The following is a 56,603-nucleotide window of genomic DNA, read 5'->3' on the forward strand; positions in this document are numbered from 1 at the left end:
AATTGATTATGGACTGGCCAGAAGGCAAAGATTTTGGATTATCACCAGAGGAGAAGGTGACACGTGCTGAAGAAGCCCCACTCTATAATAAACTGCCAGAAGATGAAAAGCCGTATGTCCTGTTCACTCATGGGTCCTGTCGCCTTGTGGGAAAGCATCGGAGATGGAAGGCTGCTGTATGGAGTCCTACATGACAAGTAGCAGAAACTTCTGAAGGAGAAGGTGAATCGAGCCAGTTTGCAGAGGTAAAGGCCATCCAGCTGGCCTTAGACATTGCTGAACGGGAAAAGTGGCCAGTGCTCTATCTCTATACTGACTCCTGGATGGTGGCAAATGCCCTGTGGGGCTGGCTGCAGCAGTGGAAGCAAAGCAACTGGCAGCGCAGAGGCAAACCCATCTGGGCCGTCACATTGTGGCAAGATATTGCTGCCTGGGTAGAGAACCTGGTTGTGAAGGTACGGCATATGGATGCTCATGTCCCCAAGAGTCGGGCCACTGAAGAACATCAGAACAACCAGCAGGTGGATCAGGCTGCCAAGATTGAAGTGGCTGAGGTGGATCTGGACTGGCAACATAAGGGTGAACTATTTCTAGGTCGGTGAGCCCGTGACACCTCAGGCCATCAATGGAGAGATGCAACATACAGGTGGGCTTGTGATCGAGGGGTAGACTTGACCATAGATGTTATTGCACAGGTTATCCACGAATGTGAAATGTGCGCTGCAATCAAGCAAGCGAAGCGGGTAATGCCTCTGTGGTATGGGGGACGATGGCTGAAATATAAATATGGGGAGGCCTGGCAGATTGACCATATCACACTCCCACAGACCCACCAAGGCAAGCGCCATGTGCTTACAATGGTAGAAACAACCACCAGCTGGCTGGAAACATATCCCGTCCCCCTGCCACTGCCCGGAACACTATCCTGGGCCTTGAGAAACAAGTCCTGTGGCGACATGGCACCCCAGAGAGAATTGAGTCAGACAACGGGACTCATTTCCGAAATAGCCTCATAGACACCTGGGCCAAAGAGCGCGGCATTGAGTGGGTGTATCACATCCCCTATCACGCACCAGCCTCTGGGAAAATTGAACAGTACAATGGACTGTTAAAAACTACACTGAGAGCAATGGGGGGTGGGACATTCAAGCACTGGGATACACATTTAGCAAAAGCCACGTGGTTAGTCAACACGAGGGGATCTGCCAGCCGAGCTCGCCCTGCCCAGTCAGAAATCCTACATACTGTGGAAGGGGATAGAGTCCCTGTAGTGCACGTAAAAAATATGCTGGGGAAGATGGTCTGGGTTATTCCTGCCTTGGGCAAAGGCAAAACCATTCGTGGGATTGCTTTTGCTCGAGGACCTGGGTACACTTGGTGGGTGATGCGGGAGGATGGAGAAAGCCGATGTGTGCCTCAAGGGGATTTGATTTTGGGTGAAAACAGTCGATGAACTGAATGGCACAATGTGAACTGCTATATAATATTGTGTGTCACCTCTGTGTTGTATCAATGATATCAGAGTACGAGCCTCCCAACCCATGGAAGATAAACTATGAAACAAGCCGTGCGGCAGTGATGGAATGATGACTGACTCGGTGTGCAGCAACCCAACGCCACACACCATCTCTCCCACCCGGAAAGACTGATACAACAGATGGAGCCCAGAGTCCTGGACTGGGTGAACTCAATGGACATTTTAATGGACATTTTACAGGGAAGGTCCATGAACTAAGGGAATGATGTCTGTGTGTTATGTTAAAGGATGGGAAGGGGAGGGGTGGTGGTTGGTACGGTTGTATTGCATCATATGGGACCTGGTGTAAATGGTATGGAATAAGGGGTGGAGAATGTGCTGGTTTTGGCTGAGAAGGGGTTAATTCTCCTCACTGTGGGGGTTGGCTACCTTTCCAGCTTCCCGTGCTCTGCCGCGTGGTGGGGGGGGCTGGGAGGGGTGGGGCCATGGTGGGGGCGGCTGACCCCCACTGGCCAATGGCAGGTTCATTCCAGACCACGTGACACCGTGACCGGTACATTAGGGGGGGGCAGTTGCAGCTCGGGAGCAGCGCGGCGGTGGGTCGGCGGGCGGCGAGCGGCTGCGGCGCGGGTGGTTTGTTTTGGCGGTTTGTTCCCCCCCTCCCCCGGGGCTTTGCGCCTCTCGTTGTTCTCCTTTACATTGCATTTCTATTGTTGTTTCTTTTAATTTTAATTATTAAACTGTTCTTATCCCAACCCACGAGTGTTACCCTTCTGATTCTCTCCCCCATCTACCGGTGGGGGAGTGAGCGAGCGGCTGTGTGGGGCTGAGCTGTCGGCTAAACCACCACAGGGACCTTTAGGGATTGTCTAGTCCAACCCCCCTGCCATGAGCAGGGACACTTTTCAGTAGATCAGGCTGGTCAAAGCTCCATCCAACCTGTCCTTGAACACTTCCAGGGATGGGACATGAAGGCTATTGACAGAATAATATGAAGAAAATAGCAAAAGTTTCCCGTGAAAGTTCATAGAATTCATATGAATCCAATGTAAATCAAAGTGCAATAAATGTCCTAAAGATAAAGAACCCAAAATGTTTTCCTTAAACAATGACAATTCGGCATAATTACCATTACCATTAAAGGACTGAGTATATTTGGCAGGTCATAAAAATGAAATTAGGAAGCATAACAGAAAACCTGCACAATAGTTAATTGCTAACATTTAGAGAAATAATGCAAGTAGTAAACTTTTATATTTCTGGTGAATTTACAGGTACTTATGGTCACATGGCTTTGTAAGTGTAGAATTTTAGCAGACAACTCATTAGCAGCAGCGAGTTGGTCTTGTGGAAACTACTCAGTGCTGCTTTCCTTTCAGGACCCCCCTATTCCTGCCATCTGTGGCTCTGTACCTCTCCTAGCCCTCAGGCAGCACTAAGGAGGCAAGTCACTGTAAGGAAACAAGTCTTTGGAGCACACTTCTGTAAAGAAGCAGGCTGTGAACGCCGTGTGCATTTCAGGAAGTGGAAATGAGAAAGCAAGGCAGTGGCAATAAACAGACATGACAAGTAGCTGACTAAGCATGCAAACATCAGGGGAAAACCAAAACGAGCATGGAGATGAGCAGTGCTGGAGATGAACTTCTGTCTCTTCTGAGAAAAGGAAGGCTTGGGAGAAGGGAGAAATACTGTAGCACGAAAAACAGGAGCTCGGTGGCCAGAGAAGCACTTCAAATTATTTGTTTTAATGTCATGTCATAACAGACCTGGATAGCGCCTTTTGAGAGCGTCCTTTTAACACTGGTTCCACTGACAGGTTTTACAAAGACGTCTTCAGTTCTTGGTACTTGCTGGTCAAACAGTTCTTTCCCCTGCAATATCAACAGTGTGAGAGACCGCTGTTCAAGAAATATTCCTGTACATAACAAGTATACTTTGATGTGTATCATTCTGTTGAACCTCCTGAATGTATATAGAGGTGCCTACATGACATCCAACTTCAAAAATTTTAGGTATAATCACAACGCCATAATTTTTTTTTTTTAAATGAAAAAATATTTTCTCCTACTTCTGAAAGGAATGAAAGGCAGGCTCCCAAAGCAGTCTATCAGCCAGCAGTATTTTGCCAACGATAACGTAGAAAGTACACACCACATTGAATAAAATTTCTGGAAGCCACTGCTTCTGTAAACTCGCTCTGTACGATTTCTGATGTTAGCTTTCAGAACACTGAAATAATTTCAGAGTCATGTTTTTCTTCCCAAGAAGCTGTCCTTTTCAGTTTGAAAATATTTTGAAAGTAAAATAACAAAAGCAAGCATTTCATGGTGAAGATGTCTTTTTTCTGAAAGCATGCTATACTTAGCATGAACAAGCGTAACAGCGCACATTTCTCTATGAATCAAAAATACACTGATTCTACTCAAAGCCATGAAGACTACTCCTACGCTGTTTATTCTTTGTATCTTTCAACACAAGTTTCTTTTCTGAGTCTACTACATAATGCTAATTATATTAAGGGTTGGGGTTTTTTTTCCAATTAGTAGTTGTCTTATTGAGCTGAACAGGTTCTGCCACAAAGCCTGAATTTTACACAAAATGCCAGGCAGCAATTATTCTTGGTCAGAACTAACCTGGGCTGGATTTTAACTTGTTACATGCAGGTTAGCCAGCCAGCCCCTGTAAACCAGGTCCATTTTAAATGTGGTCTTATTCATGATGACAAAGTAAAGGAAAATATTACAGGCAAAGAAAGCCCCGTTTCCCAAACATTTTGCAGCAGAAACTTTGTGCTTTCTCTGGTGTAGAGGATACTTTGAGGTCTCTGAATGTAATATGAAGCACTTTACAATGCCTTGGTTTCTTTGCTACTGGAAAATGGATGTTGTATCAGGATAGAAACTGGGCCAGAGCTTAATCCTGAAATTACAACGAATGTCTGAAGGGGACGGTGAAAAACAGACAAAAGGCAGGCTATACTGTAGTCATTGCAAGTAAGTGAAGCTTGTCTTGCTCTCTGCTCTCCGAAACAGCGACCTACCCAACCTGCTTGCAGCCTGTGCCCAGCCTGGAATTGCACTTCTCAGGATGGCGAAGCGTGAGGACGGGGCACCTGCCCAAGAGACGGGGGAAGACATGAGAAGGAAGGGACAACGCAAGGTGGTGGGGAGAGGCCAAAAAGCGCAGGCCTGAGGCGCGGTGAGACGGAGGCGTCGGGCGAGGGATGCGGGCACGGCGAGCAATGGGAGGGTCGGAGTGGGACAGGCGGAGCGGAGGAGGGGCCGGTGGAAAAGGCGTTGGGAAGCCGCGTTGCCCGGGACCGGCTGCCCCGCAGAGGCAGAGCGGGGTGGCGAGCGCGGTCCGCGCCCCGCCCGGCAGCGCAGCCCCTCGGTAGGGGCGCGGGCTGGCGGCGGGGAGGGACGGGCCGGGAGGGGCGGGCGAGGGGGCGGGGAGCCGGCGGCCAGCCCGCCCGGGCCGAGCGGCGACGGCGGCAGCAGTCGAAGGGAGAGCGGAGCGCGGAGCCGGGGGGCAGCGACCGGCAGCCCGCCCGCCGCCGGGGACCGCGCTCTCCCGCCCCGCCGCTCCTCCCGCTCACGCTCCGATCGTTTCCCCCTCCCGTCTAGGCTGCACCGCCCACGGCTCCGTTTCACCCCCTCCGGCTGGCGGGGGCCGGGGCTGAGCCGCCCCCACGAAGCGCCATGTAAGCGGGACCCGCGCTGCCGCCTCAGCCGGCACATCCAGGATGTGAGGAGCCGCCCGCAGCCCGCCCCCCCCGCCCCCCGCCCACGGGCCGGGGACCCACCGGAGTCCAGCCCTGCCCCGGGCCAGCATGACCGAGGTGAAGGCCAAGGAGCCCAGAGCGCCGCCGCCTGCCAGAGACGGGGCGGTCCTGCTGCAGGGCCAGCCCGGCCGAGACCCCTTCCGCAGGGAAGCGGAGGCCGTCGACATCTCCCTGGACGGGCTGCTCTTCCCCAGGAGCAGCGACGAGGAGGAGGAGGACGAGGAGGAAGAAGAGGAGGACGAAGAGCCGCGGCAGCAGCAACAGCAGCCGCCGGGGGAGGAGGAGGACCGGAGCGCCCTCCCGTACCGGCCGGGGAGCGGCTCCCTCTCGGTCAAGGACCCCCTGGACACCGTCCTGGACACGCTCCTGGCGCCCGCGGCTCATGCCAGCTCCGCCGTGGCCGCCGCGCCCTGGTCCTTCTTCGGGGCGGAGGCCGCGGAGGCGCCCGGCGCCCCGATGAGCCGCGGCCCCTCGCAGAAGGCGGGCGAAGCCGCCCCGGGGGCGCCCGGCCCTTCGCAGCCCCCGCCGCGGCCCTCCCCGCTCTGGCCGGCCAGCGACGTCCTGACCGCCGCCCCGAAGCCGCGGCCAGTGGGCGCGGGGGGCGGCGCGGAGGGTCCCGCCGCGGCCCCCAAGGGCGAGGCCCCCGGGCTGGCGCCGCTGCCCGGCGGGGGCCGGCCGGGGGCGCCGGGGCAGGAGTACCTGCACGTCCCGCTGCTGCCGCTCAACTCGGCCTACCTGGCCTCGCGCACGCGGCAGCTGCTGGACGTGGCGGAGTACGAAGGGGGCGGCGGCGGCGCGGCGCCGCGCTCCTCGCCCCCCGCCCCGGACCTGGCGGGCTACGTCTGCCCGCCGGCGGACGGCAAGGAGGGGCACTTCGCCTACGGCGACCTCCAGCCCGCTCTGAAGATCAAGGAGGAGGGTCTCGGCCTCCCCACCCCTTACCCGGGCAGCAGGGCCACCCCCGCGGCGGGCTGCGCCGACTACCCGCAGCCCCTGCGGGCCGGGCAGGAGCCCGCGCTGGAGTGCGTCCTCTACAAGACGGAGCCCGCCCTTCTGGCCGGAGCCTACGGGCCGGCGCCCGACAGCTTGCCTTCCACCTCGGCCGCGCCGCCGGGCCTCTACCCGCCCCTGCCTCTCAACGGGCACCAGCCCCTGGGCTTCCCGGCGGCGGTGCTGAAGGAGGGCTTGCCGCAGCTGTGCCCGCCCTACCTCGGCTACGCTCGGTAAGGGAGGGCGGCGGACCCTTCGGTGCGGTGCCTCGCTAAGGGGCGGGAGGGCGGCTGGGCCGCGGGGTGAGGGGCGGCACCCCGAGGGGCTCTTGGGCGGTGCCGAGGCAGAGGCAGGTTTGACTCGTCGAAGCCCCGTTTGAGTTTTCAGGCAGGAACTGCCGCCGCGTCCCTTTTTCGGTGCCGTGTGTGCACCCCCGGGCGTCCCCGGGCTGTGCGAGACCAGCACGACGCGAACTTCGCGGCGGCACCTCTCGGATCTTGTTGGCACGATAACTCCCTGGGAGAAGTGAGGGTTTTATGGCGGTGGGGGGTCGGTGCCATCTGATGGCTGAGCGAGTGACCGGCTCCAGAGCGGGGGAGCAGAGCCTTCCCCAGGCTGTCCTCACTGACAGCGAGACAGTATTCGTAAATACCTAAAGATTCTCCGAAATATTATCCCCGATTTGGAAAAAAAACACCGCAGTTAATTTCTCACAGAAAAGAAAAACGAAACACTTGCATATTGATTTGTTAGAATGAACTGGCTTACTGGGGTGCCAAGATGTGGTACATTACCTAGAAATGTATGCAAAAATACCTACATACAGTGCTACAGATTCAACGGAAACCCTTGATTATTGCAAACATAATGATTAAGTAGGGTGGTCTGTTTCTTTTCTTGGAGAGAAATTCGGAAGTACTTTACACTTTCCTCGATGTGCCCATCATAGTTATTTGTTAAAATGCTGCCTCTGAATGGGAAGCAACAAATAAGATAGATTTTTCTAGCTGAGATGAACCTTAGTTATTTCCCATGTGAAGGGGATCTCTGAAATTCGATTGACTTCTGTTTGTCTCTGTACCATTCTATGTACAGGAAAAAAGTGTCAGTCAGTAGGACTTCACTCACAAGAGTTGTGGATCTGAGGAAAGACGAGCATTTTAACAGAGTTCCTAGATTATACCTTGTTTTAGCTAAAACAGATTGAACTGCTCTTAAGGTTTTTGCCCGCTCCTCTTCTGTTTAATGACTAGGCAGATGTTACAAATGTGCCTTTTACCCTAGTAGAGACAAACCCTTAAGCAGAAAGGCAGTCATACTTTTTTTTCTTACCCTTTGGTAGCTTGATTACAAATTTAAAAAAAGTTTTTACATAAACCAATTAACACAGGTAAGTAGGTAATTGTTGTAAAACTGGATATTTAATTTCTCTTAATTCTTTTTTCTTTTGAAGGCCAGATACAGAAACCAGCCAAAGTTCTCAGTATGGTTTTGAATCACTACCCCAGAAGATCTGTCTCATCTGTGGTGATGAGGCTTCTGGTTGCCACTATGGAGTACTTACCTGTGGAAGCTGTAAAGTCTTCTTTAAAAGGGCAATGGAAGGTACTATATGCTGCCATTGTTCCTAATTGTCTGAAATATATCTTTTTAGGCACTGCTAAGGACATATATTTTATTTATTGCTGATGTTTAAAACCGTTATAACTGTAGTAATGTTTTTTGCTTTGGCAACTCTGTTTAAACATTACAGTGGATACTAACTAAATTCTTAATTGATTTTGCTAGTATTATTTGTTTTACTTTCATTATTAGCTATTTATTATTTACTGTTAATCAGTTTGAGTAGGCAGAATTTAATAAAAATCTTGTGCATTACACAATTGGTTTAAAAAAGTGTAAATGCAATTCAAAGAAAGATTTTTTGGGTATGAACTAATGATAGGCAGATAAGAATTTATTTTGGCTTCATTTTGTTTTTGAAGTCATGGAATTTTTCTTGCTTGTAAGATGCAGAATTTGTCTTCCTGAGATTTATGGAAGTATTTCAAGTTTCACTGAACTATTTCAAGACATAATAATAAATGGATTTGACTTTTGTTCAAGATAGCCATTAAATTACAAAGTCGAGCTACACATTTAATAAATGAGTAGCAATGCCTGTGTTTATTTTTTCTTTTTGCATTATATTACATGCCTTGTACATAAATACCCAATGGGATTCTGCATATGAATCCATGAGCAGATTGCTTGATATAGTTCAACTGATGAAGAGGTGAAACTAATCCTACATTTTAAGTTTTGTCTCCTTTTCTGATTTTTATCTGATTCTGTCAGAACTCAGGTATTCAAATTCCTGCTCCTTATACTTAAAATAATGATTGTTACGAAGTATAGGATTCCTTAAAATAAAAAATTGCATCACGTATTTTCTTGTGATACATAGTTTATGCAGCTTTATAGGGTTTATTGCTCTTCAGATGAGAAGGGACATACTGGAAAATTAAAAGCTTAGCAAAATAATGTACTTAGATTTTTTGTTATAGTGTGCTGTTCTTCCTTAAACATCCTGGGTACTTGCAAAGTGATAACATGGGACTAGGTGGGCTAGATGAACTTTTAAGCTAGTGCCTCATTTTCTCTAAAACGTTTAATGGAAAAAATAAGAAAGCCATTAGAAATGTGTGCTATGTTGCAAGGAGAACACTTGTCTCTTAAGTCACTTAGAAGAATATATTTAAGTTTCACTGACTGTGTTAACTGGTCTCTTTGTTTGGCTTCACATTTTTGCTTTGGTTATTTTGCTAAATCAGCCATATACTTTTTTAAAAAGCTTTAGGAATGAGTGTAGTATAATTTATGAGTGCCATATTTTAAAATAAGTTTTATTATTCACTTTTCACCTATACAGTAATATTGTAATTTTTTATTTTAATTTGATTTTATGACTTTTGAATTTCATGTCTTTCTTAAACTAGTATCCAGTTGTGTTTGTGCAGTAGGTGAACCTTCTTAAAAACATATCTTACTACTGTTCAGCATAAATATTTTAATGAGGAGTGTTAAGAAGTAGTAGAAATTGGTAGTAGGACTATCTTAAGGTTGTTTTCACTGATTATTTGATCAAGCGGTATGACAAGGAAGTGTGTTTGGGTTTTTTAGTAAGAATATTCATAGAATGGACAATTACCTCAGGCTACCTGGCTATAATAAGAAAAAATACAGGTTATTGAGTCTAATGAGGAAGAACGACAGGTATGAGCAGTGTGGGCATGAGCAAGATGAACAAATACAGTTACCTGTCTTTGTGTAGAAAGTGCAAGTCTAAAGAGAGTTCGTTAGAGAGATCGACTTTTTATTTTAATAGAAGCATAGGATGTAATTACTAGCATTGAAATAATCCCATTTATGGATAGATACTTGATTTCGTTTAGACTTGAAGTACTTTTTTGTTTATTTCTTATCAGAAATAAATATGCCAAATTACTCTTCTGTAAGAAGAAACAGAATATTTAATTGTAAATGCAATAGAAAAGCGTTTAAAAATTCACACTGGGAATTGTATACACTTGAGATGTTTTTGTTCTGTAAAATGTCTTCCTGCCCATCATTTCTTTGAGTGCGAATGCATTATTCACCTTTTTAAATTTTTAGTACTGCTACAGACATGTGGGTTTCCTTTAATAATAATTCATGCAGATGTTAAAACTTTGTGAGTGTGAATTCACAATCAGAACTCTACTTTTCATATACTGTTCATAAAGTACTGATCACTATGAGAAATTAAAACATGATTGGAAATAGATGGCTTTTGCTACTTCTGGGCTTTTCTATATTTTGAGGTCTTTTTCATATGTTACAAGGTTTTCAAGTGTGTAGATAACAAGGTACACAATATAGTGGTGTTACATTTGTTGGAAAACATCTGTTTTCTATTTTAGTTATTTCTGTAGTCTCAGATATGTTGGCTGTTTCAAATCTAACAGCCTATGTATGTTTTTTTCACAGAAATTGTCCTATTCATACACCATTTATTTTACTCTCCTCTATTGTGTGGAAAATACTGTATTAGTTAAATGCATCATTTGGGATAAAATGGACCATTACATTATCCAGGAAACACCATTTTCAATCTCTTAATCTTCTTGAAATAATACCAGTATTTAAAATACTCAGACTAAACTGAACAATCGTTTAAAACTGCAGCAGCGAACCTAGAGACGTTTCTATACTAAGTATGAATTAATCATATGTTTGAATATAACTAGCAGGTACACATACAGCTTAACAGGGGGTCAGAACTGTACAGGGATCACCAAGGTGGAAGTGTAGATTTACAGTTAAATTATTTTAGAATGTTTGTTGGCAGTGAATTCTTAAATATATACGCTTTGGTAGGTATTTTCTGTCTTTTGGGCTCTTGGATCCCAATATGTGCCTATATTCAGGTTTATATTGGATATCAAGAAAAAGTTCTTCACCAGAAGGGCTGTCGGGCACTGGAACAGGCTGCCCAGGGAAGTGGTTGAGTCATCATCCCTGGGGGGATTTAAAAGACACATAGAGGTGGCGCTTAGGGACATGGTTTAGTGGTGGACTTGGCAGTGCTGGGGTAGTGGTTGGACTCGATGATCTTAAAGGTCTTTTTCAACCTAAACGATTCTATGATTCTATACATGTAAAGAAAAGAATGGTGGTAATACACTAAGCATAATTACTATAAGCAGAATCCTGAAGTAGGTCAACCAAATATGCAAGTCCTTTTTTGGGGGAAGTCTGGTATAGCAGATATGAAAAAGTTGGTGCTGGAAGTAGGGAGGAGAAAATGTAGCTAAGGGACAAAAATACTGATTTTTTTTTTTTTAAAGAAACGTTTGCATGTAGAGGTTGTACGTTTTCCATTCATCCCTTACAAAGAACTGATTTACAGTTTACACTGTATTTACATTATTGTACAAACAAATTACAAGGCTTTTTAAAAATGCTTTAAAGATCTCCTTTGTGTATAATGAAAATAACAAAAATTACTCTTACTTGTATTCAGTTAAGATATTGGAAAAGACAAAATTGGATTCAGTGTGCTGATGGGGTAGTGCTGTTCCTGTCTGTGAGTGAGAGTGATGGGCAGTTTGGAGTTACCAGTCAAAAAAATTTCAGAAATAACATTTAAAATTCTTTCAAATACGTAGAATTACTATATTTGCAAAGTAATTAGCTGTTGATGGTCAGGCATTTTTAAAATGCTACCAATATATCTAGTTCATGGTAGCAAAAGTTAGGTATAATATTTCTAAAGGGGTTTTGGGAGAATGAAGATTAGCAAATAAACTCTTACTTTCTTAGCGCTGAATTGTAAAACGGTCATTAATGACATCTATAAAGGTACCTTCATGTAAAACCAGGCAGGGCAACCATGATCAAAATGCTTGTGTAACACCACGGTAAAATTTCTGTCCTGAATGGGAACCCAGTGTGGGGGTTTTGGAATTCTGGAGTTACACTGTTGCTAACTCCTGGTTTCTTGGTGGTCTGAATTCTTGCCTTTTTGTTCAAAGCATCTCCTTTGCAGTAGTTCTACTCATAAAAAATTAAAATTACCTAAATCCTGAAAAAAAATCAAGTGTTGTGTTTCCTAGATAAAGCCCCACTTCTAATTTTTGTTGTACATTTATATAAAGCATTTCCCTTCCTTTGTACTTTGTTTATATTATTGACATGCAATGAAAAGTAGTTGCCTCAACCTGAAGAGTTTGAGGCCAACATAAATACATCATATTACAGCAGATGGGTCAGAAGCTAACTCTTGGTTTGTTTAAATACCTGGGATGCTATTACAAGATGGATATAATGATTATACAGCAGATTAATCTAGTTTTAATATGTGTTTTAAGTTCAGAGTAACAGTACTGTACAGATAATAGCATCAGGGAGCAAGCTCAACCATATGTAGGAACTAACACCTAACAAAGTGTGAATTTTTCTTCTCTCTGAGACCTGAATTAGACAAACTCAGCCTGACAGAAAGTAGGGTTTCCACAAGAGTTTTCACTGTCTGTGGGGAGGTACTTGTGGAGGAAAGTGGAGCAATTAAAGACAAGCTATGTCTACACAGTAAGAAGGCTGACACATGACTTCAGTGAAACTTTCTGATTCATGGGCTGCATTAAAAGGAGCGTGGCCAGCAGGTCAAGAAAGGTTGTCGTCCCCATCTACTCCACCCTAGTGAGGCCTCATCTGGAGTATTGTGTCCAGTTTTGGGCACCCCAGTTTAAGACAGACAGGGAACTTCTTGAGCAAGTCCAGCGGAGAGCTACAAAGATGATCAGGGGAGTGGAGCATCAACCTTATGAGGAAGGGCTGAGAGACTTGGGTTTGTTCAGCCTGGAGAAGAGAAGACTGATGGGGGGATTTCATCAATACCTATAAATACCTAAAGGGAGGGTGTCAGGATGATGGGACTAGGCTCTTTTCAATAGTGCCCCATGACAGGACAAGGGGCAATGGGCACAAGTTGGAACACAGGAAGTTCCACTGAAACATGAGAAACAACTCCTTTCCTGTGAGGGTGCCAGAGCAGTGGAACAGGCTGCCCAGGGAGGCTGTGGAGTCTCCTTCCCTGGAGACATTCAAACCCCACCTGGATGCATTCCTGTGCCCCCTGCTCTGGGTGTCCCTGCTCAAGCAGTGGGGCTGGACAAGATGATCTCTAGAGGTCCTTTCCAACCCCTACCATTCTGTGATTCTGTGATATTATGTACAGGCAATTTTGTGATGAGTGTGATTTACTATGTAAGTAGTGAAATACTGTGCATAAGGAAAATTGCTGGACTGAACAGTTGTGCTTTTCCATAGATTAAAAATCTGAAATGGCACAGTGTGCCAAATATTTAAAAAACGCCAACCCCTAACAGAAAATCCTCTTTGAAAACAGACTGAAGTGCAGTACTATCAAGAGCCTTTCGGCTGTGAAATTGATAAAGCAGGTGTAAAAAGTTCCTTGTTCTCATAACTCTGCAGGAATTTCCAATTTTTAATCCAACTTTCCAGGCTGGATCTTGGGATCAGAATTTGGTGCAGTGTGTATTGTAAACCCGATGGTGATGAAAGTTTCATGAAGTAGAAAACATGCAAACATATAAAGCATACATACAGCAAGTTCAGAGATGAAAATGCTTTTTACTTAATATGACATTTAATATTATTAAAGTTCTTTCATTTTGCTCATGACCAAAATGTGTTAATGTACAGTAAACTAAGAGTATTTCCAAATTCAAATGTACAAAGTTACTTCCATGAGGTCCTCAAATTCAAGTGGGAAATGTAACTTCTGTGAGAACAAAGAATTTGCATCATAAAAAGGGAAAGAAGGAAAACTGTACTGATACATAATTGTATATCTTCATCATACTTCTGACTTCAAACGCATTTGTTGTTCAGCTATTTGACAAACATGAATTTGATTAATTGATTCACATGAGGCACAATAACTGAGTGAGCTAAGATTGCATTCGTTTTGGTGCTTTGGCTGTTGTGCCAATGCTGGGCGTCCTACTGCCCTCTGTTGTGACTTATTACTGGTTTCCTGGTAGATGTGGCTCAGACCATAATCAGCTGCAGAAATGTGAATTACTAAAATATTTGGCTTAACTTTATGTAGTATTTTAGAATCCCTATTGAATATTATGTTAAACATATTTTCAGGTGGAATAGAAACTATTTCAGGCAGTGTAAAACTGCAGGCTTTAAAGAGCATCAGCAACTGACTGCTTGGTGTTGCTGGATACTCCTCTGTTCTAACTTCAGATTTGCACAATGCGAGTAACCTGAGCTGCTCATCTTAAGTTCACTTTACAGTGAATGGAGAGAAACAGGAACTTTTAGGAAGTAATTAATTGACATATTTTAGATGCCTACTTGGGATGACAATAACAATACTCTTAACACGAACTGTTTCTCGGCACTGATTATAAAGGAGTGTCAGGTGAGGATGTACACTGTCTACATTTGGTGAGGTGGATTCCACCCCTATCACCAAAGTAGCTAACACATTTCTGTACTATTTAAAAGGAATAAAATAAGCATATAAAATACTTACGTTATTGTAAGGATTATATATAAATGTAATACATATAAAAATATATATAAAATAATATAGATATAAACAATACTAATTTTAAGTATTGAAATACTTATAAATCATGTAATATAAGTATATAAAATGTAAGTATTTATACTCAAACTGTAATCGGCTAAAAACAGATTTAGGTTTGATGGTGTCAGTTTCCTTAAGTTGTGCATCTGTGGCACAGAGCTGGTGGTGTACTAATAAGAGGTGGTTCTTTAGAAACTACTGAATGGAAAGACTTAACAAACGGTCATTTGTGTGTTACAATCTGCCATTATGTGTAGTGATATATGGCTCCACTTCAGAGGTTTCCTGGTTATGCCTAGTCACAACTCCTGCATTTTCACAAGTGGCTGTTGCTTAACGTCAGTTAACATCTGAGCACATATCAACAACCTGGAATCTTTTCTAGTTAAAACATAGAAAGAGTTACATGCAGGCATTGAGATCCAGGAGGATAATATCCTATTTTTGTCCAACTGTTATGATACCATCTTCCCTTTTCCTCAAAGACAACATTTTATGTGGGATTTGTTGCACCAAGCTGTAGGCGTTTACAATGTGGACATCCATATTTTGGCCAATTACTTTAAACATGCAGTAGGCTATTAAAGTACCAAAATTTAGACATTTACTCAAGACAAGTTGCATCCTAAAGTCCCTGTTTTTTTCTCATACCCAAGAAGGGAGTGTATGCTACGTGTTTTGCTGGATGTCCACAATTTAGAATCTAGTTAGTGAAATTAATCCCTTCTTTATGTTTTTTTTAGCAGTTCATTGTCCATTGGGTATGTTGATCAACAGGCAGCAATATCTCGGTTTTTTGCACATTGCCTTTTTCTGCTACTCATGTTTCTGGTTTTTCTACCTTTATTACTCTTGGAATGAGTGAGTGACCCTATCCCACCAGTCCAGTTGTAGGACAAGTCAAAGAGTAAGAGGAAAATATATATTAAAAAATTAATCGTGACAATGAGCTGTAATACTTTCACTCAAATCAGAATGATGGTATGACTGAAATACAAATATAATGCTTCTTATGTTAGTAGAAGAATGCAACACTCAGGGATAATAACAGCAAATGGTACTTTAATGACATAGACCCCTGAAATTAATTAGAGTGCTTTTAAAGTAGGTTTTGTGTTCATATCCTATGGTCTATATTTATGATAGACACCTTACTAACAAAAAAGCTGACAGTTCCATCATTTTACGTATTTATACCAGTGATGTAGTTAATTAATTAAAAATGGTGACCAAGGAGAAATTGTGACACAGTGCCATAAAAAGAACTGGAAATACTGACTTGTAGAAGCCAGCATTTCCTGAAAGGTATTAGCTGTGGAAAATTTTTACTGTTATCAGTTTCTGTATTTAGACTCAAAGGCTTTATGTCTTTCAAGATGTTGCAGTGGTAAGCAATCTAAACAAACCAACTGAAAATATGAAATAGTAATCCTGAATTTGCAGTTCATGATCGTTTCTATGAAATAGGACTTAATTTTGCTTCATTTTGGTTTTCTGTTGTGGTTTTTTTTTTCTTGTTGGAAATGTCGGAGCAGGCACAGAAATTAAAAAGATTGAAAAACAGGATTGTAACTTTTAGCTTTGACCAGAAATTAATGAAAACAAGATAGCTATGTTTAATTGTTCCGTTTTGTAGACATTGTAAAAACAATGTGCTCAGGTTGCTGTCTGGAGAAGTGATTTTGGAAGGAAAAAGACAATGGTGTTGCAGCTTCACAGCAAAAGGCAGGAAGATTTTGAGAACAGGATACAAGAGAAGGAAAGAGTCAGTCAAAGATGTTGCAAACATTGGAAGTGGTTTGTTGAAGAGAAGGAAAGCAGTATAAGCTATATGGTGATCTGAAAACGCTGCTTCCCTTCTAGAGAAACTAGGTTTTTTTGGCCCACTTAACAAAAAAACCTGACAGAAGACTGTAAGATTACATGCTTAAAACCAGCAGACAGTGGAGTGGAAGAATACCAGAAGTTTGTGAATCTGTTCACCAAAGCAAAATACACTGTAAAAAAAGTACTAGGTTTGACTTAGGAATGAACATTTTCTGGTTTTGCATTCTTTTTGAACAAAACATCTTTGCTCAACCCCTTTTTTCATCACATGTAATTAAGGCAAAGGAATTAAAGACTAGCTTCACAAAGATGAAGGAATTAGTAGTACCTGCTATAATCACAAACCCCATCACTGAGTATGTAGACAAGGTAAAGCAATCAGCCAGGGTACAAGAGTAATGTTGATCATCTCCAGTGCCTGCAGTGAGTCAAACCACCTTTCTCTCCTTGCAGCCCTGGCTGCCAGGCTCTTGGATGACTTTGGATGCAATCATTCCTTATTGTTTTCACTTTGAATTATATTATTATGAAGAAAGGAATTCCACATTATTTCAGCTAGAAGAAGATTCCAGGATGGAGTATATTCATACTCTGTTAATCCACTCTTTGCCCTCTTTCGTCTATTGAATCCTAAATTCTTTGCTGTGAAGCAGATTGACATCAGTAGTAGGTCTTTAAACCAGTATGGACACCTATATAGACACCTGCTTAAGAGTTGGGAAATGAAAATTTTTATTTCAGTGAGCAAAGGGGGAAATTGAAAGCAAGTCCCCCACTAACTACCGGGCTTTTTATAAAAGGATTATGCATGGCAAGGTCAGTTGCGGATGTGGTTTTTTGTTAAGTGGTTAGAGTCTTAAGTCTCACTTAAGTGACTTTTTTTTTATTTTTAAAGAAAATGTTAACACAGAAGTGAAATTGGGGTTAAATAACGAAAAAACATTATTTGAGGTGTGTGGAATCTTGGACGTTTTAATGGCCCGTAATGGCATACAGTGACACGAAGGGTGTATTTTCAGTATTACAAACTGTGTAGTATAGATTCCTAGTTCTCCAAGATCAAAGCTCATAAACCCACATAGTGAGAGGCAAATTCAGCCCATATTTGCTATTTTGCACATTGAAACAGTGTAAATAGAAGCGTGGTTGATTTAGATCAGAACAAAGGTCAAGTTAGCTGTGTTTTCCTTTTTTGATGATGAACTAGGCTAGGCTGCTTGCCTAGTTACGGAAAACCTGACTGTCAGAGCAAGTACAGTTTACTTTTTACCCTAATAGTTGTCTTAGCTTCTAGAAGTCAAAGTTTTACTAAAAAGCCAGATTTGCACCATTATGTTTACTGCAGGTATGTAGGTGAACCTATTTTCCATTTTGTTTATTTTGAAACCATGTTTATTATCAGCTTCCACAAGAACCCAACAAGAAGTTCCAAATTTAGTTACGTTAAGAGCTATTCCTTTATTTTTTTAAACCTATTGAGTTAACTAGTACTTTTGAAAAATATTATAAATGGTAAAGCATATTGGTAGTAAATTATTGAGCAAAAATTAGAGGCTAGCTCTCAGGAAGAAAAAAGTTGGCTTTGGAAAATATCTGGCAATAAAATAATTTACAAAGAGATGCAATAAATATCTGCAGTCTTTAGACAGCAATCTAAAACTAGACTAAATAAAACACTGTATGTTTTGCAAAGAACAGTCGTATGGTGGTGGGGATAGGATGATTTTATAAGAAAGCATTGCCAGTTAAGAGTGATAGAGGGAGGCAAAACCACATATGGGAGAGAGAAAAAAGATTTTTTAAAGTACTTTCATTTGCAGACAGGAGGAACTGAGAGTTTGCAAACAAGCACTTTGCTTTTGCGCAGGGTGGCAGCAGTTTAGCCCAGATGCACGTACACAAATAACTGATTGCTTGCATCTGATACCCCTGGTGCAGATAAAGCCTTACATTTTTGATATTTTGCACATTTGCAAAATCTTTGCAACTTATTAGTTTACTCAAGTGATTTTAAGTGACTTACAGCATGCTGCATGCTGCTTCCGGCAGTATTTGGATTGAAATTTCTCAGTCCTGGAATATGGTCTGTGCAGCTTTACTGATAGCAAAACCTGTGATTGTATTTGTGTGAGTGGACCATTGGCACTTTAACCACTTCCCGATATAAACCTGCTAGTATAGAAACAGTCATTAGTCATAGTACTTAAAAATGTATTTGCCTCTTGCATTAGGACTTCCACCTTTACTAACGCAAATGGACTTCGGTGGAGGTTAAGAAAAATGCTATCCTACAAGAATCTGGAACATATGAGTAACAGCTGAAATTGTCTGTATTTTCTCCATATTCTCCATCAAATCTAGGTCGCAAGCTATGTTGATCTGTTGAGAGCGAGCTATAATGTGCACTTTCAAAAGGTGAAAAGTAAACACATATAGGAAACTTAACATTGGGTGAAGACTTCTGAGAAAGTGGCAGTTGCCAGATTAATATTTTTGTAAGAAACACAAATAACAATCTTTACTTTCTGACCTGTGCTCTAGTGATTAGGCTAATATCATCGTTTTTTTCTGTGTGTGGGTTGTTTTTTTTTCCTGGTTATAATGACAGTAGTCACATAAAACTATGGGGACTGGAGCATCTCCCTTATGAGGAAAGGCTGGAAGACTTGGGTTTGCTCAGCCTGGATAAAAGAAGACGGGGGAATCTCATCAGTGCTTCTAATTATCTAAAGAGTGGGTGTCAAGAGGATGGGGCCAGACTCTTTTCAGTGGTGCCCCATGACAGGACAAGGGCAATGGGCACAAGCTGGAACACAGGAAGTTCCACTGAAACATGAGAAACAACTCCTTTCCTGTGCGGGTGCCAGAGCAGGGGCACAGGCTGCCCAGGGAGGCTGTGGAGTCTCTTTCCCTGGAGACATTCAAAACCCACCTGGATGCGTTCCTGTGCCCCCTGCTCTGGGTGTGCCTGCTCAAGCAGGGGGGCTGGACAAGATGATCCCCAGAGGTCTCTTTCAACCCCTACCATTCTGTGATTCTGTGAAAAGATACCAAATGACAAGCTACTAGCTGAACAGGAATTTTATCTTGACAAGGGGTCTTTGGATACTTCATTAGTACATGCATTTAGTATAACTGCAGTGCTCACATATTGAAAAAAATATAGATGAGCCTAAAGAATGAGATGCAGCAAATGTATTTTCAAATAAATGTTTTAGCATCCCATGAAAACATTCCAGACAGCTTCATCTAACTGTTGTCCCAAAATTTTGAATTTAGCAAATATCTGACATGTTTTCTGTTTCTTATGCAAGCTGTCCTTCAGATGGTTGCTGCCACTTAGATATTAATGTCAAGCAAGTAGCATTTTCTCAGAATCCAGCTCTGCACAATGGTGGAAATGGTTTCAGATGAGAACATTGACTCAGATGTATCTATAGATATGAGATTAAATCAGATGACTGAGATAATAAAAAAATCCCTGACAGATGAGACTATGAAAAATACTATACAATTGAACCTTAGGTGTTTTCCAAATACCTTGCAGTTAAATCAGAATGAATGGAATACACTTTGGGACGGGAGGTCTTGGGGAGAGATTGGATAGAGGCAAGCAGAGTGGAAAACTCAGCTGTGATTCAAGCTGAGGATACGACTGTGACATTTTATAGTCTTGAAAACAAGGAAGTGGTTGACAGTAAGAATTAAGAAATGCTTGATCTTTTATCACCATAATCTCATGCAAGAGTTGGGTTGGCAGGGTTTTGGCTTTTTCTTGCTTCTGTTTTTTTTTGTTTGCTAGTATCATGGAAGCTTTATGGAAGAAATAAACTAGGTGACGACATAGTAAAGATTAGGTCATTGGCCATTATTAGATTTTTAAATACAATTAATGACATAAATGGGAATTAAATAATAGTCACTTTTTGAAGATTAAAGCAAATTCTTACAGTGTCTAAATTCCAATAACAGATTTCATTTCTTCCATCGTATGCACTGGACAGAGAGATCCTGCCTAATCTTAAACTCTAGAACACATGAACATCAAATAGTAGTTTTCAAAATTGTGATTAATTTACAATTTGTTTTGCAAATGTAAAAAAAAATTGTTCAGTCTTGGGTTTGTGAGTTGTTACCTAATGATGAAGTAATTAATGCATTTTCAGTTGAAGTGGAAGTTGGATCTACTGATAAGCGCTAAGTTTTGAAGAGGTTTTTAATAGGTGTAGCTGAACTTAAATGTGTAGCTGTAAATTGCAGCCTTGATTTGTAATGCTTAGTTTTAGATGCATAATATTTAAACAGCATTATATAAGTAATACAGGCTCTTTAAATGTGTATCAGTATAAATCAAGCTATTAATTTCTGTTTTTCCAGATAATTTCCTGTTCCAGCAGGAACAGTGTTGCCATTACTGCTTCTACCCTATCTCCTTAGCCTCCTCTAGCAGTTAGAGCACACGCTTGGCTGTTGAGTACGCAAATCAAATACTGATGTCAAGAGTGATTTCTACATACTGAGATCATTCTAGAATGTATAAACAGTGTTCTCTGAGTGCTTGAAGAATACTATTTCATGATATGGCATTGGCTTTGGCAGATCGGCATTTTTCTGTGTCATTATAGGGGGAAAAGTACAATTTGAATGCCTGTAGCATCGTGAGCTGCTTGTGAGCATTTACTGCCATACTGGAAATACATAGTCCATTTTTTTAGTTTTGCAATGGACATGGGTTATACGGACTCAGACCATGTTGTGTACACTCAAGCGATTCCCTAGAAAAGAGGTCCAGAAAAGATACCTTTCAGGGACCAAAGAAAACGCCCAAAACCAAGACACCGACAAACAAAACGTATGTGTAAGCGTTCCTTTGTAAATTAACTGTGTATTAAAACATCAGAATGCCGTAGTGCAGAGACAATCTGATGTTTCATAGGTTTTAGTTAAACTAGCAGTTTTAAAACTGTTGTTGGCTGTCAAAAGACTGAATGCTTTTGTGGCTAATTAAGGCAAAGCAAGACAACGAGAAACTGCAAATAATCCCAAGTAAGGCATGTTCAAAATAAGTCTTTTATGTCTTGGTCTGCTGCCAAAAGCAAGAGAGATTTTTATTCATTCAGTTACTTTAGGTAATGTTTCCTGTAAGAAGGAATCTGGGATTAGAATTAATGGGAGAAAGTAAATGAGAATTTCTTCTGATTTACTGCATTACTAAATACTTTTTAAATGCCAGGCAATGTGTGAGGCAACTCTCTTTATTTACCCATTGTTTTCTAAAAAAACCCAAAGGTACTGTTATAAATTTCAGGCAATCAGGTGTCTTTTACTAAAACCAAACAAGTTGTTCTTAGAAGTATGGGTAAGAAGTAAATCAATTAGCTAAAAAAATGTTAGCACAGAAACAAATACATTGTTTCACATGGTTTAGCACTAGCTCTGTTCTTTTGTTAGAATAGAATGTTTTTCCTTCTGTATTTTCATCTGAGGATTCATTTTCAGTTTGTCTTTATTCTGTGGACTAAAGTTATTGGTGAACAGTTACTCCTTTTACCACATGTAGAGAGAGGACAGAATAGGGTTATAAAGAAAGCTGAATAACAGTGACTGAGTAGAGTAATCATCTCAGATTTTTTTGCTTCTGGTGACATCAGATGGTTAACTCAGAGTGATACTGATACAGAAATCAGTGAAAATTTAAAAGGTTTGGTATTGATGTCTGTTACATTTGGAGGTCCACATCTACAATATTCCATGAAGAAAGTATCCATGATATTGGTACTTCTCTAGTTGGTTCTAGTTGGTTCTAGTTCTAGTTTTTGATCCATTTTGTTGCTGTCAGAATAAATACTTTTTTTGTTGTTTTATTTTCATGCTTTTATGCTAGGTACTAGTAAGAAACTGAAAATACAGAAATGCGTAGAGGATGATGTGCACAAGCAGGCAGGATTTTAAAGTTAAACCTTCTAGGGTAAATCTGGGCTTAATGTGAAAAATAGCTTTAATTTCTTCTTACTTATGTACTTACTTAGCTTTGTTTACTTAAAATCAATCACAGAAATTATCAATATTATTCTAAAGCAAAAAAGTACACTTTTTTCATTCTCTTCAAGTGAATTTTGGAAGTATTCAAGTTTGTTCAAAAGAATTTCAGAATGTCAGCTGAATTTAATTTTTTGTTCTGCTGGAATCTAATTTCATGAAAAAGATTCCATTTTAATATAGTAATGACAGACTCTTCCTAACTGAGTCCTTCAGAATTAAACAATAAAATAAGAGCTAAACTAAACCAAAAAGTTACAGCTTTCTTCTATTTGTCCTTTTTAGCTGCGTTGGCTGCAGCTCTTCAGCTGGTATTTCAGCAGGTCTGGTACAAAATTGCTTCTCCATCAGAGGTAGCTTATTCTGCTTAAAGGGCTCTTTTTTGCACTGCCCCAACTTTTTTGTTCAGTTTTCTGTTGGAAACTCCACATCAATCAAAGTGAAATTTACTGAAGTTCTTTAAAATCAGGAGCAATAACTTAAAAATAAGTTTGAAAGAAATTAATTGGTCTGTCCTCATGCTGATTTACTTGCAAAACATTAATAGCAAATAATTCAAGCAGTTCATACTGTCTGGTAATTATTTTGGAATTTCCTAGATGGTGAGTTTCACTCTTAAACAGGCCAAATAAATTATTATATCGAAATAGGAACATGATTATTTGAAAATTAGCATAAAATGAAGGAATGCTTTAACGGTTCAAGTATACTTTTTTGAATCCTCTGTTATTTTTGGAATATTTATGCATAGAAATAGTTTTTTCATGATAGAAAACATAGTATTAAACCTGTTTTTCTCTTGCCTACAGGGCAGCACAACTATTTATGTGCTGGAAGAAATGACTGCATAGTTGATAAAATTCGTAGGAAGAACTGTCCAGCATGTCGCTTGAGGAAGTGCTGTCAAGCTGGTATGGTCCTGGGAGGTGAGCTGCTTTTCAAATCTGATTCAGTAAAATAGGCAGTCAAGAACACTGACTTCAATCTGTTGAGTTTAAAAAACATTACTTTGACACTGTAAAGGAAATAACCACATTAAAATGTTATTTTTGGAAGAATTACCTGATATTTTAAAATTCCTTGTAATTTTTCTTTAATGAGTCTGGAAATCCTGAAACAAAATAACCTTTCTGTAGGAATCTCTCCTACAGTGTACCCTATACTGATTTTCTTGCAAGGGCAGGAGTTGTGTCTTTGGTGTGTTCTTATTAATAATTTTGGACCAGAAGATTTGATTTAGGTAAAAAAGAAGCTAACTGAAATTGACACTAAATCAAGAATCAGTACTATCCCCTTCTCTTTTCTGTGTGTTCTCCATCACTGCTTTAAGTACATGTCAACAAAATTATATCCTTCTGCTCTACCGAAGAGGACCAGGCAGTGGTTGCAGCAGCACTACAAGCTTTGCATACTAGATGCTGTGAATTCCCATCTTTGTCTTAGTTCTTGCTGTAACACATTTTTTTTTTATGTAACATTAGTAAAAATTGAGCCCTACGCCTTTGAAAACCTACAGGGAGAAAGTGGTGCAGGGTCAGGTAGTCACATGGCAAGGTTTGCTGGGCTAACATGTGGGAACGATGCATACTTTTCCTTTTTTTTTTTTCATATTTTTCATGAGAACTTAGTTATATAAAGTTTTGGATCAGCATAAAGTTTGAAAATACATAGCTAATGCTATAAGAAAATGGCTATGTAAATACGATGGAAAGAATATCTTCCTAATGGAAATAAAAAAAGGACAAAAAACTAATTTCTTTCTAATACAATTTATTTTAGTGCATCAAACATCTCTTTCTCTGTGCATTTTATATGTTTTTTATCCCTGAAGGATGAGCTGGCATTATATACTGTGCATAATTTCATTATCTTGCTAATCTGTGTTCATTCATAAGTTAAAGCATGTATGTAGTTTTCAGACTGACATTTCGATTGCACAGCTGTGTGCTTTCAGCTCCTGTAATATTGTACAGAGTTGGAGTATTCTGCACACGTGGCCGCTGTCATTCTTACACTTCATACTTTTACCGGTGATATAAATCTGTAGCTCCCAACCATTGAGGAGCTGTTGCTGGCTCTTGGTGCTTCATCCTCTGTAAGCGACAGTGCTGCAGCTCCCCCAAACAGCCAGCGGGATGAGAGGAGGGAGAGGCGACGCTGCGGAATGGGCTGTGTTCTGTATTGTACCCCTGAAGCTCCCTAGACCTTCAGCGCTGCTCCTGCTTTGAGTCGTCTTCTCCAAACTGCATTCCTCTCACCCCACAGCACTGGAGATAGAGTCTGAGAGCCATCAATCTAATTGTTGTTTCTGTCTCTCCCTCCTTCCTGCACCTTGGTCAGTCAGTGCTGCCTCTCAGTAAAAAAAATGGAGCTGACAAGTATGTTGGTGTCACTGGACTGGGGGAAGAGGGATGAAAGGAAGAGAACTTATCTTTTGGATCCTTCTCAGAGAAGCGCGGTGTTTAGAGCTGGGGTAGGAACGCATTAGAGAAACAGTATTACTACAGAGGCAGACTTTTCACCCTGAACCTGAAGGATTGTTTGCCCGGGTTGACAGAAGAGTCCCACAGGTTTGGAAAGGGAGAAGACCAAGGAGGCAGGGGTCCAGAGAGGGCTGTGGAAAACGTGGTAAGAATGGAGACTTGGGAAAGGAGGAAGTGGCAGATACAATGTCTGTCTTGTAAATTTTGGGACAACTTGTAAGGTTTAAACAACTTGATCTATGAGACATGTCCCTGCCTATAGCAGGGGGTTGGACTAAATGAAGTTTAAAGGTCCCTTTCAACCCAAACTATTCCATTATTCTAACTGGTGTAAATTAATACAGGTAAAAATTAATTCCTGGCTGTGAGTTTTGCACAGCCAAGAGTTTGATGATGATCTAACCTGAATTTTCACCAATAACTAAACTCCAAGTATTTCAACATCACAAGCAGAAGAGTATGTGATGACTCACTAGCATCACCTAGTCCTTTCGCTTCAGCATTGTTCTGCATAGTAATTCTACATAGGAAAAGTAGCCAGAAGGCTTGGCTTCATTCGTTTTGCATACATTTATGGATGCTAATTTTCCTAGTGTTTTTTAACATATACATCTTGCACTGGGTGTAGGTACCTAAACCAGAAGAAGTTGGATGCTTTTGCTATCAGTATTTATGAGACAGTATGTCCTCATTAGTTTGTCCACATATGAGAATATTGTGTCCTCATACTTAAATCAAAACTTGAGGATAAAGGTGATCTGACTCTTAGGTCTTTGCCATCATGTATGAATAGAGTAAAAAATTCCTCTTTCTCTTTGGATCACCTTTTTTCTCAGCTAGTACTAAGCAAGTGTGAATAGTTTTTTGTATTTAGAGCTAGGTTGTTCTATCTAGCCAGTTTGTGGTGGTGTTTAGCCCTTTTCCATATCTACCTAATCAAAGCTGTCTTCCATTTTTTGAGCAGACTGTTCCAGTCTAGTTCTTCTGTTTCTCAGAGGAGCATGGGATCTCATCAGATCTCTGCCCTGATACACCCACCTATCCTGTCTTCTGGAAAGAAGTGATCTGGCAGAAAATAGGAGGAAGAAGAAAACATTGAGGCAATGGAAAAAAAGAAATATCAAATGGAGCTACGGCTGTGGCATCTCTAGTTTTTTCTTAGCTGCATCAGGTTGTGTGTAGTATTTCAGGTGCTCTTAGTGATGTCAACAGTTCTGGGGGGATTAGGAAGTTGATTATTCTATGTGGATTGAAATTGAGCACTTAATACTTTCAGTAGGGGAAGAAAAGACAAATGCAAGCAAAAAAAAAAAACCCAACAAAACTAGAGTGAGATTATATTATTTGTAAATGAGGATTTAAAATTCAAAACAACAGTAAGACTCAAGATAGACTGTATAACCATAATGCTCCATCTACTGTTACTGTCATCTTTCTTACTTTTGCTCTTCTGCCATTTCTTACACTTCCTTTATTGTATCACATGAGCAGTATTTCCTAACCATGACTTGTTGTGCTATATATGGGATGCTACTGAGCTTAGATAATTTTCCCCAGAACCTAAGTGTCTGTAAGCAAATCTCTAATTCATGGAACAAATTACATACTTGGATACATCCTTGAATATTTGTAATGAATCAGAATTGTCAATACTTTAAATCTTTTCCTGTGTTTATAGACTATTTTAAGATTTTTGGTGCATTTTCTGGTTTCTGCCATTCAGAACTTACATAGATACACTTTTGTTCTTTTACTCCTGCTATTTAGTTTCTTAATGCTAGTCTTCAGTTACTAAACACAGACCTCCAATATCGCTTAATTAAAGTGAGAAAGACTAAGGTGTTACAGGATGTTAACTATAAGTTCCTAAAGATTCTTATTATAGTAATTAACTTACTGCTGGGAGAAGTACACTTATCTTCCACTGAATGTTACTGAGTGGCAACCATATAGATAGAGAATAATATTATATTACATTGTCAACAGTTCCATTTTCCAACCCTAATTTCAATGCGGTTAAATGAACCTGAATTGTTTTAAAATAAATTGTAGTCAGTTGTAAGCAAATTATAGGATAGAAACAAATAGCTTTAGTAACTGATTTCACTATATGGACTGTTTCTTCTTTATTAATATACACAAAGAAAGTATCAATGAAAACATATATTTCATAATTCCTTAAATACCGTTCTCTGAGGGAGTGTTAATTGCCTCTGAGTTTTATCATCTCATAACTGGACATGTTAATCTATCCTCTTTCTAATCTTCTATCTAATATGATAGCAGATAGCTGTCCTGGAATAAACAAATACCCAGCTCTCTTATTTCCTGTCAGTGTATCTAATTTTCCCAGGCTGACTATCACAGATTCCTTGTTCCGCTGTATTGGTAAATTATAGTTTTCTTCATTGTTTCAGTCAGCTTTCAGTCCACATTGCAATGATACACCGAGAAAAATCTGAATTAATTTTCCAGGTAATATTTTCTGAGGTAGCATCAAAGGGTTTATCAAAATCAAGATGTATTACTTCTGCTTTGCTGCTTTGTTCCTTTATTTTGTATACACCCTCCTAAGGTGTACACAGCTTGTTCTTCTACACAAAACTTAAGAGCATAGTGACCTTAAAGTCAGAGCCATAGTGTTCTGTCAAGAATAATAAATCATTGACATTTTTCACCTGATTACAGGGTATGGAGAAGGATAGTGAGATGTTAGACTTTTACTAGTAGCCCAGCCATTTTAATATGAAATGTCTACTGTCAGTAATGATTGTTTGGCAATATGGTTCTCTATACCTAGTTAAAGGAATATTAAAATAGAGAACATATTTTGTATATGTATTAAGGAGAAAATAATAACATATTTGATGATGAGAATAAGTAGATTTTATTTTTTAAATTTCTTCATGTTTTCTAGGTACATGTAGCACACAAACACTGTACACATGCTGTTTTTGGTAATTGAGGGTAAGGGAACTGTGAGTACTAAGAAACTGCTTGAGTGGTTGGCTATCTTAAAACTAATGAAAACGTTACAGTGAAAAGGTGCACTGTCTAAATATGCACAGACACGTTTTAATACTAAGATGAATACTTGTCAGAGCAGATTAGTATTAATATGATAATTAATCGTATAATTAGTATTATAGGACTAAGTGGAGCCATTTGTTTATCTTACAGCAGGAAATTATCTGGATATTTTTGTAAGCAGCAATTAAAAGCAATTAAGCTATTGTCACATTTCTGTTGTTTTCCTGATGTCCTTAAGAGTTTGCATGAATTTGACGTGGTCTCTGTGTGGTAGATGGGAAAGTTTACTGTGAGTTATTACTAGTCACCTCTCCAGTAGATAGGTAACAAGTGGAGTTGCTTTACTGGTGGCTGTTAAGCAACATAATTAGAAATAAACACATAAGAAATTCTGCAAGCCAGTGTGACATTAATTCTGATACGTTTAATCACTTGGAAACATGGGTACTTATTAACTACTAACATTTCCATGTGATAAGCACTGTTTGGTTTCTTTCTTTACTTGTTCTCTGAACTGTAAAAGTATCTGAAGCCATTATTTGAGAAAATACCTGAAATCATTATTTATGAACTATCAAATGCATTGTTCCTTCTGTTTCCCTTCATGCCTAAACAATAGTTAGTGGGAAATTCCCAGCATGTTTAGGACTATGTATAGCCTTGTTGTGATAGAAATTGGCCCTAGGTCTCTGGCCATAATATATTGTCTATTCTTTTGGTGGTTTTTTTTGGTTCAGCTGTTACATAAGGTGTAAGTTTGTGTTTCGTTCTTTACTAAGGAGTCACTCATCAGAAATATTTGTATTAGTATCACAAATGATAAAATGAGCATAAGGTTGTTGGAGCACTTGATACTAAGCTAATTAAAGCCACAGTTAAGTTAGTGGGAGTATGACTCCTGACTTCATTGGATGATGAGTGTTACTGAAGAGCCCATCACTCATATTTATACTGTCAATGAAGTGTGTTTCTTGAAGTTTTGTTTAGCATACTCCCTTTGGATTTCAAATACTTCTTTAGTTTAAGTTGAAGTTTTGCACTCTTGTGCACAGCTTTTTTGTTTGTAAAATGCATAAACATGCATATTTATGATGGGATAACACAAAATTACGTTCTTTAAAAAGCACATTTTGGCCTTTTAGATTGTGTTCCTCTGCTCAATCCTGTCTGGTTCACGAAAAAGAGGAATGATTCTCCCTCCAGTTATGCCAGTGTGCATCAAGAATAATTTAAGTAATAGAGTTTGTTCTGTATAAAATATTTAGAAATAACGTAAGAAATCTTTCCACATTTGATTTATTCATCTTGCTTGAAGTTATACTACCTGCGTACTAATGAATGGTTTGAAAAGGTCAGTTTAATTCTCTAAAGTGTACGTCTTAGGTCTTCCAAACTGGAGACACTGAATTTTCATAAAATTTGCTATCTTCTATCATAACAGAGCACCTCAATAAAATGGATTAGGCATGTTCCTCAGTAAAGCTATTTTTGTTTTAGTGTGTAGTTTGGAAGATAGGGACTTTCCAAGGAGGAAAGTAATAGATGAATCTGACTGTGCTAGCATCTCTCGATTCCTTCCATAAACAGCTGAGAAGGGATTCAGAGCTATGCTGAAGTTCAGCTGTGCTTCCCTACTCCAGCGTCCTAGGGCCTCTTTGGTGCACTGGCTGCATTCTGACAGTGCAGCACTACTTTTAACTAAAGTAAAAAGGCAGTAAGAGGTGGAGAAGTCTTTGTCCCCTTCCTTTAGGATGTGATAAGTTCCCTTGTAAATAAAAGTACCATTTCACTTGTAAATAAAAGTACCATTTTTCAAAAGACAATCTGATATGCATGTTATGAACTGGATTTTAATTCAACCAAATAGATGCATAATATTATGCTTCTATTACCTTTCACCTCCTGTACTTATAGAATGTTTTTTGCATATTGCCAATTTATAGTGCAGTTTCTCAGTGATTCAGCAATTTGATAGGCGTGGTTTTTCTTTTCGTCCAGTGAAATTTGGTGCATCTCTTTTTCTATTATCATTGAAGCATGCAACACCTCAACAAGTAACAATATTTATGTGATTTCTGAGTTTTGTTGGGGCAGAATCTTCTCCTTACTGTTTTCCGTAAGGCTGAAACATGTAAACTTTTTATTTTTCTTTGTTGGAAGAATTATGTACCCTTTGTTTGCAGTCACACTGCATCTCTCCTACTGCCCCACTGCCATCTAAATCAGACCATAAGTACCAGTATCTTTATTCTACTTTTTATTTGTTATGACACCCTTTTTTCACTAAGCAAACCTTGTTTAGCAGAACTGAGGAATTTAATGATCCAACAGGGTTTTTTTTCACCTTTGAGGGTCTATTTATAGTGCATATGTTCCATGCAGCCACCTCTACATGGATTTGCCTTTTTTTAAAAATGTGTAATATGTTGAGATGTTACTAAGGGCTATTGTCTTTCAATCTCTGAAGGTTTGGTTTTCTGTGTCTATATGGTGCACCTCCAGACTGTTTCCATGAAAGAAATTTGAAGAGTTGCTACCTAGAGCTCCATGTGTTTGCATACAAGATGTAGTATCTGTGCTTATTTTAGGAAGGCAGTTCAACTATTAATTTTCTTTTTAGTCGGTGTTCTTCAAACCACTGCAGTATGGAAATAAGAATTGCAAATACTGAGAAAGAGAAATTATTCTCTAGAAAGGGAAGAGTTTTGTAAGTGTTGACACGTGGTTTTACAGTATTTGTTGGCTTTTCACTCATCCCCTGAATTCTGTTTTCTTCTGGTAAACAGAAAATATTACAGTACGGATCATCAAAACAGAATTTAGCCATGAGATTGAAATGCCTTTGCAGGACTGGAGGAAAGGAATTTCTGTGTGCAGTAATTAATTACTAGCATTTTTGTTTCTGAATATTAGGGAGAAAAAAGAAACAGTATCCTTAATTAACATTGAATAGAAACTGGATTGTAGAGCCAGCTGGCCCAGCTGTCGGCATATGATAGAACAGTGGGAACTGAACCAGAAAACATTTTATGAGGTTACTGTAACCTAGAATTCATGGCAATAATTTTAATGGGTGGGTGCCATTCATCTCTTAGCGAAGGGAGGAGGTTATGGAGGGAGAAACTCTTAAGAATTTTCCATGATTATTTCTTAATTATACAAATAGTCAAAAATAGAAAACTTATTCAGAAGACAGTTCTAGTTTCCATGTATAGATTAAAAGCGTAATCCAGCACTGGTGGAAAATATTAATGTTTCTAGTTAATTCTTTTTAACAGATCAACAATTTTCTTTTTCAGGTCGAAAATTTAAAAAGTTTAACAAAATTAAGGTTGTGAGAACATTAGATGTTGCACTCCAGCAGCCAACAACCCTTCAAGATGAAAGCCAGTCTCTAACCCAAAGGCTGTCCTTTTCTCCAAATCAAGAAATACAGTTTATTCCCCCAATGATAAGTGTTCTACGAGGTATTGAGCCAGAAGTTGTCTATGCTGGTTATGACAATACAAAACCTGAAACACCAAGTTCCTTGCTGACCAGTCTAAATCAACTTTGTGAGAGGCAACTTCTTTGTGTAGTCAAGTGGTCTAAATTGCTACCAGGTAACAGCACTTCTTATATGTAGTGAATTGTAGTTAAGCAAATATGTCATAGGATGAGTAGTCAAAAGAGAATATTATTGTCTGCCTGTTAATTAGTTCTTAACAAATTCTAAAATTATTAACCTTCCACTTCATCAGATAACATATGCATCAATTTTAATAGGAGGGCGCTCTTAAAGGAATGCATCTAAATATTTAGACTCACTCCAAAAAACAACAGAAGACCTGAGAGTTCCTGTATGTGATCATTAGAGCAGCTTTTCCACCCTAACCCCTCCTACTCTATTATTAATTGTTTTGGTATGAAAAAATGTTGATATTTCTTCATATTTTTTATTCTTATTACAGTGAATTTTTGTAAGCAACAGAGAAAAATTGTAATAAATAGCACCAGTTAGGACTGAGCAGCTCAAAAATAGACTGGTAATAAGAAGTAACTGAATTTATGAAGATCCAAGACTGCGTTCCAAAAAAATCCCTGTTATGTATGTACATGTGCTGTATGGTCATAGGAGCCTGATCCTGGGATATATAAAAATCAATATATTGACCAGAAAGCCTGGAAATACGGTTTCATATGACTGAGCCCAATTTGACACTTCACTGCTGCAGAAAAGGGTAGTCCATATCACTGCTCTTCCCCATTGCAGCTTGCACTTGTCAGACCTCTTGGTTGAACTGATTCATCTCATTAAGTGAGAAGAAAACAAATATTTTTTTCTTACCTTCTGTAGTTTTCTGGTGGCTTCATGAGCTGAATCAGTTCACTGAGGGGTGGCATGAATGCCAGAGCTTGCTTCAAGGAGGTAGCGGGACCAGGTAATGAAGAACAGGACCACTGCTTTCAGTGGCAGGAAGCTGTTGGATTGATTGAGATACTCCGTAGCATTTTTTTAAAGTTATCAAAGGAGCAACAGTTATCAAAGGCAAACACACAACTGAATACTCTTCTCTTTAGTTAAATGCAAGAAAGATATTAATATGTGGATGTTTATTGTATTACAGCTGTATCTCTTGTTAAGAACACTGAAGTCCAAGCTATCTGTATTAAATAACGGTTACAATGATCATGTTACAAACTGTTGTATTTTTACCAAAGGGAAACAAGATGCATTCCTATTTCCTGAAATAGTCACTTCTGACTGCTAAAGATAATTTTGGTTTGATCATTTCAAAATATTGGATTGGAACAAAAAGACAAGGGGTTAACTATCAGAAGTGAGATAGCCAGTTATTGTACAGACTTCACAAACTTCTGAGGGCTACATCCCCAAAAGCACTTGTCTTTCTAGGTGTTCTCAGTAATATAGCTCAAAGTCGTAATCTCAGAACACCTACTCAATTGTTATCTACATGAGAATTATAGTCTTCTAACTTTTCATTTCAGGATTTCGGAATTTACATATTGATGATCAGATAACCCTCATCCAGTATTCCTGGATGAGTCTGATGGTTTTTGCAATGGGATGGAGATCATACAAACACGTCAGTGGTCAGATGTTATATTTTGCACCAGATCTGATTCTAAATGAGTAAGTAGACTCTGCTGTTTCATAATATGAATGACGTCTTGAACTTACTTGTGTCAATGAGAAAGTGACTTCATTGAGGCCAAGGTTTCATTCATTACTTGTTCTGTTTCAAAATTAACAGCAGAGGAAATTTCTCTCATCATATTAAGGTTCAGTAACTTCGGGAAGGGTTTTGTGGGAATCCCAAATATTCTGTTGACATGAGCAAACGAAAGGAGTTCAAATAATATTTTAATTATCCAAGAGAAAAATAAATTAAAAAAAAAAAGAAAGAATTATGCTGTCAGAAGATTTACATGAATTCATCTGAATAAGCCAGGAGTTAATTTTTAACAAAAGAAACTAAGTGGGATTTTCACTGGTCCTTGTTATTTGGGTGGTTTTTGCAAATAGTTTGTATATAGTCTAAAATACTTGGGTTTTGACACATTCTGACAAAATTCTGCTTTTCTAAAGTACATTTATCGTTAGGAAATTGAAATAATTTAGCAAGAAGGAATTTTAAAATCAAGGATAAAATATGTGAGACCTCTTTTTTCTGTTTGGAGGAGCAATTGTTGACTTAGGTTTTCCTTCACTATGCTGATGAATTCAGATAATCTTAATTTCAGTCTTTGTTAGTTTTTCAGCTCTGCAGATTAATATTATAGATACTTTGGTTGTAATACATGGGAGGTTTCCAGGAACAGTAAAACATTATTTAATCTCCCTATTTATTTTTCCTTAATACATTTTTCTTAGTTATTTTTTTCTCCAAATCCTGAAAGAACTACTATGAAGTGAGATGAAAGTTAAATAGGTTCTCTTGCAAGACGTATCTCTTTACGAGATGGATTTGCAGAAGTTCTAGGCACCTGAATTTAAAACCTATAGACATGCAGGTTCTTGCCAGTGAAGTTTTTTATAGAAAATATTCAGTGGAGCTGTCCCTGTAGCTCCTGGCCTTTTCTCTTCCAGATGTCTGGAAATCACTGTGAGGTTTTAGAGTAATGAATTCTTTACTCTGCCATGTGTATTAATTATGCTCTACAAATTGAAATACCTTGAAGCGACGAGCCTGTGTTCTGTCCCAGCATAGTCTGTGATATATCTCTTGGTTACATTCAGAAGAAACACAGTGTGAGATGGCTTTAGGCGGTAATGCCATGTCTTGGGGTATTACCCTGTATGTGGACCACTGCTGCCACCTTGTGAGGAAGACTTCCTTCAAGAATAGGGTTGAGATTTATGAACACTGATTATAATCCCTCAGTGACAGCCTCTTGTTTGCAGCTCAAGACCATCTACATTGAGAAAGAGGTGGACAGCCAACATACCCTTCTCCTGGTTGTAGAACATCTCATCAGGGTCACATTAGAAACATGATAAATAAAGAGACATGAAAAGTAACTGGCACACTCAATCATAGCTGCAACTATTTATTGGGAAATAAGTCAGCTTTTAGATCAGTAAACTGTAAGCAACTTCCTTGTCTGCAATGATGTCTAAGATTGTACTTTCATGATCACTTTAAGAAAAGGTAAGTGGTGAACAAAGCCCAAAATGTCAACTCTACCTGCCTCCCTGCCCTGGTCATGCATCCCCATGATTTCACTAAAGCTGGATCAAACACTATCTGACTGCACTGTCAAACAGATAAGGAAATGAAATGCTTGAGAAATACCCCAGAAAAAAGCCATTAATTAGCAGCTGGAGGTGATCCCTGGTCTGAGTCACTGCATGGACGTGCAGGCACTGATGCCAGAATAGCAGGAGTGCACACTTAGAGGTGGAAAGAGGTAATGGAAATTCCTTCTGCAGGGACAGCACACACTTGAGTTGTTTCTAAATGACCATAAAACCACAATCCAAAGATTGTTTCACAGCCAGTTTGTCACTTAGTGAACCGAGTTGTAGAGCTCCTTGGGAATGATTTGTGTGGTAGCATCAGTTTCAGACCAAGAAGTGTTAATTTGACAATGATTTCATGAATTATTATTAAAACCCTACGAGGATTAGCTGTTACTTATACTTTGCAGTGTCTGAAAATATGACTAAGAACAGCATTTAAGCATATCCTGAAAGCTGCTGTCACCCTTCATAGCTAGCACTTAGGAATAGGACTACCAGAAAGGAATAGGATGGGAGATTTGAAGTAGCTATAGAAGTAGCTACTCCATTTAGATCTAACAGATTAAATGTCTGTGTTTAAGTCATTGAAGAGCTGGTGCAAGATACCAGATGCAGAACAAAGCTGATTTTACACCTGGGGCATGGCAACCCTGGATGTACATACAGACTGGGGAACAAGAGGCTGGAGAGCAGCTCCCCAGAGAGGAACCTGGAGGTTCTGGTCGATGGCAAGTTGAACATGAGCCAACAGTGTGCCCTGGCAGCCAAGAGGGCCAACCGTGCCCCGGGGTGCATCGAGCCCTGCATTGCAGCTGGCCGAGGGAGGGGATTGTCCCACTCTGCTCTGTGCTGGTGCAGCATCACCTTGAGTGCTGTGTGCAGTTTTGGGCAGCACAGTACATTAAGGATATCAAGCTACAAGAGAGCGTCCAGAGGAGGGCCACGAAGTTGGTGAAGGGTTTAGAGGTGAGTCGTATGAGGAGCAGCTAAAGTCACTTGGTTTGTTCATCCTAGAGAAGAGGAGACTGAGGGGAGACCTCATTGTAGTCTACAGCTTCCTCACAAGGGTAGAAGGAGGGGCAGGCTCTGATCTCTTCTCTCTGGTGACCAATGACAGGACCCAAGGGAATGGCAGGAAGATGTGCCGGGGTAGGTTTAGGTTGGATATTAGGAGAAGGTTCTTCCCCCAGAGGGTGGTGGAGCACTGGAACAGGCTCCCCAGGGAGGTAGTCACAGCACCAAGCTGACAATATTCAAGAAGCACTTGGATGACACCCTCTGAGATATGGTGTGAATTTTGGGGTTGTCCTGTGCAGGGACAGGAGTTGGACTTGATCCTTGTGGGTATGATTCTGTGAAAGCTGAAATAATTTCATTTAATATAAAATAACACTTTAAATAAGAAGAAAGAAACTCAGTGCGTTGAGAGAAGTCTTTTATTCATGCAAAATATCTTCTGTTTTCATTATTGACAGTACTATCTGCAGTGGGGTTGGAACACAGAATCACAGAATCACAGAATGGTGGGGGTTGGAAAGGACCTCTAGAGATCATCTTGTCTGACTCCCCTGCTTGAGCAGGGACACCCAGAGCAGGGGGCACAGGAACGCATCCAGGTGGGTTTGAATGTCTCCAGGGAAGGGACCCCACAGCCTCCCTGGGCAGCCTGTGCCCCTGCTCTGGCACCCTCACAGGAAAGGAGTTTTTTCTCATGTTTAGCTGGAACCTCCTGTGTTCCAACTTGTGCCCATTGCCCCTTGTCCTGTCATGGGGCACTATTGAAAAGAGCCTAGTCCCATCATCCTGACACACACCCTTTAGGTATTTATAGATATTGATGAAATCCCCCCATCAGTCTTCTCTTCTCCAGGCTGAACAAACCCAGGTCTCTCAACCTTTCTTCAGAAGGGAGATGCTCCAGTCCCCTGATCTTGGTAGCTCTCTGCTGGACTTGCTCAAGCAGTTCTGCGTTCTTCTTGAACTGGGGGGGGCCAAAACTGGACACAGTGCTCTAAATGTGGTCTCACTAGGGCTGAGTAGAGGGGGAACACTGATCTGAACTTCGTAAGGGGTACTGACAAAATTTAATCTTGTCGTTGTTGTATCTAATACTTCTAGATTGGAATGCAGCTTTGTAAAATGAGCCCATCTTACTGGATCTTCAGGTTAATGTACAATGAATTCAGTTTAGTTTACAAACTTTGAAATTATATTGTTGCAATAAATATATACAATAATATATGCCCAGTATACCAAAATCTCAAACAGAAAAGTAGGATTTAAGTGCTGCAAAAAACCAAACAGTTTTATATATTTCCTTGTGTGATTTGTCCTATTTATTTCTTCAGGAGTTTAGATAAGGCTGTATTAATGTCTAAGTGCACTTAAATACTTTTTGTATATATTTACATTTAATATTTTAACTGTTTCTTTAATGGCATGAAATTCTACAAAATCATATTGTTGCTGTTAGCAGTACAGTGTTAGACTTCCAACAAAGCGTTTTGATGGAGACATTTTTGCAAAATGTAAGAATAAGTTTTATATAAACTTTCAGGTTTATCTTCAATTTTATGCTTTGAAATCTTTTTGGAGAATGTAAAAATCTATCAACCTCTAAAAGAAAGTACTTCACATTAATTATTAGGGTGTTTTTAATTAATAGAAAGCCTTCTTTGGTGGTTAGCATTCAGCTTTGGTAGTTTCCAAGGTTTTTTTTCTGGGCAGCAGTACAGATTAAATATGGAAAATAACAGCACATTCATTATGATTAAAAAACTAGTGTAGATACAAAAAAGTCAGAAAATTGTTTATAATTTATAACCTTTATAAAATTATATAAACCTCTTTTTAGAATTATAACCTCTTTATCATTATATAAACCTTTTGTTTAAATTTATAATCTCTTTATTTAATTTCTGTAATGTGGTAATTAAACTGCTAACAAGGCACTTCCTTCAAGCAATTAGTACCGGAGCTGTTCCTTTTCTTTATTTTCATGTTTTTTAATTTTTTTTTACCTTTTCTGGGTGTAAGACAGAGGATGAAAGAATCATCGTTCTATTCCCTGTGTCTGTCCATGTGGCAACTCCCACAGGAATTTGTCAGACTTCAAGTTAGCCAAGAAGAGTTCCTATGTATGAAAGCGCTGTTACTTCTCAACACAAGTAGGTTCTTTTATTTCTTTGTAACATGTCACTAGTAAAAGAGTTTTGAACCATGTTGTTTAACTTGACCATTTTTAAGCTATCTGGCTTAACAACTGGAAACTTCTTTAGGAGGAATGTTAGTATTCCAAGACTAAAAATATTTTTTCTAGTGTTTATAAGGAACAAGTAATTTGTGATTCATTGTTGGTATTATTCTGTGTAAAGGCACTGGGGAAAGGTTGGATCCCTTTTGAATGATAGCTATACTGTATTACACATTTTCAAATCAAGTGTGCAGTATTTCTGCCTGGAAGTTCTTCAGCTTAAATAACTCTACAAAGATAAAAAAAACCCCTCACAAGCATTAGAAATATATTAAAAATATTTAATAAATTGACAGGAGTGAGGGCTTTATCCTGGCCAAGAACTTAAAGCATGCTTACTGAAAAGAATTAGGGAGGTGGACTTGGCAAACAATACTAACATTTATTCAACTTCTTGTAGTTATAAATAGGTCAAGTTTAGCACAGATATAAACAAATGGAAATGTTCTTCTTTGGTTTGTTTCTCTAGAACAAAATCTGTGGTCACTTCTATTCATACACATCTTTTAAAGAATCCAGCATACAGCTGCATTCCACTTTAAATGGGAAATGAGGTAGTTGATGAAATTATCTTCCAAAACCTTTTCTAAAATACTAAAATGTATATCTGCTGAGGCCATAATTATTAATTATGAATCCATAAATAGAAAGTTTTAAAATGGTACAGGTGCTATGAGAAATGAGAATAAGCATCTCCGAGAAATATAATAGAAGAATGTTGAAGTTTGGTTTTCTACATACTTATGGAGTCAGAGATGTGCAAATCCTGCATAACCTGCTTGTTGGTTGTACAAAGTTTCAGTAAAATATAAGGAACTAAAATTTATTCCCTCTTAAGCTGTACTTGGGTAGTGTTTGCGTAAGCTCATGCTTAAAAAAAATTGGCCTCAGCATAGCATAAGCAGTAAAGGTTAAATTTAGCTCATATGAACATAAAAAATTAATAAAATATTAGCAAAATAACATCCTCTCTGCTAAAGCAGTAAAAATAATGTGGACAAAAATCCCTCTCTGATATAACTCCAGTTGCTGTGTTGGAATTTGAATGTATTGCTATTTTAAATGCTTTCCACCTTCATCACAAAATGAACTCCCTTGTTTGCCTGACTGTTAGAGGGAAGTTTTAAATTTCAGTGACATTTAGATACGTTTGGGATATTCTAGCTCTCCATTTCAGTCCCACAAAACTCAAATGAAATTCAAAAAAAACATTGCATTTGTCCAATCTCTCTCATTGATGAGTACATCAGTTTAACAGTATTCATCAAGCTACCATTCTTTGTCTAATGCATTTCCCTCAGGAACTAATTTTAAGATATGTTGATATATGTGCAAGAAATTTGTTTAAAAGAAAAAAGAAAGTGTTTCTACCTGTGCTGATGACTTTTGCTTTTTGTTCTCTCCTGCACTTATTGTCTTATAGGAAAAAACAATTTGTCAGATCTTTGGGAAAACGAACACACCTAACCGTTGTTGCTGAGACATTTAGTAAACGATTGGTACTGTATAAATATAATTCCACAAAACTATTTTCAAAAAACCATATAACCTCATTGTTGCTATAAAGTGTTTTTTAAGACTACTTTTATTTTAGTCACGGTATTCATCTTAATCCTCTTCAAATGTGAAAGTATGGCCATTTCAAGCTTTCATATACTAACAGTAGATCAAGTCTGAACTTTTAGTCTCTCATTCTGTCTTCTGTTTGATTTGTTATTTAGATGAACTGTTTGTTACTTTTTATATAACTTCAAAGAAACAGTAATTTGTATTATATGTAACTAAATGTCTGTCTTGATACATTCTAATTCTGAATGGAAACCCCAGCCTCAGTTATTAACATAATTTTTGATTCTACAGTTTTTCCATTGAGTTTGCCGTGGCTTAGAAGTTTTCTTTATATTGTACTTGTGACAGTTTTAAAGCTGTCTTGAAAGCAGAATTAGTCTTTGCAAGAAGTGGACCAACGTTTTTATTTTCTGCAATTGTTTCCATTTTACAGGTCCTTATTTACTCTATATAATATGTGATGATGTAGTAGTGCCCCAAAAGTCCTAAATAGGGTTCCATCTTGTGCAGGCCACATCTAGGAACTAATACTATGAATAGTTCAGAGAGACTATGATTTAAGAAAGTACAGCTATGCCAAAAAAGAGAGAAATAGGCAAACAGCGAGTTCAGTTCTGGTCTAGGACTTTCCAGGCTTTTGATTTAGAGGAATTGCAGAATCTTGTTGCATAAGATTTTGGCTGGGTTCTTGCCACTGAATAAAAGCATCCGCATTCTCTACATATGTTCAGGGAGAAGGAGCATTTGAGCTCCCTGTGTTTAAATTGCATTTGTGCACGTAAGACATTGTAATTCTTCACTCAAATACATAGCTTAGTGGAACTTTTTGTGATTAGATGGGAATGTGACTGTGCCTTTGCAGAATTCTGGGAAACAGGCCATGGATTGCTGGAAGAGATCTTTTAACCTAATTCACAAGGGAAGTGGAAGGACTTAACTGCTGTTTTAGAGACGCAAGTTAAAGAAAGCATCCCTAACCTGAAAGAACCCTAAATTCCACCAGAATCTCACTTTATATGAAAAAGATTTCATAGGTGTCGGTAATTCTGCCATTAGACATACCCAGAACCTTTCAGGCTTTGAAAATTAAGCTCTTCTTTTCCCATGACATAACTTTTCCCCACTGTGACTGTTCCTGCCTGTATTACTCCAAAGCAGATTGCGTTCCCTACAAAAAAGAACTCTTCCCTTCCATTCAGACCCTCGACACAGATGTGACAGGCATGCTTTCAGATGCCTCCTTTGTCTGTTTGGACTTGAGAAGTTGTACTGAGTCAAATGAAAGGTCTACCTCGTCCAGCATTTCATCTCCATCAGCTACCAAAAGAAATCTAACATGGCATCCCTAAAAACTGGACTATAATTACATAATGGTGCTATACTTTCTGTGGAAGCATTCACAATTTCTATTCTCTATTTTTATTTTTGTTTTAATTCTGTTTCAGTTAGGAGTCAGACCCTGACTTCCATAGCCATCTCAGTGCATAGACACTTGTCTTTAAACTTGCTGTTTTCTGTATGTGTGTCTCCCTCCTTCCCCCAGACATTCACTTGTGTGAGGAGGCACAGAGCAAGAGACATCCTTGGGAAACTGGATTATTTCTTCTCTTGGGCAGTCTCCTACAAAATAGGAGACTTCTGCTTAGGTAGAGTAGAGGTTTGAACTTCTGTTTCGTTACCTCTCTCTGGGATGGAGGTGAGAGACGCTTAATTTTAATCTGTTTACCCTAAGTGCCTTTTTCCCTTATTCTGAGGAATCAGACATGACTCAGGCAACTGACTTCAGAACAGGGTTTACGATTTCCAAACGGAGAGCAGTGCTCTCAGTGCAGGGTTTGCTACCTAATTCTCTTTCAGGGAATGGGTTTAGGTCTAACACCTGTGCAGCCATCTGCTTTTTTGGTGGCTTCTCTTTTAAGAATTCCTAATATCTACCAGTACAGTGCATTGTACAGGGAGTCAGCACACACATAGATTTATATTTTAATTCCAGAAAGTGACAAATCACCTGGAAGTTTGGTGTTATGGTGTTGAATAAGTCAACGTCATTATGAACCAGGCTTCAATTCTTTTTTATAAAGAGATGCAAATGAAATCTGCTGTGGCCTGATACTAGTCATGGTCTGATACCAGACTGAAGATGTACTAGATGTACCTAGATAACTAGCATGTGATTTATTTAAGTATGTGAGAGCCTCCCCATGACATTCATTTAGAGACCATGGAGAAAAATAAGCATCTCTGCAACATAATTCATCTCTTTCTAAAGCTATTTCTAAAACAGTGAACAGGCCTTGTGCTCAAGACTTGCCTGATTTTTCCTACTAAAGCTACAGCAAGCTGTGGTAACTAGCCCAGATGGAGATGCCTATACTGTAAAGTGACTAAAGTTTGGTGCGGTGAATCCTTCCCCTCATGCTTGCTGTCAGAATATGAAATGTTAAATGTGACATTGCAGTGTGAAATGTCATTGGCACAAGAAAAAGGAAAGGGGAAGAAATTTATCAGTTCTTTCAAAAACAGTATGATTGAAACAAGACCATGTTTTAATGTGTGATTATTATAGCAAAGCAAGGATTTCAATTTGATTGCCAGATGGGAATATTTTTTCAAGTTTCATTTCTTCCAGTTTTTCATTTCTTAGTTGCCTTTGACGACATGAATTGTAAGACTTGTGTATTACACTGCCATATCAAGGAAAGTAGAGTCTAGAGCTGACACCTGTTTCCTTACAGTGCTACCAACACTTACTATCAGTGATCAAATACGGTCTTATCACTAGCTGTCACTAACAGGTTCACTTCTCAGTGTTCTCTCCGTGTCCTCATTTTGGTCCTCATGGGTGACCATTAAAAGTAGAGTGAGTTCAACCATTTGTTCCTCCTTGCTAATTTCTCTAAAAGCTGTTCAAAGCCCTGGATGACTTGCTGTCTATGCTACTTAAGAGTTATTAGTTCATTCCTTGACTCCATTTTGAAGCACTCCAGCTAGATCTCTCTAACATAAATTTGCTGCGAAGAGGGCTGCCCCTCAGCAGTGTGAAAATGAGCCAGTCTGTAACATCTTTCCTCAAGGACAGGGGTGGTTCCTTTGGCCATCTTCTTTTCAGCAGACAGGTGTAGCTGAAGCTTAAGTCTATGTCTAGACATCAGCAATTAGCACAATCGACTGATTGTTGCTGATACATCATTTTAACCAATTGTATCGCTCTTTCTGGAGTAACTGTTAAATGGGAAGAAGTACCTGGCGTATATTAATGAATTGCACTGCACAGCGTGAAATACTATAAATTGTTCCTGTACTTTAGATTTCTCTCATTGCCTTCGGAATAACTGCAACGCAAGTGTTACTGTCTTTTTAGTTCCTTTGGAAGGCCTAAGAAGTCAAGGCCAATTTGATGAGATGAGAACGAGTTACATTAGAGAACTGGTGAAGGCAATCGGTTTGCGCCAGAAAGGTGTTGTGGCAAACTCACAACGTTTCTATCAACTTACAAAACTGATGGATTCCATGCATGATGTAAGTTTAATTGTTAATGTGTTTTACTTTTTATATAAGAAGGAACTAGTATTTCTTAAAGCAATTTATGGAAAGTGGGTAGTCAATATTTCTATAAAACAAAAGAAAAAGACCCTACATTTTTCCCTTAGTGTGTATATTTGTGTGAATAGATGGCTATATATTCAGCATCAATATATATTGTACATATATTATATGGTATACAAGATTTAAGTGTTTGAGAAACATGCTTTTGAATGCTACTATTCTTTTCATTATTTCTCTAACATAACTACTACAGTTATGGGTTTTGGTAGGGAGCAGTGTGTGTGTGTGTGTGTGTGTATACATCTTCATGAAAATAAATAATGCAAAGAACAGGCAATTCAAGTTCCAAAGTCAGGCTACTAAGAATTAGAGAAAGACAACCGAGATTGGTTTTGCAACCTTAATTCAAGTACTTTTATGTGTATATTCTATGCCATTTTTTCAGTCTATGTCTATATTTTGAACCTGAATAATCTTTGAGAACTCTAATGGTCATACCATAGAGATTCATAAGTGTCTTAAAAGACGCAGCTGAATCCTTTCCACATCTCTGAGAACCCAGCGTGTATCCTATGGGCTTAACATCCATTAAAATGATGATTAAAATGAGGAATAACATTTCATGCCCACATGAATATTGTTCTATAATGGCTGGTGTATATTACACTATAACATAAAGTATCTCTGCAAGAGAGGCAAAAAGCAAAGGAACAGGGCCATATCTGACGGTTTTAGCAAGCGCTGGGGAAGTGGTGCTAAGATAGTTTAGGAAGAGTGCTTGTGAGTTCAGTGCTGGTTGTGAGGAGCTCGCAGGGAGTCGGGGAGGGATGGGGTCATTGTAGGTTTGTATTCTGCACTCAGCAAATCCATATTTTATTTTAATTGTTCATTAATCAATTCATTTACTCATCTAAAACCTTTCATTGTCACTAATTCCCCCTTCTGATGGGGGAAAAATAACCCCTCTGAGGATCCCATTTATGGGAGTTAAGAGATAATATTGATTATTATGTGGTTCACCAGGTGGTCTGGAGTCTTTTGATCCACTGCACAAACCTCTCCATCAGCTTCTGCTATCCACAGGACTCTCATTCACCATTTAGCTATTACATCATCTCAGATACCAGCAAAAGGAGAATGAGACTAGTACAAAAGCAGCCTTACAGGTGAAGGCAGACGACACAAAATTCTGAAGAGAGGATATGGAGCTTAACTTTTCAGTATTTACTGGTAGTCAGACTGCAGTTGTCACTGCGGACTGTCAGTGATAAACCCTTCCCTGGAGTTCTGTCAGTCACCTTTTACTTGCAAAACAAAGTCCTGGCCAGTGTACTACTCATGGTAGCCCTGGGCTCATGGAACCTGTTTGGATCAGTCTTGCTTGGGATAAAAGGTCTTCCTGCCTTACCTGTAGTAATCATTTGCAATCTGAGTGTCACAGCATCCAGAGGAAAACTCTCTTGAGTGCTGGGCTGTAGAGTCAGTCTCTTAATTTCAGTAAAGTAAAATAGCCTTAGTGGAAATGAGTGACTGAGGCTTGCTGCAAAGCCCCCAGCGAAGTGATGGGTGGTGTTTGGTCTGTGGAGTATCTTTCTTCAAGGCCCTATTTCAGCTCAGGCTGGTAAAGTGATGGGAAATACAAGGAAAAGCTGATCACACTGGAGAGACTGTGTGTTGTTAAAGCCTACAGCAGCAGAAATAGGATGATATTTGATAACATAAAGGTCACAAGTCTTAAAGAAAAGCTTCTATGAAATTGGAACTTCTCAGAGAAGATAAGAGGTAAAATAGTCACATATATTAAGCGGTGGCTTTCAAGGGACAAGGGCCTATGGAGTTTAATGTTTGCAGCATACCTAGGTATGATCATAATCAGAACCTTGGAGAAACTCAAAAGGCAATAGTAAATGCTCTCCCTCAGAGCAGTGTTTGAACAGCATATAGTAAACAAGGCATGGAGACAATGTGTTGAACATGAAGATAAAATGAAAGATTGTGTACTTGTTTAGTAATTGCCATTGTTCATGGTGCCTGCCGTGAGTGAGGATGATAACACTTCATAATACTAGTGTGGCACTTTTTTATATAACATACCATTTAGCTATATTTATGACATTTTGCCATGGGAGGATATTTTAATAGGGAATGACAAATACCCATATTACTGACTCAGGGCGTGACAGAGGAAGGTACACAATGATGACAGCTGATGGATGTATGAGATAAGTGATTGACAGCATGTTTATCTGGCTGCATTACTGTTAGCCTGATTTATCATGTTTGTATTTTATTAAATCCAGCTAGTGAAACAGCTCCATCTCTTCTGTCTGAACACATTTCTCCAGTCCCGTGTACTGAGTGTTGAATTCCCCGAGATGATGTCAGAGGTGATTGCTGCCCAGCTACCCAAGATTCTGGCAGGGATGGTGAAACCTCTTCTCTTTCACAAAAAGTGAAAGTCTTTTCTCTTATCATAGAGATGATTTCTGGGTTATTTTTTCGTTTGTTTATTTTGGTCAAGATTTTGCAATGTTGGGACTTCAGTATATTTGTCATACTTACCCTGCCTACTGCTTTATACTTGTAACATACACAAGCCATTTAAGCTTGATGTACATATTGTGAGTTCCCGATTCCTTAACTGCAAAAATCACAACAGTCATAAGAAATGTTTTGTAAACTTGGCTAGGTTGCTTTTTTAGATATGCATAAGAATGACAATGAATAGAGTTTTCAGATTTCTAAGAACAGTTATCTTATACATTTTTCTTACATATTACACACGCTCAAATTTCTGATATGACATGGTGTAAACTTTTTACTTTAGTACATTGTGTGCATGGATACATATGGGCATGTGCGTAATACAAGATTTTGGAGGAATTGAAATAAATATTTCCCACATTTTCTCACGGATATTTCACTCTTTATTAACTAATCTGCCTCACAGAAATATCCTTTCAAAGTCAGCTGTCCAGGATTAAGCAGATGTCACTGCACTACCTTCATGGGTAACTGAAGTGCTAGCCACCAAATAAACATTCATATTCTTGTCTGTGCTCGTGCTGCTCGCCTTCAAAAATTAGAAAGCTTAGGAAAATTTCAGCATATATTACACCAGAAGAAATGTGTATGCAAACCTACTTGGTTTTGGTTTGTGTTATTTTCCTTAAAAGTTCAGCACTTACTAAAGGTAAATCACTTAGCTATAATCTTAAATACATCAGCTGTAGATTTCTGTATTTCAGAAGCTTTAAATAGAGATGTTTTCACTGACTACAACCCTTAATCTTGATGTTTTGAATTCCAATGCTGAATACTCAAACAGCCATTGACATCAAATTATAGCGAGATTAGATGCAGAAAGAAATGGAAAATATGACTACAAACATTTTGATACACATCAGACCCAGTTCAGTACTATTTAGTGGAGCTACGTATTTTATATTTTAAAGGCATGCCATTATAACTGGGGTAATTGCAAAAGAGGAAATGGACTAAATTAGCTTTATAGATTGAAGAAGAATGTCATGTTTTACCATGGAAATGAAATATTTGACTGAAAAATTATAGCGTGGTGGTGTTTGTTCCTTTGATACGGATTTGAAGCAATTCATGCATTTAAGGCAGTAAGTTGTTGATCTATTCAAACAGCAGAGAATCGGATAACGCCCAAGAAGAATTTATGAGTCTGTTAAAATACAACAAATTTTGCCAGTCACTAAAAATGATACTAAAAATCTCTATAATGTAGGAAATGGTGAGTCTTACTTGGGGACTTGCTGGCCACACGCTTTTGCTCTTCCCCGTTACAAGTTGCATGCACCCATCATGCGACAGCGTACCATTGATGGTGTGCAAGTTTGTATCCGTGTCACATGAACAAGGACTCACTGTACAGAAGTTCAGTATCCCCAATTAAATCAGGGTGCCCCTCATTAAAAGTATAAATGATGTCACTCGTTCATAAAAATTACATCCCAATTCTTGAAAAGGATGCGGACAACTAGCAACTAAAGGTAGACCTAAAGGTATCCTTATTATTGACAATTTCCTAAAGCCAATCAAGAAGAAGCTACATTACGACTGGGGGAAAAAAAAAAACGTTTTTACCATTCCCACGGAGTAGTACAAAGCCCACTAGAGTTGGTGCAAAGATGCAGCCCTGGGTGAAATGGTATAAGCAGACCTGTGTGTTATTTGACAGGGTTCGTCATTTCAAACTGCCCAGAGACAAGCAAGTCCTTTCATATCCAATACAGTCTGACTTTGAACTGTGATCCTTAATGCAAGTATGTTTTAATAAATAACACAAAATTCTTTATTTCTACATACTGAAGTTTTGTTTTCTTTATTTTTTTTTTTTTTTGTGTTTGCATTCAGTAATTTTGGAGCTTAGTAAAATAAGTCCATTTCAACCATTCCACTTTTGCATAACAACATTTTCATGCATTGTTTGGGACTTAAAGCATTGCCACGTGATTTACCACTGGATAAACAAACTGTCTGTGTTACTGTTTAGGTTAAACTCTTAACAGAAACGTCTCACACTAAAAATTATTCCTTGATACCCTAATTCTGAAATTAGAAAACAGAGCAGGCGGTGTGCTTGCCTTAGGAATGCCCCAGATCAGCCTACATCTGCCTTTTACTCAATCCCTAAAACTTGTTCCAAGTGGCTGCCATGTCACCGTGTCCCATAAATATGGCAGATTAGTCTGAAACGCTCTATTTTTGTCTCAGAGGCACAATGAAAAATGAAGAATAGCTGCCTTTTGGGAATAGATAACAAAGGTTAAAAACATTTTCAAATTGTATTTCTTAAAGATGTGTAACTCTCAGAAAAAATTCCCAGAACTTCACGGTCATGATAAATGCCCTACACACGGCAGAACAAGTTTGGCTGAATGTGGCTGCTAGATGAATTCAGAAGGCCCGTATTCATTACCTGAATGTGCAAAGTTAGAAAAAAAGGTTTTAGTCTGAGAACTTCCAGCTTTGAGCCCAGTTTATAAAATTGCCTTTAGTCTCCATTTTGATACCATCATTTGCTCCAGATTACACAGACACCGTGAACCGTGATCAGAACACACGATTGGTTCCTTCCCTATTGAAATCTCACGTACTGTGTTTTTTCAACCCCACGGCAAGCTCCAGAGACCCATCGGCAAATGAGTTTTTTCTTTGAGGTTTTAGAGTTGAGCTTTTTAGTTGTCTGTATTTCTCTGCATTAATATTTGTTTAAAGATTAAGGTATTTTTTTGACTTGAGCTTTACAAATAGGCCTAAATAAAAAAGCTTGTAGTGCCTCAGATGTACTGAACAAGGCATAGCAATGCTGGATGTTGCATTTTGCATACCAGAAATAAGAGGTTTTGGCAGATTGACTTATCTGTTTTCTGACATTTTCGATGTGCCTGATTACATTTTAAAGGTATGAGACCTGGTGTACTAATTAGAAAGCTTGCCATCTTCTGCAGATTGCAGACATAACTTTTTGTCTGAGCTATCACTAAACGTTCTTCCTCTTAGCTAAATAACGCAAGCTATGCCTGAAGCTCAGCCTCTCCTGTTCTGTACAGTTTAGGCGTTTTTGAGCCAAGGCCTTTAGCATTGCCTTCTGCTGGTACTTGAAGCAAACAAATCCAACAAGTGAACCGGTTCATTTGAGCTCTACTGTTGATGCAGCTTTGTAGAGGCATCACGTTTATCGTTTTTAAAGACTGTTTTGAAGGTTGAAGAGCCTGGCTGTGGCGGCCCGGCTGGTTTGGAGAGCTGTGAGAATGCAGTGCAGAGAAGAGGCGACCTCCAGCCCCGGCAAGCTGTCCTGCTCTTTCATACCAAGTTGCTTCACAGTTGTACCGGCTGTGTTCGAAGAAATACAAAAGCTCAAACAGCTTGTGTTTTCAAAGATCTTAGCTGGATCAGCAGTTTTGACCAGCCTCTAGAGAAAGGGGAATGTGGCTTTGTTAACACCTAGTCCGTGATGGAGGGAAGTGTAGTCTGAGAAACTTTCAATCGATTCCATGGCACTTTGGAATGGTCTAGTCGTATGTGTGCATAATAAACTGAAGCTTAGGTATTTTTGAACTCCAGCTGTTCCTTCAGCTGCACTGCAGTTTTGTTTTCTTTTGTTATAGCTACAGTAGAGAAGCTGAGAGTTCAGGTTTTTTCTGACTAGTCAATGCTTCATTAGTACTTTTTTTCTTTTAAAAGTACAGCAATACGTCTCTCTCAATTAACTTTATTGGGAGGGTCAGCTGCTTTCCCATGTTCCTATCTAAAACCAAATGTTTATCTCAGTTATCACTGACATATCAGTAGCATGAGCAGTAACACCTGTAGGGATCCTTCCTCCCCATACTCTCCTACCTGCACCAGCTTAAGGTTCGTTTATCCCCAGAGCGGGAGGGGATGGGGCTGCACTCCACCCCTGCAGTGGTGCAACTCCAAGTGCACGTGTCTTGCCTGACGCGCCGTTTGTGGCACGCTGACCTTTCTTTCCTTCCGATAAGTCAGCTTGCAGCCACCGAGCCAATAGCCAGAGCCCTCCCAACTTTCCATGGCTCAGAAGCCCATGTGCATACTGCCAGGCTCGACTGTCAGCATTGCTGGATTTATTGGGTTGTACTGCTTTGTGTCATGATGACCTAACTTGAACAGAGGGTTTGTTTTTAATTTTGTTCTCTTTTCCCCCTTGGAAGATGAAAAGGAAAAAAAAGTAATATTTTAGGTTTTTAAATCTTAAAATTTATGAGGGTTTTTTTTTCAATGAATGCTATTAATTTATTAGATTGATGTTATTGGCATGCAGGATGGTACTGTAGCTTTTCAGATGCTTGTTCAGAAACATGCAGTAAGAGAGTTCTAAGTTAGTTAATTAATTTAAAAGCTGTCTGTTTACCTTAAAGAGAAAAAATCCTCAGAAAATAATCCTTCAGTGCTGTTGGAACGAATGCAGCAGTTGCATAACTTCAAGTCCATGAGCGGTGCTGCTCCCTTGATGGATTTTTTTTTCTCAACATTCAGGCATTTTTTTCCTGGGTTGGGCCCAGAGTGCTCTGTACAAGGTATTTACAGAATATAAAGGATATCAAGGAGTGGTGAGCTTTCATTTAATTCTATTTTATCAATTAAAATTGGCAACATTTCCGTTTCTTGCCAGCGTGAGGTGCACTCATTGTAAAAATACCATCACAAGTCATAGATCATGTTTTTCTGACCGCAACACCTAAATTACCCGTTCACCTCTACACGTACAATAGTGCCACCAATTTAGCTTTCAGGCGTATCAGTGAGGAAGTTCTCACAGTGTCACTTAAATAGTCTCACTCTATTGCATTTTCCCACAGCTCAATTTAAATACCCACCCAGCCAGTTTAGTACTGCAATCTCTTTTCTCTGTGTTGAGGAAAAAGAAATCTATAATGTCCAGGGATCCAGAGCTCTGCGTCAGTGAACTCCACAGCTGCGTGCCTTCAGACAAGGGCCTAGGCTGGATGAAAAGTATCCAGTGGGCATATTAAATATCTTTGCCATCAAGCCAGAAGTAACTGGGCGGACCAGTAACAGACCTTAGTGTTATACAGGTGAGGCTTTTATGAACATTGCCCTGAGTTGCTAATTCCATCTCAGCCGTACAGTTTTCACATGTGCCTATTCTTCATATTCTAGATAAACCAGAGAAAAGCGTTAACTCTTCATACCCTGTATTGTTGGTTTATGTCCAGTCTGAGACTCTGATCTGCAGTACCTCTAGTTGAGAACTATGTTCTCGTCGTAGCGCTGTTCAGAAACCTGATTTATTCCAACAGGTCTGTTGCGGCTATATGGAGCGTGAATAAGGAAAGCACCAACCAGACACATACGTGGCAGGGGGCATTCAGAAAGATGTGTAAATGCTTTTCCTTAGAGTACTTGAAAAGAGAAACACCCAGAGATCTGCAATCACTGTGCCGTTTTAATAGCAGATATCTTTTCAGAGGAGTATACAATTAAATTATATAGTGCCTGAATAAGGCTGATTGTATACTAAAATTTAGTAGGCTCTCTAATTTGTTTCCAAAAAAAAAGGAAGGTCCCAGGAAGGGTGTCTTGTATAATCTTTGAAAACTCTAAACTTTATAAATTCCCCAAACTGGACACATGTAATTAAAAGGCAGCAGACTGCAGCTATTACCAAACCTACCTAAAAGTTTCACACAGAACTTTTGTGACAGCTAAGGAACACCGAGCACGCACAGCTGACATACTTAGTTTAAGATTACACATATGCAGGCACACACACGGAAACACAGGCAGCTGCTGTTGCACTAACACCCCTGCGTCCAACTTGAGCCAGCCATCGTGTGTGTGAGGACAGCGTAGTGTATGTCCTTTGAGTAAACACATTTATAAAAATATCATAATTCATGTCATGCATCATCATGAATCAAAGGCACTCTCAGAGGAATGTGTTTTCACCTGTAGCTCAGAAAAAGGATTGTGACTTAAACGTTCAGTGACGGGACTGAACCATCAGCCTCGTGGGTGGCAGTCTGTTACAAGTAGGAACCTTCTTTTTGTTGTGCTTTTGTTGTACTTGGAGCTGTTGTATCTGAAACGTGGTTATTCCCCTTTCAAACCAGTGATGAAGACTTCAGTAGAGCAATTAATATGTTCCCAATCATTTTCCTAGATCCCAGCAACACTTGTAACAGTCAAGTGTGGATCTTGCCATTCCGCATCAGCATCTTCCGCGGCCACAGCACAACACGCTTGCTAGAACTGGCACACTATTAAACGGAAGAAATGTGAGAGCAGAATCTGCCAAGTTTCATGTTACTTGAAATGCCCGAGGAGTGGGGGTGTGGTGGCCGTGGGTTGGGGCCTGTTGTGCTGGCCTTACGCGCAGCGGATAAGATCATCTTTTGGGACTGTCCTCACCGTGCATGAGGGGTTGGCCAGCCGAGGGTGACGAGGCTGCTCACTTAAAAACTTAACTGGACGTTATGTATCCCAGAGCTCAGCCTGCAATATAATCATATTGTGCACTGGCCAATTCACTTCTCACACCAATTTTACCCAAACGTGTCGGCATTGGGGTTGCTGTTGTATGCAGTTTATAGTGATGGCTACAGCCAGCTCGCATTTTACTGGGAGACAGAAACCGCTGTCCTTTCACAAGCTTCATAATACAGGTCGTGTGTCTATTTGTCTGCTCACAAAGCAAGGGTCTATACATCTGGCATTAAAAAACCACCAACGAACCTCTGACATTTTGAAAATATTACTTCAGGAAGATTTTCACTTAAAGTGTCTTTCAAGTCTTCCCTGAAGGCAGCCATTAATTTTAAGAAAAACTAGATGATAGAGAAAAGCATAACCTAAGGGTTAAAAACCTGGCTGGGGACTCCTGCAGTACACGATCTCTTGCAGTTTCTGAATTCCACACAAACTTTACATCCCAGTTCCCATATTTGTAAGATGTTTACTCTCCCCTCCCTCCCCTGCCCTCAACACACTTCTTTCCCAAGGATTACTTGGCTGTGTAACGCAGGAGCGCTTTGTAATCCTCGATGGAAAATTCAGTAGAAAGCCAAATAATCCTTAACTGTGAGACATATTTGGACTGATGTTAGTATTTCTCTGTATTTAACATTCAAGATCATGATGGACATAGTTAACGGTTTATTACTATTGTTTTTATTTTTTTTAAAAGAGACTTGTATAAGATTTCTGTATTTTCTGGTGAAGAGGAACTTGCATCTATATATTTGTACATCTGAAATAATAGCTTTCAAGTATTTTTGTAAAGGTGTTGTCTAGCTACATTGTCTCATGTCCAATAAATTGGAGCTACGCTTACTTTGTAGTACTATGAGAAGTGTTTTGAGTCTTCAGTTACCACGAGATGGGAGGTACAGCTCCAGAAGAGCACCGTGCTGTAACTGGACGTGGCTCTGCAGTCGCCAGTAGCAGGCTGGTGGAGCCACTCGTGCTTGCAGCCCTACGGAGCCGCAGCCGGGAGGCTAATTTCACTTTGATTACTTCGGCAGCTCCAGGTTAGAGACACCACACACTGCTTATTTACTGAACTGGAACCTACGTGGGGAGGGGAGCTGTAGTTTCCATTTTGTTTTCAATTCAAACTCTACAAAGCTCAAAGAATGGGAGACAACCGTCTCTTTTTTTTAAAAAAAAAACACTTATGTGGGAGGTACTGTCAAACGGCTAGTGTATAAAAACAGAAAAATAAGTTACATTCCCAATCTTCCGGCATAAATACACACACAGGAAAAAAGTTTATTAAAAAGCATGAGCTGCACTGCAGTAGGTGGATGCACAGCAGCACTAGCTACAGGTGCTGATGTGGGAGCAGAGGCCATGGCACTCTGCTGCCGCTCTGATTGGGGAAAAAACCTGCGTACAGCTATGGCTAGCACAGCAACCTACGCATTGGGTAAGGATTTATTGATATGTATTTTATAGCCAGGTTTTGAGAGTAAATTGTCCCTAGGCTTTGCAGAGGCTGTCCATGAGGTCACTACAGTGTCTGTACCAAGAAGGGGAGTTCTCCGCTGCCAGGGCTGACTCCCGAGGTGTAAGGCGCAGCGCGCTGCAGGATGCTATCCGCCTTGCAATCGCCAGTCATGGGGGAGAAGGCTCTTCCCCGTTGCGGGTGCACAGAGCAGTTGTTGACTTGTTCTGGTGCAACCTTCTCTTGGCAGCGCCGAGGCAACATGACCTCTGGCTTTTGATGAACTGACTCCTGCTCTCAGGTGATCCTTTCCTCATCCATAACACATGCTGCTTCCCACCCTGCTGCCTTCTGACGCGGCGTGCAGCGGGCAAGGAGCGGGACTTGCACCCTGATGAGGGGCAGAACGGTTGGGTGCCATGATGTGGTCTCCTTCCATGCTCTCTCCCCTCTCGTTTAAGGGAGCACTGGTAATTCAGGTCTGGACCGGTGGTTTGGATGCCATCCCTTGCCAAGGATGCACTCTAATGTTAATCAATGTGCTCTCAGAGAAGCATTAACTGTGCCAACAATGATGATACTTTTTCCATATTATTTCCACAGAATACAGTACATCTTGAAAGTGATGTTTCGGTTTCATTTCTGAGTGGCTTGTTCTTGTAAATTGATCTCTTAGACATTACCAGTACTCCATGTGCACAGCGTGAACAGTTGACAGGGCTGGGATTTAACCACATCATAGATGATTTTTTCCAAATTAATTTAGTTTTAAAACATTCCATGCAGTATTAAACAACAGTGGCAGGCATATGGTCAATGCAAAAATATACATGGATTTCTTTGAAGCGGAAGCTCTGTTACCAGCTAGCGCACAGAAGAAAATAAGCAGCTTTCGAGACACTGAAGAACTACAAGGTGTCAAAGTTCTAAGACTCTGCTCCTACTTAAATACGCATTCGGTTGAGGACACCTGCCCTGATACCTTTATTTAGTCCCCAGTTATTTATTTATGCAAGGTGTTCCTCTGAATTTAGTGGAATGACTTCCTTTATATATGCTACGCCCAAATTCAGTCTGAATGCATATGTCTGTTGCTCAAAAATGGTTTGAGGTTTGTGTTTTTAAGAGACATGGTAATGGAAGAGTATAAAAAATAAAATGTTGCTCATTATTTGAAACGAGATGTTTAAGCCCTTTGGGGTAGAAGCCTTTGCTTTAACCTTTAGCTAATAACAGCCTGCCTAAAAGATGTTTTTTCATTGTAACGTCCCAGACTCCGTAATGATACAGCTGCTACAGAGACTGACCCATCTCTGCACAGTGTGGGTGAACTTCCCCTTAAAAAGACTAATACGTTCATGCAATAACCATCTACTGCTGACAGGGAAGATAGCCCTGCTATTTTGTGTTATGTACGTGAGTGACAGAAATAAGCCGTGCCAGAGATCCTGCCATGCAGTAATTCAGATGAAACCACCATTTCCTTTCGTATGTGTCAATAACGAAGATGCTGCGGTGGTGGCAAAGGCACCAAACCGAGCCAAGGCTGAGGCGGCGCTACGAGGAGGTGCGCTGTCCTACATCACCAGCTGTGCTGTGCTGGGTTTTGTGTTACCACTGTTTTACGCCAATGTGCTGCATCCTGCAGGGGACGGCTGACCCGAACGAGTGCCTCAGAAATTGTGAAAAGCGAAGACCTGTGTTTGTTCCTGCTGCACTGAGATGATCTGTCTATGAGAGATGCACACAAATGACATTGTGATAAAGAAACACCCTTTCTTGATTTTCCCTCTGGATAAAAACTATTCAGCAAAGCTAATTGCATTGGCTAAAAACCCACAACATTCACCTGAGTTTCTCATGCTGATGCACTTACAGATATCTGGACATGGGGCTTTCCAGTTCATTTAGTCAGGAAATGTTTCACGGGATCATTTAAACAAAGATGAGAAAAAATTATTAAGGAAAGGCTTCAGAGGTGCCAGAACCTGAACCTCTTTGTACAACTTGTTTCTGTGTTGCTGTGAAGGTAAAATTAATTGTGCCTGTTTGTTTTGCATCGTCTGAACTACAGGGGGACGGGGGGGGAGCAGAGAAGGACTCGTTCCAAAACAAAACGGTGTTACAAACCATGGCTGGAAGCTGGATGAAACACTCATATGGCAGTCATTGTAGATTTATTTCTCAAGGAAGGGTCTGGGGAGATACCTTACGCAGAGCCTGTGACAGAGGAGGCAGCACACTGTGCAGAATGACCATTTTTCCCAACCAAGGCAGGCAGAATTTGTCATAATTACAGAAAAGAAACAGAAAGCCCAGATGCAGGGTTTAGGTGTTTTTTCTTTTTTTGGTGGATTTTCCCTGTGGACAAGCATCCTGCTTGGTTTGTGCTAATTCAGGACTCACAATCATCACTGCTTTCACAGTCTCTGTTTCCAGCACTTGGTGCTCAGCTTCCCAGCTCAGGCACACTGAAACCCTAATCTTTGTTATCTTCTTGTGAGGTCCTTGCAAACAGCATTTGTTTCATTCTAGGAACCAGTTGTATTCTGTACACCAGTTAATTTATTTGGAGGAACACCGTATAGATTGATCAAGCTCAGGTTTCTTATCTTTCTTCCGCCTGGGTTTGTGAATTGCCCTCCAAAAGGTTTCTCATGGGGCTTCCCACCGTGCAGCTATCTCACCGGCTTGTGGAGAATGCCCATGTTTTCTAGCAATGCTGTGAGCGTATGGTTACATCTGGACTATAGGAGCTTGGTTGGAGCCCGTGTCTCCTGCTCCGAGCTATGCTGTGCTGGGACACGCTGCACACCCTCCATCTACCCCCCCGAGCCCACCAGGGCCTGAGCCCACCACCCCTCTTCAGCCCCCAGGCTGCTGGTGGGGACGGAGCTCGTGGCCACGATAGTGCGAAGCATACCGTTTCAAATCTTATTTTGAAAATACCCACAGCCCAGGTAACCCACGTTTCCCTCTGAATGTGTTTTTTTGTAAGAAGACAAAAACAATGACCATCAACAAAAATAAATCGCTGATGTTTTTCATTCTGATGGGACTCTAATCCCTTCTAAGGGCACCCGAGAGCCATTAACAGTAATTTTAAATGAAATACACCTGTGCTAAGTCTAACTAATCAGCTCCTCAATTATACTGGCAGAAAGATGTATTCCAATTACCAAAGTAGTTTCAAGTGAATTAAGACTCCTTTCAGTACTGGCTGTGGAGGTCACTCAGTGTTCCCATGACTCC

General features: G+C 40.0%; 1 protein-coding gene across 6 annotated transcripts; it reads left to right on the forward strand.

The window, feature by feature from the left end:
* The first annotated feature begins 4,775 nt into the window (after window positions 1-4,775).
* On the forward strand, window positions 4,776-47,226 carry PGR (progesterone receptor). Of its 6 annotated transcripts, XM_064441317.1 has the most exons (9): window positions 4,776-4,867; window positions 5,101-6,481; window positions 7,702-7,853; window positions 23,076-23,192; window positions 31,079-31,381; window positions 32,769-32,913; window positions 37,561-37,691; window positions 42,708-42,865; window positions 45,193-47,226. In XM_064441317.1, exons 2-9 carry the CDS (start codon window positions 5,307-5,309, stop codon window positions 45,346-45,348), a joined length of 2,337 nt encoding a protein of 778 aa, XP_064297387.1. In that variant the 5' UTR covers window positions 4,776-4,867; window positions 5,101-5,306; the 3' UTR covers window positions 45,349-47,226. The 6 variants fall into 6 exon arrangements, with proteins under 6 accessions (XP_064297387.1, XP_064297391.1, XP_064297388.1 ...); XM_064441318.1 differs by lacking the exons at window positions 4,776-4,867; window positions 45,193-47,226 and adding an exon at window positions 39,201-39,276 and having other exon boundaries at window positions 4,933-6,481; window positions 42,708-42,797; XM_064441319.1 differs by lacking the exons at window positions 4,776-4,867; window positions 42,708-42,865; window positions 45,193-47,226 and adding exons at window positions 39,201-39,276; window positions 42,082-42,700 and having other exon boundaries at window positions 4,933-6,481.
* Window positions 47,227-56,603: the final 9,377 nt, after the last annotated feature.

Source organism: Phalacrocorax carbo, chromosome 1 (genome assembly GCF_963921805.1).
Source record: "Phalacrocorax carbo chromosome 1, bPhaCar2.1, whole genome shotgun sequence".
Classification (NCBI taxonomy): domain Eukaryota; kingdom Metazoa; phylum Chordata; class Aves; order Suliformes; family Phalacrocoracidae; genus Phalacrocorax; species Phalacrocorax carbo.

Coding starts and splice junctions, on each gene's coding strand:
- PGR (XM_064441317.1), top strand. CDS start 5,307: ATGACCGAGGTGAAGGCCAAGGAGCCCAGAGCGCCGCCGCCTGCCAGA. Junction 32,914..37,560: donor CCAGATCTGATTCTAAATGA/GTAAGTAGACTC, acceptor TCTGGGTGTAAG/ACAGAGGATGAAAGAATCAT. Junction 42,866..45,192: donor TGATGGATTCCATGCATGAT/GTAAGTTTAATT, acceptor TATTAAATCCAG/CTAGTGAAACAGCTCCATCT.